We start from the raw sequence: 72,089 nt of genomic DNA on the forward strand, positions 1-72,089 counted from the left end.
ATATAAAAATACATTTTGATAGTTATAAAAATAACTTAAAAACAATTGCAACAAGTGAAGCAGATAAGATCTTTACTTTACACAACATTTTTATACTTTCCCTCTTATTGCTTTGTGCCACTGACACACTCGACCTTGACCCTCCTAGCCAAGTTGTGTGCCTTGAGACCACGGTCGCAACACTTTACTACTTTAACAAATATATATTTTATTTTCATAAAATGAATGACAATTGAGTTCATAGGCAAACTTTTAATATTTCACTTCTTCTTTTTAATAAATAAAATAGAGCTGAACTATTTCATATTAATTTTATACCATTTTATATATATATATATATATATATATATATATTTTTTTTTTTTTTCATTTATCAATAGTTATGAGTGCATTTAATTTTTCATTTAACTATTTGATTTTCAAAATGCTTTTAAATTCCATTGTATTAAAACATATAATATCAAGTATATCAGTAATATATTTCATATTAGTTATATCGATTATATTAGTGATATACTTAAAATGGAATATATCACTTATATTTTTAGTTATATTGATATACTTCATATTATGTATATTAATTATATTACTTCATATTAAGTATATAAGTTATATCAATAATATACCTAAAATAAAGTATATCATTGATATACTTGATATTATCGTTAAGAAATCTACCATGTTACTTAACCTAAATATTCATCCCAAAGAAGATTTATAAGTGATTTACCTAATATGCTCTCTATCATTCATATATTAAGTGTGGCTAATATATTTAAGTATATTAGGTATATGAGTGATATATTTAGTATTCTGTATATTATGTGATGTATATATTAATATATGAATAAGAAACCTACAATGTACATAAATGAAAATCTTCAACTTGAATAAAATTTATCAGTGATATACCTAATATAAAGTATATAATTTCTATATTTTGCTATGCTTCATATTAGACGTTGACGTCAAATTCTAGGCAAGTGCTGCATTTGGTGCCATGAGCGCCTTTGCCTCCAAGGTCTTGGTTTCCTGAACATAGAAATCTAGCACTAGTGTGGTATTTTGTCGGAATGTACTTTAATGCTTAAGTTAGAACTCATGTTGGGAGCAAACGAGTATGAATCAGATAGAGTAATAGGTTAGTAATCTTGAGGGTGAGAGTCTGCTTGAAAGTGTGTGTCGAATTATCACGAGGAGTCGTGTAAGGGAATATGACTTACCTTCATTCAGATTTTTCTTTTCCTTATATCTGAAGAGAGAGAGGTTTTTCATTCGTGAGGTAAACATAGGGGCATTATGCCATACACGAGATCCGTGGGGACCATCGACATTCTCTTTTTCCTTTATGCTGCAGACGAGGGTCGTGATGACACCCTAGCTAGGTTGATCCTCTAAGGTGTATTGCGGTTTGGGTATGAGGTGTCAGCACCTTACCTGCTAGGGATGGCAAAAATACCCGCGGAACCCGATTCCCACAGGTACCCGACCCAATCGGGTCGGGGATTCCCTGGCGGGGACGGGACGAGGCGGGGGCCCCGTTTAATTTTTTTACTTTCTCTATTTTTTATATAATAATATTAATATATATAATTTTATAAATACTTTTTAATATTTAAAAAAAAACTCAAGCTAATACCCCACCAATTTTTGTTTACTTTTTATATTAATAATAACAAAAATTAATTTAAAAATTTAAAAATTTAAAAATTATATTTATAACGGGGACTCCGCCTCATCCCCGTCCCCGTCCCCAAAATTTCGGGGACGGGGGCGGGGATGGGGAAAAAATCCCCAAGGGGGTGGTGATGGGGATGACCCCTTCGGCCCCGTTGCCATCCCTGTTACTTGATGTGTCCTCTGTATGGGATGTACACATGTGCTTGGCCCTGTAGGCTGTGCGCTTGAGATTGAACACGATAACATTAGGTATATTAGTTATTCAGTAATATAATGAGTATATGTTGCATATTAAATATATAATTGATATACCTAATATTCTAAGTAGATAACTGATATATTTGAAGTTCAATAAGAAACCTGCAATATTACTTAAATCAAAAACTACAATCGAAGAAGTTTTATCAGTGATATATACCTGAAATGAAGTATATCATCAATATGTATACTTGATATATGAATAAGAAACCAACAATATTACTTAAACCACCCTCTTTAACTCGAAGATGATTTAGTTGTGATATACTTAATAGGAAGTATATTATTTCATATATTTAATGTGATAGATATACTTCACAGATAAATTTCAATTATATATCATAAATACAAATCTATATCAGTTATATAATTGAAATACCCTAATATCAAGTATATCACTAATGTACTTGATATATATCAATAAGAAACCAATAATGTTATCTAAACCAAAATATTCTACTCGAAGAAGATTTATCAATTATGTACTTAATAAGTATATCATTCATGGTGCAACTGATGTATTTTAATATTAGATATATTAGGTATATCATGATATAATTAGTATCAAATATTCAAATTACCTAACATCAAATATATCAATGATATACTTTATATCAAATAGGTAATGGATTTTTCAAAACAACGACAGCAAAATTGAAATAAAAAAAATGAAAATCTAATTTAAACTTTTCGTCATATTTACAAAATCAAAAACTTATATTCTGTTACCCATCAAAAACACCTATTTTTATATTCATTTTTGTTGTTAACTAAGGGGTGATTGTAGTCAAAAGTTTAACAAAAGTTAAAACTACGCTACTTATCTAAGTCTAACATCTAATTAGATGGTCAAAGTGAGTTTGGTAATTGACATATATTTTCAATCAAAAGGTTATGAGTTCGATCTCTCACCCCACATGGAGTACTAAAAGATAGGATGAAATCAGAAATTTAGACTAAAATTTCACTCACCTGGATAAAAATGGATTCATTTTCATTTAAATAATTTAAATTTATAAACTATATATTAATTTAATATATCCCAACACAATTGGCATTTTGGGAGTGGAAATCGAAATTACCCAAAATAAAAAAAAATATTTTTACAATATCAAGAATGAATCTACATTTGCATAACCCAAAACATAAATAATAACAATAACAATAATAATAATAAAAACCCAAGGAATGAATTCGACACTGAAGTATGAGTGATGGGTGGACTTTCCCCATTCTACCAACACATTCATGGGCATTCATACTCTTGTGCTTTGTTCCTTTTTTTTAATTGCTCTTCAATCAAAACAATTTTTTTTAATCAAAATATAATATAAATTTACTGAATAGTTTAGTTCAACGATGAGTTTGGTAGTTCAAATCTTGATGTCATGTTGACATCTTATTTTCATACCTAAATATTAATACTTGTTTCGGTTATATATTAATACTTGAAAGATTCTTCTTTTTCTAATTTTGCATGTAAAATAGTTTTAATAATTAACATTAAACTAGGACACATTTTATATTGAGGTAGCTCCAAACATAGCATAATTTTGATAAAATATTATAAAATAGTAAAGAAAAAGTAATGGTAAATATAGCAAAATTCAAATTCGGGCAAATAATTAGTACGTAATTACCATAAATCAGTATATAGGTTAATCGGTAATTTATTATGGTTAATTATCAATTTACGTTAATCCTCAACCACTAACACATAAATTAAAGATTATATATGTACAAATTGCTAGTTTTTTTTAAAAGGGCGTTGACATATATGACAAAACAAGTCCAAACTACAGGTATAGCAATATAACACTATGAATTTTCAAATATAATAAAAAAAAACCAAGTCTAAACTCACTCACGAGAAAGACAAGTCTAATTCATACCATTTGGATTGTTTAGGGTTGAGTTCGAATAAATAGAGTAACTCTATAGGTTGGTGTTGGGATATAATGGAGATAAAAATAACTATTAAAAGTTATTGGGCCATAAAACCTCAAAAGCCCAAAACCTAAATCTCTTTGCCATAATTTTTTGGGACAATTGCAGGAAGGACCAAATTTAATAACTCGTTTTAAAAATGTCCAAATCTATCCGATATTGCAATAATGGCTAAATGATTTTTTTTAAATACTGAAAAAATGTTTAGACAAATATACCCTTGTAACAAATTAGGTATATATGTATAATTTTAGGGATTTAAGATTTTTACAAATAACAAAAACAATCGACCTTAATATTAGGGAATCAACGGTATCTAATAAAAAATAAATCAGATTAAAATAATTATCTTAATTCTAATTTAAAATTGCTAATAAAATAAATTTAAAAAGAATTGATAAGATTGTGTTGGGTAAATCTTGAAATTTATCCATAAAATAAGAGAGTAAATATTATTAGTGAGGAATAGGTTTATTTGTTTTAAAAAAATCAAGAGAGTAAATATTATTAAAATTAATAAGATTGGGTTGGGGTAGATTTTGAAATTTACCCATCAAAATAAGAGAGTAAAAATTAGTAGGGAGGAATATTTTAATTGATTATTTTAAAAAATTAGGGTTTTCAAAAAAATCACATGAGAGAACTCAAATAAAAAAAAAAACACCTTACCTAATTGTTTTCACGCCTAGAAAACAGCCACAGCAGCAGAAGACAGTCGTGGAACAATCTTGGTGAAATCCTTAAGCCCACGACGCCGCAGAAGACAACTGCAGAAGATAGTCACCAATGACACTGAAAATTTCCATCATGCAGTCGCTCCCATCCCCCCGCTGTTTCCATCCCGCTGCTGCTCCCACCCAGCCGCCGCTCCCATCCAGCCGCAGAAGATAGCAGACGACGACGCCGAGAATTTCTATCACGCTACTGCTCCCATCCCCCGTCGTTTCCATCCCACCGCCGCTCCTATCCAGCGGTCGCTCCCATCCCGCCGCTGCTCCCATCACACTGTCGCCAAGACTGTTCCTCTAGTGTGTGAGGAAGGTAAAATCTTTCTTATTTTGCGTATAAAGCTTACTTTAAAATGATATATTTTGTCTTCCTAAATTTCAGGTGTATTTTTTAAATATATAAATGTGGGGCCTACACATGAGCGTGTTGTTAATGACCAAAATTGAGGAGTATATGTGTTTAATTCCAACAAACTTTCTATATGGTTAAAGTTAGAGGTGGAATAACTCGACGATCGAGTGAACGATTAAAGGTTGGTGGAATAGCAGGGCGTCGAAGAAAAACCTGCACAATCACCTTAAACAGTGAAGAAGATGTATAGATACAACAGTTTATATATGAGTTATTTGTTTTTTTTAAAAATCCTTCCATAGATGTCTTTATCTTTATATATACAGATTGAATCATCAAGGACTCAGGTAGAGACTCCAATAAATACTGTAGAATGTGATGATGTCCAGGGAAAGAAAGGTAAGAAATTGAATGAGACCAGTAAAAAGAGAGGTGGAGGAAACTTGGGTAAGCACTGAAGAGATGTTGCTGTTGAATAGTAATATTTTAAAATTAGATTCACTAAGTTAATTCTAATTTTATGTTTAAGGGAAAATGAGTAGGTATCAAGATAGTTGAACAAGAGCACGTTGGTAATGAGGTAGTTATTGAGATATACATGTACTTACTATAGCTGTATAGAAGTCAATAGATATATTGACGTTTTAATTTGGTTTATGAATTGATATATACATCTATTTACTTTCATATTTTGCTAATTGCTAAATTATTAGTACATACATATATAGACGTTTTAATTTATTGGGATATACATTTACTAGTTTATTTATTTATGATAATTTAGTTGTACAACAGTAAATAGATGTATACACTTACGTACTTGGTTGTTTCTTGAATTGATATATATATCAATCAACTTTCATGTTTTGTTAATTTTTGAATTATTAGTACATACATATATGGACGTTTTAATTTTGATGATTGAGTTGGGATATGTACGTAACGTACGTGTATTGTATTCTAATATTGGTTTATCACCAATTGGTATATACATTTACTGATCTTATAATTTTGATAATTTTTCTAATATAAGGATTATACAAAAACTGATGAAGAAAATGAAAGGGTGAATAATGAATCTGCTGATGAAGATAAGGTAAATAACTTAACTTCTAAAAATGTTTCAGAGACAGAATCTGATGAGGATGCACGTCCAAAGAAGGCTACAAATTTAAGAAGGAATGTAGAACATAAAACGGTAAAGAATCCCTTGTTAAAGAAATTGTTGTATCCATTTTTTCCATTTCGCGTACCACCAAATAAAATTGTGATTACTACATTCACCATTGTTACAAAGAAATAAGGAGCTAAAAGAAGAAGATATAGTAGAATGGCAGAAGGATGAGATGAAGACCGTGGAATACGTTTAAATTAAGTGAAATTACTAATAAAAGAATTACAATAATGAAGATAAAATCCCTTGAAGGTAGGAAACAAGTTTTGAATTGAATAGCAAGTTTGTTGGGATTGTTAAATACGTTTAAAACGTAGGAAAGACATTATGGGGAAAACACTTAAAATGTAAAATTACTAATCTATCCCATTTTTGCAAAATTATAAACTAAGGGACATTTTCTTAAGTCGAGGGCCAAATTAAGCCATTTACTTAAATTTCCCTAATTTTTTTTTGGTATACATATGAGTTTTTTTTGGCCGTGGAGTAAAATTTTTTTGTGTGGTTGCACAACATTGAGAAGCGGCGGCAGTGGTGTTTTTGGCAGACGAGAGAGAAAGAGAACTTGGCTTGTAGTGCAACGTCGGCAACCCGTTCTCTTGAGGTTAATGATTTTCATTCTGTATTCCTAAGTAGCAATTGTCGTAGTGTTTAGAAGCTAGGTAGCCATTGTCGTAGCATCTAGAGAGCTTTGTAGAGCGTTTGTGAGGTCCATTGTAATTATCCCAATATCATAGTAGAACCCGTTTTGTCGCGGAAGACTGGACGTAGCCCATAGATAGAGTGAACCAATATAAATTCTCCGTGTCGTTTCTGTGCTTTTCCCCAATTCTTCTTATTATTGTGGTTGATTGTATTTTTCACTGATGGGTTGTGGAAGGGTAAAATATCATTGGTAAGTAAATTTTCCCAACAAGTGGTATCAGAGCTGTAAGGTTCAGCGTCATGTGATCCAGTGGAAAGTCACATCACTACTTTGAGGGAGTTTTAAGATTTGACGGGGTAAATTTTGGGTTTTGGAAAATGCAAGTGACAGATTTTCTTAAATACAAGAAGATACACAAAACCTTGAAGGAATGACAGGTTGGGATGACAGAAAAAGATTGGGCAGAGATGGATGAACATGCCGTAGCGATCATCAAGTTGTGCTTATCAATGAATATGGCAAGTCTCGTAGCGAATCAGAAAACTACAATGGGATTGATGAAGGCACTGACAGACAGATATGAAAAACCTTTTGCCTATAGTAAGGTGTATCTCATCACGAGATATTTTAACATTAACATGGAGGAAGGTACGTCGGTGAACTCCCACATCAATGAGGTCACTCAACTGATGAACCAGTTGGAGTCGATAGAGATCACTTTCTCAGAGGAGGTGAAGGCTATAAAGTTATTGTCTTCTTTGCCTGACAGTTGGGAAACGATGAAGACGGCGGTGTCGAATTTGTTGGGAGACAAGAGTCTGAAATTTTCAGATATTTGTGACGCTGTAATTGATGAGGAGATTCACAGGAAAGGAAGTGGAAAGAATTCCGCATCCACTTCTGGTGGTGAGAACCATTTAGAGTTAGCATTGATAACGCAGAGTAAAGGCAAAGGGAAGATGAGATATGGGAAACAGTAGGGAAATAGCCAGAGGAGTGGGAGCGGCGGGGTTGAATATTTTTACTGTCACAAGAAAGGCCACTTCAAGAAACAATGTAGGAAGCTTAAAGAGGATCAGGAAAATGAGGACACTCTAAATTACGTGTCAGCGGAGGTGTTAGCTTGTATTGAAGGTAACACAATACTTGTAGTCCAGTCATCAGAGTGGGTAGTGGACAGTGCAGCTTTGGTGCACGTATCTTCAAACAGGAGTTGGTTCAAGTCCTTTACTGCAGGAAATCATGGCATGGTGAGGATGGGAAATGGGAGACTCTCCAAGATCAAAGGACTTGGGGATGTTCGTCTGAGGAATAACAGTGGGACCGAGTTAATACTGCATGATGTGAGGTATGTACCCAATTTCAGGATGAATTTGATATCAGTGGGGAAGCTGGATGACGAAGGCTACAGAAGTGAGTTTTCAGAGAACAGATGGAAACTCATGACGGGATCCGAGGTAGTGGTTGTTGGCCACAGAAAAGCTTCGGTGTGCGTGTTGAGGTTTGGTGTTGCCAGAGAATCAAAGAGACAGGTTATACACAGAGATGCAGATAGTTTAGGGGGAGACTTGAAAGAACTAGCAACATTGACAGTCAAGACAGATCAGGAGAATCTGCCATCAGTTCAATTACAACATCTGGGAAGTAAAGAAAAGGGAAAGAGGAATAGCTTAGTGAGCTGTTCAACAGACTGTCAGTTTCAAGCCCCAGTTGTCAGACGGATTAGCGATCTGATGAGTCCCGTAGGCGAAAGAATGCATTGAGGAGAAAGGCTACAGTTGGTGCTGAGGTCGAGAGTGATGTCTCTAGAGTGGCAACGTATTTGGGTGGGAGTGCCAAGTCATCAGAGGGGAAATCTTTTTTCAAGAGTCGTTGGGTGTGAGTGAAGAAGGAAGCATCGGGGACCACTTAGTTCGAGTGGGAGCACGTGGCTGTGTCTCTAACGTCTGGGAGACAAGACTACGTAGGATTGCTCAATCTCAGGGCAATCACAGATGGAGCCTTGGTTGGTGCTAAGAAGATACTAGAAACCGTTGATGTAGTGGGAGTTGAGCCTTGGTTGGTGCCAAGAAGACGTCGTTCAGTTGAAAGCTGTTGGTGCAGTTAGAACTAAGTCATGGGGACACTGTTGTTGCAGTGGGATACAAAATTGTTGTTTGTCTCCAAGTGGGAGATTGTTGGGATATAATGGAGACAAAAATAATTATTAAAAGTTATTGGGCCATAAAACCTCAAAAACCAAAACCTGAATGTCTTTTATATTTGCCCTAATTTTTTTGTATACATATGAGTATTTTTTTGGCCATGGAGTAAAAACTTTTTGTGTGGTTGCACAAAATTGAGAAGTGGCAGCAGTGGTGTTTTTGGCAGATGAGAGAAAGAGAATTTGGCTTGTAGTGCAACGTCGATAGCCCGTTCTCTTGAGGTTAGTGAAGTTTTTCATTTTTTATTCCTAAGTAGTTATGACGCATCTAGAGAGCTTTGTAGAGCGTTTATGAGGTCCATTGTAATTATCCAAATATCATAGTAGAACCTGTTGTCGCGGAAGACTAGACATAGCCCATAGTTGGGATGAACCAGTATAAATTCTCTGTGTCGTTTGTGTACTTTTCCCTATTTCTTCTTATTATTGTGGTTGATTGTATTTTTCACTGACGACTGTGGAAAGAGAAAATATCATTGGTAAGTAAATTTTCCCAACCGTTGGATTGGTTTAAAAGTTCACCTAAAATAAAGTCGAACTTATTATTAATTTTAAACATTTTTTTTACTTACTGTAAAATTATGTACGGACGTATAAATTTCAATTTTATTTCATTTAATAATTCTTTATGTATAATTTATTCTCCAACAACTTTTATTTATATATATATATATATGGTTTTTAAAGTGTAATTTTTACCATATAAATAAATAAATATTTGACTTACAATTCTTGATTCAATTTTTGAAAATAAGTAAATAACCCGAGCTAATCCAACCTAAATATTTCATGGTTAGGTTGAGTTTGGGATGAATTTATTATTTAACAACGATTGTTTAGGTTGAATAAAATTATCATCCCAACAATTGGATTAGTTCTAAAAAAGTATTTCAACAAAACCCAAGAACAACCCTATTCGGGAGCATTTTATGTTAAAAGATCCCCAAATTTCAGTGCAACTTTCTTTCTTCTTCTTCCTTCTTTTTATGATTTCTTTTATTCTCAAAATATTAGTTGGAACTAAAAAGCAGTTTGTTCTTGACTAATGTGGCACAAAATCAGAACCTAAAAACACATATATCCACCTTGCAGCTGCATCACTGGTAACACAGTGAGTGACTTGTCTATAATTCCTTAGATTGATACCCTAATGAAATGACTAAAATAAGAACCATGCAATTATTTTTTTGACTTAACGAGGACTGTAAAATTATTTTTCTTGTTTCTAGTTCATGGAGATGATGTATCTAAAAATAATAGGATACAACTTTTATTATAAGCATCATGTGACCTATAATAATAATATTATTATTTTTGAACAAACCTATAATATTATTTTACTTCAAGTGACATATATTGTTTTTATTATTTCTATTACTTTTAGAGGGACTTGGGCAGTGGGTTCTGCTTAGATTGCACTTAGCTTTCTAAGTCCAACTCATGTTTAGAGGAGGAGTTGTCCAAACCCAAGTTTAACCAATGAGACTTACTGTTCAAGCCCTCTCATGTTTTTCTGAAATTTCCAAAATATAGTTTTTTAAGCCCAAACGTCATAAAAACCTTCTCCTAAAACTCTACCTTTACTAAACCTAGATTGTCTCAAACACCTCCTCGTATAAGTGTCAATATGAGTAGAGACTGGAATGCAAAATCTACTAAAATTCTTGTCGGGAGAATTACAAATCACAGAGGTAATTGGAGTGAATATTTAGAAACAAATACGTAATAAATTAGATTATATTGAGGCACAAGTATCTCGCTCTATTCAAAGGAGATTTAAGCCCTCTACGATGTGTATTTCTTTATTAGCCACCGGTGCAATAGGTGTTCTCTGGCATGTCACCTCTAGGATACAATAACCCAACTGAAACGTTGTGTAGCTTAAATTACTATGTAACTAGAGGTTGAGTTCAAGGCTCCACAACAAATAACACCCATCTTTTGGTTAATTGTTCTTAAAAGAGCAAAATAGAGAAAATAGATAAAGTAGAGAAGAAAGTATGAGTTCTAAATTGTGTGTTGAAAGTGAGGTTAGAGAGGTATTTATAGGATTTACCATTAGTAACTTAATATAAAATTTAATAAGACCTATTAAACCTCTTCTTCTTCTTCTTTTTTTTTTTTTTTTTGCAAAGACTTATTAAACCTCTCCTTTTCAAATCCGTTTCTTCACAATTGAGTAAAATCCCTTAAATCTTAAATTCTCAATTTAAATGAAAAGAAACTCATATTTTGATTATTAATAAATAATAAAATGTAACAACAATTCCCATAAAAAACGAGGGGATTCAAGATTCCTTTTGAGGGAAATTTAGGGAATGGGAGTTCCTCCCCGGGATCTTCTTCCTTTATGATATACTTAAAAGTTTGGTATAATTTAATTTCGGGTCCCTGTGGTTAGCTAATTTAATTTCGGGTCCTTGTGGTTAGCTTTTCATTACTGTAGCTATAAGAAAGCTGATTGAATTTGGTTTTTGGTATTGGTTTTGGTATGAGTTAAGATATTCGTGTTGGTTTTTCCATGACATTGGTGTTGACATTGATGTTATTTAGTATTGTGAGTTTGAAAGGGGATACTAGATAATTAACAACTTAGAAAAGGAAAAAATATTGCCCTCAACGGAAAGTTGAGAGTATTATGGACTTGGTGTTTACACGTGGATCCATCAAAATAATGCACATGTTGTTGATACAGGATTCTATCGAGCTACGAAGATCGACCACATGACAACTAGCCGAGCTAATGAGGTGCAAACTCATGCAAGGTAGGACATGCAAAAAGAAAGCAAACACTGCGACGCTCAAGTCAGTATAGGCGCAAGCTCAAGTAGGTCGTTCTCATAGCAGAATTGCATACTTGAGTCAGAGGATTGAAAGTCCTTTTATAGGCAGAGTGAAAGGACACTTATGTTATGACCGTTACGATAAGGCGGTTGGACAGTTACGAACTGTCGGGCCATAGGTGGGCAATGACTGAGGTTGACCATTCATCCTTTCATATGAATGAGCTGAAGAGCTTGGGGGTGGATGAGCTTAGTAGCTCAACCATGGGTGAGCTCAAGAGCTTAGCGGTAAATGAGTTTAGGAGCTCGGCTATAGGTGAGCTTAAAGCTCGGTCATGGGTGAACTCAGAAGCTCGATGGTAGGTGACCTTAGTAGATTGGTCATTTTTCGCCACTTGGTAGGTCATATTTTTTGTCCCCAAAATTTTGCCTCCACTTTGGTAAGTTAGGAAGCTAACTTGTTAAAGGACTGTTTCGTAGGTCGTACCAATACGTGGCAAGATTTGTGAGAAGTTTGGTAAAGTTCTATTTTCTATAAGCTCTTATTGTCAGAACTTGAGCCAATTTTAAGAACTTTTGTAAAGGTTATAAGTTTTGAGCAGCTCATGATTTACGTAGATCAGCTCCTTAAGCGGTGATGTACGAATATCAGTTTTGCGGAGGTTTGACTTTTTAAATTGGTAGCTCATCCTTGAAGTAGAGTTGAGCTTACTGATGAAAGCTCTTCCTTTGGGCCTCGATGACCTAAACATCGAAGTTAAGGTATTGAGGTTGGCGTTCGCTACCTAGTGGGAGCTCGACGAAAAATGAGCTTAGAAGTTCTTCCGTAGATAAGCTGTGGATGAGCTTAGGAGCTCATGCTTGAGGTGGAGGTGAGCTATTTGATGAAAACTCATCCTTGAAGCTGACCTGAGCAATATGGTGGATTCAGCTGTGGATGAGTTTGGGAGCTCGATGGTGGATAAGCTTGGGAGCTCATGCTCGAGGTTGAGGTGTGCTATAAGGCGGGACCTTATTCTTGAAACTGGTGTGAGCTATAAGGTGAGAGCTTGTCATTGAGGTTGATAGGAGCTCGTATTTGAGGTTGATGAGAGTTCATACTTGATGTCAATGGAAGATCAACCTTGAGGTTGAGGTGAGCTCTCTCTTTGCAAGCTATCGTCTTAGAGTCTATTTACTATCTGGCGTTAGAAGATCATTTTCACCTTGACAGTGCGTTGTTTGAGTTGGGAGCTTTAAGAAGCTCGGCTAAGCTTAGCGCTTAAGAATGACTGATGGCAAATTGCTCAAGGTCGGTGCTTTAAGAAGCTTAACTTAGGCTTACTATGTTCATTAAGCTTGGTGCTTAGAGAAGCTTGACTTAAGCTGGACGTTTAAGAGTTTGAGCTCGGGCTTGGAGAAGCTCAGCTTAATTGCGCTTAAGAGTTTGAGCTTAGAGCTTGGAGAATATCTACTTAGGCTATGAGCTTAAGAGTTTGAGCTCGGAACTTGGATGAGTTCAACCTAAGTTGGGTGCTTAGGAATTTGAGCTTGGAGCTTGAAGAAGCTCGGCTTAAGTTAGGTGCTTAAGAGTTTGGGCTTGGAACTTAGATGAGCTTGGCCTAAATTGGGCACTTAGGAGTTCGAGTTTGGGGTTTGGAGGAGTTTGGGTCAAGTTGGGCGCTTAGGAGTTTAAGCTTGGAGCTTGGAAAAGCTCGACCTAAGCTGGGTACTCAAGAGTTTGAAGTTGGAGCTTGAGAAGCTCAACTTAAGTTAGGAGTTTGAAGTTGGAACTTGAAGAAGCTCGGCCTAATCTGGACGTTTAGGAGTTTGAAGTTGGAGCTTAGAGAAGCTCGACCTAAGCTGGGTGCTTAAGAGTTTGAAGTTGGAGCTTGGAGAAGCTCAACATAAGCTAGGTGCTTAAAAGTTGTTGATGGCACGTTGCTCAAGGTCAGTACTTTGAGAAGCTTGAGCTTGAGCTTGTCAAATTGTTAAAGTTTAAGCTTTGCGAAGCTCGACTTAAGCTAGGTGCTTAAGAATGACATGTGGACTTTGTATTTTGGTGCCTTAATTGAGTGTAGGTCGACAACTCCTAGGTCGGGTGTCGTACTCGCTTGAATATGATCAGATGATGGAAATTCGTCCTTAAGGCAGAGTTGAGCTATATGGTGGTTCTTTTGGAGATGACATATCTTATGGGAGCTCATCGGATGAGCAATCTAATGGGAGCTCACCTTAGCTGGAATGAGATATTTGATAGAAGCTTTTCTTCAGGTGGGAGTGAGCTACCTTATGAAGCTTTTCCTCTAGATAATGATGAGCTTTGCTGGAAGCTCTCCCTTTAGGCAGGGATGAGCTATCTAACGGAAGCTCTTCCCCTTGATAATAATGAGCTCAGTTGGAAGCTCTCCCTTTAGGCAGAGATGAGCTAACTAATGGAAGCTCTCCCATTGGTTGTGAAAGAGCTATCAGGTGGAAGCTATTCCTTTAGACGATGATGAGCTTGGTTGGAAGTTCTCCCTTTAATCGGGATGAGCTATCTACTGGAATCCCTTGAGACCAAGATGACCTCTCTCGTGAGACCTCATCCTTTAAGTTGATGGAAACTCGTCCTAGTAGTTGTGGTTAGCTATCTGGCATGAGCTTGTCCTTAAGGCCAAGGTGTTCTCTCTCGTGAGACCTCATCTTTTGAATCGATGGAAGCTCGTCCTTGAGGTTGAGTTGAGCTATCTGAAGTGAGCTCATCCTCGAGGCTAAAATAATCTCTCTAGTGAGACCTTATCATTTGAGTCAATGGAAGCTCATCTTTGATGATAATGTCTTTATTGGGAGTAAATTGTTGTCGAGGGGAAGGTCATCCGTAATGAGAAAGTCTTCCTCTTGGATTAGGTCTTTCTTGAGAAAAAGACATTCTTGAGAGGAAATTATCGTTGAGGGAAAGGTCATCCATGATGATAAGGTCTTCCTCTTGGAGTAGGTCTTCCTTGACGAAAAGTCATTGAGGGGAAAAGGTCTTCCTTAGGGGAAGGACATCAGTGATGATAAGGTCTTCCTCTTGGAGTAGGTCTTCCTTGAGGAAAAGTCGTTGAGGGAAAGGTCTTCCTCGAGGAGAAAGTCATCCACGATGATAAAGTCTTCCTGTTGAAGTAGGTCTTCCTGGAGGAAGAATTGTTGAGGTGAAGATCTTCCTTGAGGGGAAGGTCATCTGCGATGATAAAGTCTTCCTCTTGGAGTATGTATTCTTTTAGAGAAAGTCGTTAAGGGGAAGGTCATTGGTGATGATAAGGTCTTCCTCATAGAGTAGGTATCACATAAGAGAAAGCTGTTGAGGGAAAAGTCTTCCTCGAGGGAAAGGTCATCCTTGAAATTAAGATCATCCTCGAGGTCGATCAAGGTCTTCTTCGAGGGGAAGGTTATCATCGAGGGGAAGGTCATGCGCGATGATAAGGTCTTCCTCCTGAAGCAGATATTCCTTGAGAGAAATTTGTTGTCGAGAGAAAAGTCTTCTTCGATTATAAGGTCTTCCTTAAGGAACAATCGTCCTTACATGTAAGGTCATCATTGAAGTGAAGGTCATCATCATCAAAGTCAAGGTTTTTTGTGATGATAAGGTCTTCCTCTTTGGAAGATCTTAAATAGGAAGATCTTGATGAGATTTGGAGGTTCACCCAAGTGTAGGGAGTACTAGAGCTTTGAGAAACTGTACGAGTCATAACTTTGTTTGGTAGGAACGACTTAAAATTTTTTTTATTCGTATAGACGACGTCAATTGTTGATGCAGGATTCTACCGAGCTATCGAGGTCAGTCACGTGGCAACTGTCTGAGTTACCGACGTGTGAGCTCATGCAAGGTAGAACATGCAAAAAAGAATGTAAACAATCCAACGACGCTCAAGTTTGTATAGGCACGAGCTCAAATAAGTTATTCTTTGAGCATAATTGCATACCTAACTCAGTCAGGAATGAAGGTCCTTTTATAGGTGGAGTGAAAGGACACGTCTATTATGATCATTACGACAAGGCGATTGGATGGTTATGAAATGTCGAGCCATAGGTTGGCAATGACTGAAGTAGGCTATTCATCCTTTCATATGGTGAGCTAAGGAGCTTAGCGGTAGATGAGATTAGTAGCTCGACCATGGATGAGCTTAGTAGCTCGGTGGTAGATGAGCTTAAGAGCTCGACCATGGATGAGCTTAGGAGCTCGATCATGGGTGAGCTTGAGAGCTTGGCCATGGGTGAGCTCAAGAGTTCGATGGTAGGTGATCGTAGTAGATATTAGTTCATACCTCGCCACGTGATAGGTCATATTTTTGCCCCCGAACACATGTCATATTAGTTTATGATTAATTAAAACATACTTTTAATATCTATACTTTTATTTTCAAAATTCTCATACTTTTATTTTAATAGTCTCATCTTAAAATTGTAATGATTAAGTTAGTTTTATTAAAACTTTCAATCAAAATCTCTTGAATAAGCACTTAGTCATGAAATTAAGGTAAATCAATTATGAAATAAATCAATTAATTGTTATATGTGATTTCCAACTCAATCGATAAAGGTATATATCATCAACTAAAATGTCAAGATGTTGAAGTACCACCTAAACTCAAATTAAGCATAGCCTTGTTCACATATCTCAATTGCAACCTATTTTTTAACACGTAAATTATTATTAGATTAAAAAACCATAAAAAAATCACGGTAACAGAGAAAAATTTACTATATGAAAAATTATTACAATCACACAGAAGTCTCTTCTCGATCCCAAATTACACAACACTCTCTCAAAGCTTTATACTACTTAAACGAGTTAATATACCATACTTAAAAGTGTTTGGACTAGGATGAATAAAATCCAAAGCTATGACTCCTTTTTATAGCAGTTAGCTACTAAAGAATTTAGCGATCAAAGAGGTTCAATCTGTAGTGGCTTTCTACCATTTAATATCCTACGAGTTACCTAGGCAACAAAATGTAGTTTAATTGCAAGCTGGTTCGAACACTCACGGATGTAAAAAAAAGGTCAAAAAAATTTATATGTTGATTTAATTTCTATGGCTTTTCGCCCAAAACATAACTTAGACAAGACAGTTATTATTATGAGAATTTACCGTAGTTGTCTTTATTCGTTACCAATAGTAAAAAATGGTCCTTACTAATAAAAAATATTCATTTGTATTTTTCTTACCGTTTTGCAGGTTTAATTTTGACTCTTTTATCCTTTAGACTCTTTGAAAGGGAGAGAGAGGAGACTAAAGGTATCAGGTGAGGGAGACAAAAATCGAGCTGAGGGAGATAGAAATCAAGCTAAGGAGACAGAAATTGAGCGAGAGAGAAAAAAACCGAGGGACACTGATCTTGGAGATAACGGTGGGGCGACGCAGCAGATGACAAAGCTTGTTGCAGGTGTGGTGGCGGGTGACGAGCGAGGGGTGAAGGAGAGAGAGGCCACCAGTATATGCTTTAGTTTCTCCAAATTGTGTACCTTGTTGGTTCGAGGTAGAGTGTTTAAAATTTTTGCATTAATTGTTCCAGCTTTCGGTATACAAAAATACATCGTATTTGTTCATTGTTCACACCTCGTATTGTTTCATCATATTTGTTCTTAGGAGTGTTCAAAAAAACCCAGTAATCCGGACAACCCGAACAACCCAACCCAAATTGTAAGAATTGGGTTGGGTTAGAAATTTTTCGGTTGGGGTTTGGTTGATTTTTTTCGCAAACTGAAATTTCAGTTTGATTCATGGGGTTGAAAAAAATTGAACCGATTCAACCCGAACTGAACCGAATTATATACGTGTGTGTCTTTTTTTTAGGGTTTTCACGCTACCCCTGCTTTCTCCCTTTCCCATAATCCTCATTTCCCACCCCCCTCCCCACTCATAATCATAAACGGAAATTTGGTCTCCCAAAAATATTTTTCCTAGTCAATTTCATAAGAATAGAGATTCACCAGAAGATGAAGACATTCCAAGCTCGATCCAGCGGCTAAAATATACTTCCAGTAAGCCTTCATTTGTTGAGCTCCAATTTTTTTTTTTGCCTAGTTATGCTTTGATTTTACCAGTTTTACCCCTCCTGCTCATATCCCTTCTTGTCCCCCTCTCATCTCAACCCGGCAACCCAACCCAACTCAACGTGAAAATATAAGGGTTGGGTTGGATTGGTTGCAAAATATTTTCGGTTCCATCGCGTACTTGAATTGACCAACCTAAAAATTCGGGTTGGTCGAAAAATTCCTCCTAACCGACACAACTCAATCCATGAACACCCCTATTTATTCTTCGTATTTGTTCACTTTATTTATTCACCGTTCCAACTTGGTTTTTAGTATTTCCATTTCTAATTACATCGTGTTTCTTAGTGTTTATTATATATTCATTAAGTTATTTTTTCTAGTATCATTTTCAATAATAATTTTATTTTTTTTAGCATCATTCAATAATGATTGTCTTGTTCAAATTTTGTTTTAGATTTTAATTTAATGAATATTTTTCCCTAATTTTTTTTTAAGTATAATTCTCCTAAAAATTTGGCTGGGAAAATATTTGAATTGAAAAGTATAGGTAAAGATTCTAATGGAAAAAATTATAGGTATGATAATATCGGATAAAAAAAGAAAAAGAGATATAGGTAGGATTCTATAAAAGAGAAATAATACATTCATTTTTAAATTGTTATAGTAAAAGTTAATTTCCTACCTAAAAAAATTAGCATAGATTCTCCTATTTTTACATTGATCATTCTTGAAAACTAAGGATTCGTTTCGTTCATGTTTCTTATTTATGTCTCGTCATTTTAATAAAGAAAAATGAATTACATAGCCTCAGGATCCATGAATTCAAGTATGATCAAACAATCTTTTTATTTATGTTTTAGAACAAATGGGAAATGAGAATCAGAGAAAAGAAACTTGTTTTGATTGTTTCCAAAATTTCTATACAATTTTGAAAATGTTTTTAAAAGGCAAGAAACAAGAAACATAGTTAGTTGGAAATACTTAGATTTCTTAAGAAAATTTATATACAATTTTGAGAATGTTCCTAAAAGTTTCTCTAGGCTATTCTTTGAAATGATCTATTTTAAGTGACTATATTTGTTGTTACCTCTATTATTATCTTGAGTCAATGGCTTGATCCCTCACCCGTGATAGTTAAACTAAACAAAATTCTTTCCATGACTTTCTAAGTACGTGGTCCCACGTTATGCCAAAAACAAAGAAAAATATAAACCATTCTATTATAAACATTATTATATAATAGATGCTCATTTGCTTAATTTCCAAATATGCATGCATGTCTCATTGCCTATGATCTATATGTTTAATCTCTAATGTTCCATGTGCCTAGTTGCTATACATCTTTGGTATCCAATTTCTTACGCCTTGTATCTATCCATCCAATTGTCTATAAATAAAGGTAATTTGTAGTTCATTAATTCACACATTCTGTGAAGAAAGTATTCTAAGAAAAAGGAAGAAATTTATAGAAATTTTATTTTCTATTTTTATATCATAACTATTTTTATGTTCTTGTTATTTTTACTATTGTGCTACCTCGTTTTGCTTCTCAATTTCAAACCACCTTCATTGTTTTCAACCATTCATTTTACCTAATATCATCTCATTCTATTTGTTTCTGCATGGAATACATGCAATAAAGTCATCGATAATCAATGTCTCAAAAAAAAAAATCTTTAGATAATAAAGCAGAATAGGCCCAACCTCGAGGGAACAGATTCTGCCACTATCTATGACAAAATTCCTCGATCTTATACAAGAAATGAAATCTCAGTTTAGTGGAAAAAGGTTGTTGAAAATATCTAGGTAAAATTATAAAAATAAAAATTTTATATTTAAATTAACAAATAAGAATAATTCCACACCTTTTAAATAAGAAATATTAACATTATATGCGTTATTATATATTTTTCTTTTTGAATATTTTGTTAACATTTTTTGTGATACTATAAAAAAATCCATTCACTTTTCATATGAAGATATTGAAAGAAATATATGATATGCGATTCGAGATTTAATAAATAATTGCCTTTAAACTAATCCGGCAGTGGATACACATTTTTAGAAAGATATTGGTATTTTGGGGTAGAGAATCGTTCCTATTTTGAGGCCTTTTGTGGGGCATTACATTTTGGAATTATTTGAAGCTTTCAAGGCTTATTATTATATTCACATCCAATTTAAGGGAACATGTTACAAATTTTGTGTGTACGAATCCATAATAAAGAGCTTCATTGTATTGATAATTTCTTAGTATATAGCTTTTTGTTTATTTCTAGACAATACAATCAAGCTCTTCAGCTCAGGCTATTTCCTGACTGACTCCGCGACCGCGACATCACGCCGCACTTCACGACAACCTTAAAGAGTCGTTGAGGCCTTGTCGGGAACGTTGTCGGAGGCTTCCCCTATAAATAGGACCATTCCGCTCCATTTCAAAGTATGCGAACAACCCAATTCTCTCTCTTGAGCTAACTTTGACGCTTATGGACTTTAGCATCAGAGTGTTTACTCTTTTTTGCAGGTCTCTTATACGACATCTGGAGTTCTTAACAGCTCATCCTTGCCGATCCGAAACTTTAGGAGTTGATCGCTTTCGTGATCAAACATTTGGTGCCATTTGTGGGGAACGACTAATTTCTCAAGTCATCTCCTACCAACACCTGAACTGAGCAATGGCAATCCTAACACACTCTCACTCTCCCATACATAACAACCGCGATCGCGCTTGCCGAACTTATACCCGGCGAACCTACTCTTAGGTCGTCAAGACCTTCAGGGACTGACTCCCGGCGCTCCATGAGGGAGGAAATCGTACCCGACGATTAGAGTCCCAACCGGGGCCCAAGGGGAGAGGGGTCGAGCTGATGGCCTCCAGGCCAACTTACAGCTGAACCAGAATCCCCAAGTTCAGGAGAATGCGAGGGAGAAGAGCTGCCCTTTTCTTAGGACATCCTCGACGAGCCGATTCCTCACAAGTTCAAGCCCTTAACGATGACTCCATACGATGGATCGGGAGATCCTGTCTTGTACGTAGAAATCTTTGAGGGCAAGATGGACTTTCTAGTGGCGAGCGATACGATAAAGTGTCGAGCCTTCTAGATCTCTTTTGAAGGCTCGGCTTGACTTTGGTATAGACAGTTGAAGCTGAAGTCTATCAGCGACTACGTAAGATGTTTATTAACCAGTTCTCAGCTCGTTAGCTGATGAAACTGCCCACTTCCCATCTTGGAACAGTCAAGCAATAAGATAGAGAGTCTTTGACCGACTATATCACTCGGTTCATGGATGAGCATGTGAAGGTCGTCAACTGCACCAATGAGATGACCATAATTTACTTTACCACTGGACTGAACGATAAAAATCTGGTGGTCGAGCTCGGGAGTAACCCGACTACCTTCCTGAAGGAGCTCCTCATCCGAGCTCGGAGATACATTGACGGTCTTGAACTCTGGAAGGCAACAGTGGGAGGTGCTACAACAGTCAAGACGACAAGCCTCAGAAACAGCAAGATGATGACCTAGATTCGAGTCACCGAACTTAAGACAAACCAGACCGTCGTGATGACGGTCGAATCAATTTCAAAAAAGGTCCCCGGTTCGACAAGTATACTCCAACCAATAAACCTATAGCTGAGATACTAGTAGCCGTGGAGATGGGCGGGTTTGACAATTTATTCTCACTGCCTAGAAAAACTCGGAAGCCTGAGGCAAAGAAAGACAAAAGTAAGTACTGTTGCTTCCACAAGGACCACGGGCACGACACGTCAACCTGTTATGCCCTGCGGGATCAGATTGAAAACTTGATCCACCGTGGCTATTTGAAAACGTATCTTGGCTCACGCAACAGAGATGAGCCGACCATATCCAACAAGGAAGACCAAAGGGAGACGACACGATCGCCACCTCGGCGTACTGGGGACCGACCCGTGGTCATCAATACAATCGATGGAGGGCCCAACGGTGGCCAGTCAGGGCAGAAGCGCAAGACATTGATAAGAGAAGCAACACATGAGGTATGCACCATATACTCGAAGGAGGCGAGCCTGCCAATTCTGTTCGAGGAACAAGACACTAAGGGTGTCCACATGCCTCACAACGACACCTTCATTATCACACCTTTAATTGACTATGTCACGGTCAAACGGGTCCTCATTAACGGTGGCGCGTCAACCAACGTGCTCTCCATGTCTGTGTATTCGGCGCTGGGTTGGGAACGAGCTCAGCTCAAACCGAGCTCGATGCCACTAGTTGGATTCGTCGAGGAGTCTGTCACAACCGAGGGATGTATCTTGCTTCTGGTCACCCTCGGTGAAAGGGAGCACCAGGTCACCTCAATTGCTGAGTTCGTGATGATTAACTGCACGCGGCCTACAATTCCATACTAGGTCGACCCTTCATACATCAGCTAAAGGTCATCCCTTCAACATATCATTAGATGATGAAGTATCCGACTGCTGCTGAAATAGCTACAATCCGAGGCGAGCAGAAGACGTCGAGGGAATGCTATGCTGAAGCATTGAAGGGCTCAGCCATGTGTGCCGCGATTTCAGCCGAGGCTCCACCCCTAGATGAACCGACCCATGGGACACCAGTCGAGGAGCTCGAGCTTGTGCCGCTGCTGAGCTTGATAGGTGTAATCCTCTTTTAGAACTAAATCTTCGTAAGAGGTTGACTTTTTAATCGTTTTGTTTTTAATTTGTGTTCCCAACAAATTCACCAACTTTTATCCCAACTCGACTGTTCATTTAAGCAATTTACAAAATCAATTTTTAAAGAAAACTAGTCCTTGTGGAGACGAACTTGGAATATTTCTATATTATTGCTTGTTACTCTCTAGCTATTAAGCAGAGGCGCAACAAGTTTTTGGCGCCGTTGCACGAGACTTTGTTTTGTTTTAATTTTTATTCTTTGTGAATTGTTTTCGGTGCCAGAAATTAATCGATTTGGACGTTTAATTGAGCCATCAACATATCCAAAAAGAGAATTAGCTTTGAGGATTGCAGAGATTGATATTCCAAAAAAAATTAAATTGGAAGAATCCAACCGAATAGACGTCAAATTGCATATATGTTGGAGAGGAGAACACTTGGGAAAGGTGGAGGAACACGTATTGATGTGGTGGACAAAGAAGAGGATTTTGATAAAGAAGCCATGGTCGCGTGTCGTACGGTTCTGATACCATACAAACAATATTGAATAATGTTCCGTCAATCTTATTGAATATTACTCCAAGTATTTATACAATGAGCTTATAGCTTAACTCCAAACTAACTCTACAGCAGACTATTACAAGTAATCATAATTTACATAACTGCAAACAAAAAATATATTTGTGTATTTGTAAGATTATTTCTTTTAAAATAATACAAATATATTATTTTTGTTTGGGGAAGAAATATCCTTTTGCCACGTGGAGGTCGGAGATTCACCGTCAATGGAAGAATTAAAGGGGTAAGCTTACAAAGCTCCATCTCGGATCCTTCCGAGATGAGACATTCACCACTTCCTAATAAAGAATTCACTTGACATTTTCAGGAATGTGTCCGAGGTCGACCTGCTCGAACCCGACACATCCGGCCTCAAATCCGACCAAGGTAACCACCTGTCGTAACCTAAACCTATAAATAGAGGGCCTCACTTCACTATCAGGTATGAAATTTCTCCTCGAACTTAATATTGAGACCGAGCTGCTTACTGACTTGAGCGTCGGAGATTTTACCCTCTTGTGCAGGTCTTCCTTTCGCGTTTCGGGTCGAAGCAAGGACCAGGTTCGAGCCAGATAAACATTGTGCAAACCCTTGCATAAACATTTGGCGCTTTCTATGGGAAGGACCAGGTTAGAGCTTCATGGCGGGCATCTTGAACTACGTGGAAGTATTTGAGGGCCTCATGGACTTTCAAGCGGCCTCTGATGCCATAAAGTGCCAAGCCTTTCAGATCGCTTTCACAGGGAGTGCCCAGCTCTGGTATAGAAGGCTGCCGATAAGGTCGATCTTGACCTATAGCCAGCTGAGGAAAAAGTTCATTAGTCAGTTCTCTTCTCGGCACTATGACAGGAAGACAGCCACTCACCTCGCCACCATCCGACGGAAGGAAAACAAGACTTTGAAAGAGTACGTGACCCGCTTCCAAGAGGAGCAGCTTAAGGTTGCGCATTGCTCCGACGATTTGGCCATGTGCTACTTCCTTACCGGCCTGACCGATGAAACTTTGACGGTTAAGCTAGGCATGGAAGCGCCATTAACCTTCGCTGAAGTCTTGCAGAAAGACAAGAAGGTTATAGACGAGCAAGAACTACTTAGAACCAAACAAGGTCGGATAGACAAGAGGTCCGACCAGAAGAAGATAGGTGGCCAAGAAAAGGGGAAGTCTGAACCTAAGTCTAAGGACAAAGGATCGTCTTCCCAGGATCGGTCTGACTATAGGAGATCCGACTCGAACTCCAATTGGCGGGGGCCCTATGAAAGGTACACCCCAACCACCATTCCGATCTCCGAGATTCTCACCAATATCGAGGAGAATGGTTTGGAAAAGCTCCTCAAGCAACCTGACAAACTTGTAGGAGACGTAGAGAAGCACAACAAATATAGGTACTGTCGTTTTTATCGCGACCACGACCACGATACCTCGAGTTGCTGGGAGTTGAAGCGCCAAATTGAGGACCTGATTCAAGATGGCTACTTCAAGAAGTACGTTGGTATGTCGGGCTCGAGCTCGGTAGGGAAAAAATAGGACAGGAAGTGTTCAAGGACGCCACCTCGTAGGGATGACCGACCCGCGGTCATCAATACCATATTTGGCGGCCTTAGTGGGGGCCAGTCTGGAAACAATAGGAAGGAGCTTGCTAGGGAGGCTCGTCGGGAAGTCTGCACCATTCTAGAGTAGAAGCCGACTTGTCCTATCTTCTTCTCCGACTCCGATCTGGATGGGGTACACTTGCCCCACAACGATGCCTTGGTGATCTCACCCCTCATAGACCATGTCCAGGTCAGAAGGGTGCTGGTAGATGGGGGCACTTCTGCCAATATTCTATTTCTTACCAGTTACCTAACACTAGGATGGACCAGGGCACAGCTGAAGAAGAGTCCAACACCTTTAGTCTGATTCGCAGGACAATCCGTCACTCCGGAGGGTTGCACTGACCTTCCCATCACAATCAGACAAGGTGACACTCAAGTCACCCAGATGGCCGAGTTCGTGGTGATAGATGGTAGGTCGGCCTACAATGCCATATTCGGACGACCTATAATTCACTCACTTCGTGTCATCCCGTCAACTCTGCATCAAGTCATGAAGTATTCTACAATAAATGGAGTTGGCACGGTACGTGGAGAGTAGAAAACATCCAAAGAATGTTATACTGCTGCAGTCAATGGGTCATCAGTCTGCACCCTAGAGGAACAGACGAATCTCTCTAGCTTAGCCACTCAAACCTCAAAGGACAAACTGCCTCAAACGAACCAGCGAGAGATAGCTGCGCTCGTAGAGGAGTTGTAGCTTGTCCCTTTGCTAAGCTCGGAGAAGCAAGTGAGCATAGGCACAAAGTTGGGGGCTGCGAACAGAGAGGAACTCATTTCCTTCCTTAGGGCGAACTCGGACGTGTTCGCCTGGTCTCATTAGGACATATCGGGCATAAATTCGAAGATTATGGTTCATCGCCTCAACATTGACCCATCGTTCCGACCTGTCAAGCAAAAAAGAAGACCTGTAAATAGGGAGATGAGCGATGTAATTGTTGAGGAAGTAAGCAAATTGCTGAAAGCTGAATATATAAAAGAGATTCTCTATCCTGAGTGGCCCTCTAATGTTGTTTTAGTTAAAAAAATCCAACGAAAAGTGGAGAATGTGCGTAGATTTCACCAATGTTAATAAGGCTTGCCCGAAAGATTGCTTCCTACTGCCAAAGATCGACCATCTCGTAGATGCTACGACGGTGCATGAGCTGCTCACCTTTAATGATGCCTACTCCAGATACAACCAAATAATGATGCACGAACTAGACCAAGTTCACACCTCCTTCATAACTGATCAAGGCCTGTACTATTACAAAGTCATATCTTTCGATCTAAAGAATGCAGGGGCAACTTATCAAAAGATGGTGATCAAAATGTTCGCCAACCAGATCGGACGCAATATGGAGGTTTACGTGGACGATATGCTTGTTAAGAGCAAGCAGTCCAGGTCGCACCTTACCGATCTGACCAAAGCATTCGGGGTCCTCCGCAAGTACCAGATGAAATTAAACCCTACAAAGTGTGCCTTTGGGGTTTCATCTGGCAAGTTCCTCGGGTTTATAGTGAATAATCGCGGGATAGAGGCCAACCTGGAGAAGATAAGGGTCGTGCTCGAGATGCAAGCCACAAAGATCCTCAAGCAGCTGCAGTGTCTCAATGGGAGAATCGCCGCCCTCAACAGGTTCGTCTCTAGGTCTACCAACAAGTGTATCCCCTTCTTCAAAGTGTTAAGAACAAAGGGACCATTAGAGTGGATAGTCAAGTGTGAGGCAGCTTTTGAAGAACTCAAAAGTTACCTCTGCTCAACACCATTGCTCGCAAGGCCGATACTAGGAGATAAACTGCATTTATACTTGGCCGTATCAGACAACGCTATCAGCTCGTCCCTAATCAAACAAGATGAAGTACGGCAAATTCCTGTTTATTACACGAGTAAGGCCATGACCGAGGCCGAGACTAGGTATCCCCAAATGGAAAAATTGGCCATCGCCTTAGTCGCCTCGACACGAAGACTGAGACCGTATTTCCAATCTCATACCGTGACTGTGCTCACAAATCTGGCCTTAAAACAGGTTTTCCATAAGCCAGATACATCGGACCGTTCAATGAAATGTGCAGTAGAGCTAAGTGAGTATGACATCCAGTTCGAACCCCGAACAGCTATGAAGGGGCAGGTCGTTGCAGACTTCATAGCTGAGCTCACTCCTCCACCAGCTCAAACCTCCACATTCGACCAGCCGTGGACGGTGTACATGGACGGTTCTTCGAACGAAAAAGGATGTGGCGCAGGTGTGCTTCTCCTCGCCCCGGGTGGCATGCGTTTCGAGTACGCCCTATGCTTCAATTTTCGCACCTCAAATAATGAGGCCGAGTACGAAGCCCTGTTGGCTGGACTGCACATGGCAAAATGACTGGGGGCCACCCATCTTCAGATTTTCAGTGATTCACAACTTATATTGAGTTAGATTAAAGAAAAGTACCAGACAAAAGACTCTCGGATGGAGAAGTATTTAGGAAAGGTTAGATCAAACCTCGCTTACTTCTAGGCTTACGAAATCAGCCAAATCCCGAGGTCATGAAGGTGTCTGCGACAATCACTCAGGGGCGAGCCATTAAAGGGGTAAGCTTATGGAGCTCCATCTCGGATCCTTTTGAGATGAGACATTCACCGTTTCCAAATAAATAATTCACTCGACATTTCCAGGAATGTGTCTGAGGTCTACCTGCTCAAACCCGACACATCCGGCCTCAAATCTGACCAAGGTAACTGCCTGTTGTAACCCCTGTCTGAACCTAAACCTACAAATAGAAGGTCTCACTCCACCATCAGGTATGAAATTTCTCCTCGAACTTAATATTGAGTCCGAGCTGCTTACTAACTTGAGCGTCAGAGATTTTGCCCTCTTGTGCAGGTCTTCCCTTCGCGTTTCGGGTCGGAGCAAGGATCAGGTTCGAGCCAGATAAACGTTGTGCAAACCCTTGCATAAACAATTTCGTATAATGATCATTGACATCTCTAATTCTAATCTCGATTGTTTATAAATTCCTTGTAGGAAAAATTAAAGAAATCCTAATTCATAATTATTCTAGAATAAAAAGCCATAAAATTCCAGAACAATCAAGACCAATAATCTACGTATTGAAGAAAACCAAAATCTTTAAAGATATTAGAATTACCTATAACGATTACATAGATTGGGTTTGTGGTATTCCTCAACTATGCAACCTGGACCGAATATGGGCAATTCTCTCTATTTGATGGGGAACGGAAATTGTATTTGAGACCATAACTATTTATTTATAAGTTAATCATTGGATTCCCATAATCCCCTAATGGGTTGGTTTCTACTAAGCAGACCACACCACTGAATGGGAAGTCATTGACTCATAATCAATATCACTTGTGTGCCCATTAAATAGCTCAAATATAATTACTATTTAATTTGCTACGCAGAATCAATTATTAAATTAATTCCAACATTTTTGCCTATGGGAAGGGAAATTCAATCTACCTGGTGAAAGTGATGAAAGTGTACAATCAATTATATGCCTACTATTTAGGTAAGGACATAACCAAATGAAGCGTGTAGAATTAATTTCTACACAAGATAAAATTCATAACTTGCTAATTATGAAAACTGTAAGTATAACGCGCTTCCAATACGCGATTCCTTTAAATGCTAGTTTGTGCATCGAAGTTGCATGCTTGAAGCTCCTAATTTTCCTTTTTAATGAGAGCCATTGAGCTTTTCGAAATTATAATGGAAAGAATTTGAAAGAGAGAAGAAAAAAACTAATCAGTTTAGCTACTCGAAATATTGTCAAGTTCTCTATTTATAGAAGTGTTTGATAGTTAGTTCAATCTTTTTTATTATAGGCTTATTATATTTATCAAATTAATAACTTACGGGTTAGAGAGGCTCTGATGGAAGAGACTATGAAATGACAGAAATTCAAAGTCTAAAGGAAGTCTTTTGAATTTGAGTGTGGCACCATGTCGCCTGTTGACTCAAACAGATCGAAAGTTTATTGCATGAATTTATCAAAACCAAAGAAAATAGCTTTTATGAAACAGGATTGTGTTGTGTGTTACGTTGTCATATTTGAGTCGAGCACATGAACTAAATAAAATAGAGTATCGACTCAAGGAGATATGTCATATCAATATTCATGGTATATCATTTCAAAATTAATTGATCATGAGATGAATAGTCCACTTATATTATAAATTATTGTTAGGTCTTTTATTCTTTTAATATGAGATCTTTAACATTAACCAATCACAATTCTCAATTCATGAGATAGTGAATACTAGCAATTAGTATTAAACATTTCGCTAAAAAACTCTTGAAAAAGCAACCTATTCCTAAAGTCTGTGACTGCTTAGCCTAATGTACTTATTCGTCTTGAGTAATAATATGCCTTTTTAAAATAATTTTTATTCATGTTGGGGTCAATAGTTGGATTTTATGAATAAAATTATTTTTAACCACAACTTTTCTCGAGATGACATGGTTTTTTTTTAAGACACTAATCTTATGAAGGGATATGTCCTTTATCAAAAGAAATAACTTTAGATAAAAGATATGACTATTTGAATGGCCAAAAATAGTATATAAATATGTGGTTATTGTTTGTTTCGAAACACAGAAAAATCTTTTCTCAAAATTATCCTAATTTTTTCTTTGTACAATTGCTTAAATACTAAAGGTTCGTTGAGTCTTATGTTTGGAGTGTTACAATCACATGTCAGTAATCCATCTTATTCTAGGTGACAATTTTTCGTGATACTAGAACGAAATTGTGTTAAGAAAATAACACTTTTGTTGGGTTTGGATTAATTAATTTCGTGGTTCCTTAATTTATCTGCATTTTGCTCTAATAAGAACAAAAAAATTTTAAATTTTAAAATAGAATGAAAATATAAATAATTGCAAGATTGAGTTATATACCTAATTGAATTAGCCAATTTTGCCAGATGAAAAACAATTATTCGTTGCTTAGCATGTAATTCATGGAACCTAAACTATTTATAAGGAAAAGATGGATTTTTTAAAATGTCTATTATGGACTATTTGTCATTTTTTAAATGAAATTTGAACCCTAATAAACACACCTCATCTTCCATGCATTTACTTAAATAATAATAGTAATAATAACAATAATAAATAAAAATAAAAAAAACAGTGGCTGTAAAGCCAGAGTACTATAATTAACTTAGAATTTATTGTATTTATTGGGTTTTATGCCCTAAACTCATGGTTTGTAAACATAAAACAAATATTTATTCAATAAGGTTGTTATTGATGTTTCTCTTAGAATTGCATTAACCCAAATCCAATAAACTAGCATCCGATGTTATGTCATGTAACTGGAACAATATTAAACAGATATACAGTATATATTTAATATACAACGTATATATTTGATATACAGTGTATATATATACAATATATATTTGATATACAGGTGGATAATGTTCCAGTAGTAACCTTCCTCCTTTTGCTATTTAATAACCAAACACTCAAAAATCAAACCATTACCAAAAACTCCAAAATGTTACAGTAGTAACCTAAAAGGTCTAATATTATATGGATAAGGTTAGGTACCTTATCCTGGTAACACTATGGATACTGTCCACCTTGTAATATTTACAAATGACTTGATCCATGTCATTCATGTGGAGACATGCAAGTAGGGGTATCCTATACAATGAGTTTGTATAAGATCAGACTTCGAAATAATTAATCTTTAACTGTAACATCGTTAGCTAATAGATTAATATTTCAATAGGATGATCAGGTAACTCAATATGGGCTCCTGCCTGTTAGGGCTCGACCTTTGATTTGTATCGGTGAGAGTGGTCCGAGTCGCCGACTCGATATTCCTACCATTTTGGGGACTAGATAGAGTAAGGAGCTAGGTACATAACTTATGGAATTCAATCCTCCCAGACTTTAGGGGAGTAGATGAATGTTCCCTTTAGTACTAACTTTGGGATTTGAACAAAGAGCCACACCCTCTCACTGGTCCGAGAGGGACTTCCGATTATTGGTCGAACCATAACCGGGTTATTCATTAGAGGATCAACAGTATTTAAAGAGCAAGATGTAACTCAAGGATAAAACGGTAATTTGACACAGCTAGAGTTACGAGCACTCGTGAACGATTGACTTGCCGTTAATGGTCGTACATCCGTGGACACGAAAATATTCTGTAGTGAGAAGAATGCAGTTGCAGGTCTTTAGTGGAGTGACTCGTAGTTAACGAATGTTGATTAACTCAGTTAATGAGTTTGATGGATTAATCTCGTATCATTGGAGCTTCTGTGGGTCCATTAGGTCCCCTTGCTAGCTCACAACAGGGAAAACGAGGATCAAGATTTTGAGAGAATTTGAAATGTTCAAATTATATATCAAGGAGTATATATAATGTATATTATGATACATTATATATATAGTTTATTTTTTAATAAAGATTCAATAATTAAACTATATGTTATGAGAGAAATATTTGAATAGGATTCATAATAATTAATATGAATTGGATTCGTATAGTTATACAAGAGAGATGTATATAGTTTTAATTAAACATGTGATATTTAATTAAAAGTTAAATAATTATTGTTATTTATTTATTTAATATTTGGATTTAAATTAATTAAATTATTAATTATTAATTAAATTGATTAATTGTTAATTGATTTAATTAATTTTTTTATTATTAATTAAAAAGAAGAATATATCGTGATGGTCTTAGGATTCTCGCTAGATTAGATATCCTATATCCAAAATTAAGATATCGTAATGCTGTTAGGATTTTTCCCTCCCTACAAATATAACAGTAAGCTCAACCCTTAAAAGATGAAAAAGACTTGAAATCTCTACCCTAAAGATGAATCTTCAAAGTAAAATCCAACATTCTTCCATGTTTTATACTTGTATGTGTTTTAAATTTCAAAATAAATTCAATAACGCGTTCTACTACTTCCGCTCCGAGATTCGCATCCTTTCAATAGTGTGGTTGTGTAAACATGAGACGTAATTTTGTAGCTTGTTTCCTATTTTGAATTTTATTATTTTTTTTAAAGAGTGAGCTCTTCTTATACGTATAATAAACTATTTTTAATTATGTTTTATTCGGATCATTCTTTGACTATAAAGAAATTGCTTTCAAGGGTTAAATACAAAATAAAATTTAAATCGTAAGAAAAGAACTAAATCCTATTCATCCTATGTGCATCAAGATTCTTTAAGCATACCTTGAAAGAGAAGTTGGTTGAACTCGAGGAAAAAAGGGTTGTTTTGGGTGACAAAGTTTTGAATATATTCCTCTCCCAACAAACAACTCTTTATGTTGGAGTTGAAAGATTTTTTTTTTTCTTTCCTTTTTTTTCCTTATGGAGTGGGGTAGGGATTCAAACTCCGTACCTTATATATACCTTAATTAATTTTGTAGGAGGTAATTTCTTAGCTGTCATGCGTCAACATTCCATATATCGGCAACATCGAGTCATTATAATGGTTCAACCTTAAAAACCAACTTTGAAGAGAAACATCAACACAATTCGACATTTTTTTAAAGGTCGAGCTAAAGTATACAAAAAGCATCACCTAGACCTTCGTAAAGGCCGAACTAACCTATATCTATTAACGGCCCATCATCGTAATGGACGAGCTGACTTTTCCTTGCTTACTGCTAACCATATTTGAAAAAAAACAACATACTAAACACATTAATAAAAAGAACCAACTAATTTTTACTATACAATCTCCTAGAATGAATTGCCATTCTTTAATTAATGCACAATACCATATATTTGAGTAAAAATGTATACAACTGTATCAACAAAGAGTGGTTCTGGTTAAAAAAGAATAACTTTGTGGAACCAAAGGAGGGAAAAATCTACCAATGGAGATTGTTATTCGTTTTTGCAAGTTTGTGAATCATCTAAGTAATATAGTAGTTTGAGTATAAGTATCGTTCTCCACAGACAATATGAATATTTACTTAGTATCAAATGCTTTTACTCTAGTTTTATTTAAACGCCAAATAAATTATTAGGGTAAAATTAATTAAATCTCTGTTTGGAGTGGAAATTATACTGCTTCGTGGAGGACAGAGAAAATTGTCATTAACTTACTGCTATCACCTACGATTTCCACTACTAATGTGAAATTCGGACTTCAATAACAGTTAAAAATTGTCATTAACATAATTCATGACAGTTATATAACTGTCATCTATTAAGGCATCAAGAAAGAGGAGAACATGACAATTTTGAAAAATTGTCATTAAATTCATTTACAACTATAGTTATAATTTGTCACATATAGATCTTTCATCACAATTAAAAAATGTCACAAAAACTCATTTGGTGACAATTTATAACTGTCACTGAAACACTTAAAGATTTTATTCCCCTGTCAATAAAAACTTAATGACGATAGTTTATAAATGTCATGAAATATTTCTTAACGACAGTTTATAATTGTTATAAAATATTTTTTAACGACAGTTCAAAATTGACATGAAATATTTTTTAACGACTACTAATAAACGTAAAGAAAAAGCATAACAATGACTATTTATAATTGTCACAAAAACATTTATAGTGATAGTTTTAACGGTTGAATATTGACAGTTTTAACTGTCATGAAATTCTTTATATTGACAATTTTTAATTGTCATGAATACCTTTATATTGACAATTTTAACTATCACGAAAATCTTATATATGATAATTGATTAACTGTGACAGTTTTTTTTTCATAATTTGTGTTTAATAAAGGTTTGTAATGTCAAAAAAAGTTTATATATGACAATTTCATAACTGTCTTGAAATACATTTAATAACACCGTACACATTTCAAAGAAATTCTCTATATCTGTAAATATAAAATGTAACAAAGTTGCATATAATAAGATCAAAGTTTTCATATGCATATACAAACTAAATATGATCAAATTTGTAAATTATAATATTTTTATACAAATACTATACTGTAAATCTATAACTACAATAAGAGAATGAAACAGATGTTTCAGACTAACCCAATGAACCATATTCATATTACACTAACCTCGTACATGTCAAAAGTACGTCGAAACTCTTCTCTATACATTCTCCTTTCTCAAAATGCTACTCCCACAAACTATTCCTTCAACAAAATAAAACGAACAATTAAGAAAATATTAATATTAACCCCCATATTTTCTTTCTAACTCCAACATGCATTACATTGGTGAAATATGTAGTCACACGACTTTTCTAAAAATTATTATAATGAATCAATTATATAGATAAAAACAACGACAACGACATAGATATATGAATGTGAAATACTAACAAAATTTGAGGTGGTGCATGGGAGGAAGATTTAAATCATTTCTTATACAACTAACTAGGCAATACTTGAAATTTTGGATTTAATGCAAAAAAATTTATGTCATCTTTCAATGAACACTTCTGTTGCATTGTGGACACGTCCTTGCATCATATAAACCACACATACTCTTTTACATATATTCACTAGAATCAATTACATGTATTCACTATAAATACCTACTCTTTTTCTCACTTTCCAACTTCAATTCCTGCATCTCTCATTATAGAATCATAAATAGAAAAGTTTATAACTTCCAAACACAATTATTTAGACTTACCTCTTTAGTCTTCATGGTTGAAATAATTAAAAATGTAAATTAATAGAGCTACAATAAACAAGGCTACACAAAACAAGTAAGCAAAAGATACATAAAAACAAATAAGCATTTCTCAGTTATGGCTATAAACAAAACTAAAATGAATTAAAAAAAAAAAAAAGATAGCACAAATACTTAGTGCCCAACCATTATTATCTTGACAAAGAAAGATAACAATATTAATAAAGCTTAAAGATTATAGAATATTTAATTGAATAATTGATTAAATTTAAAGTGAAACTAAGTAGGTAGCAAGAGAGGAGAGGGAGAAGGAAGACCTTGAGATTTGTCTGCCCTCATAATACTTTCCCAGTGAATATAATATCACTGCAGTTTTAGACAAAATTCATAATAATTAAAACTTTCGAAGAATTACAAACTAACAAGTAATTATCTCAAACCTTTTCTATTGATGTATCATCTCAAATAAATTTACACTCCAAGAGCATGACTTTGCATAAATTCATACTAGAAGCTATTAAGGTTAAGCTATGATGAATAAAATAATTAAGAAATTTGAACAAATGAAATGTTGTATTAGATAGTGCAATTATGTTCACCATTTAGTACTTCGTGGAGGAGGACTCGGAAGAAACTTGGTTACACTAGCTAAATCAAAATACTCACACCAATAACATGAATTTGATTTACGAATAAAAAATAAGGCAAGTAAAATCCAGAAGAACAATAGGGAGTCAAGAAAGCTGGCATAATACCAAGCAAGATCCACCAATATAATATAAGAGTGAGAGGTCAATTCATGTACCAGGATGGCAACAATTGTCACTCAAAGCCCTTTGTATACTTTTCTCATTGTGGCTAATTCCATTTGAAGAGGTCCAAGCTCAAAAAATATAAAAAAATCCAAATCAAACTCCAAAACTTGTTGAAAATACATAAGGCCTCAAAGAAAATCACATATAAAAGGCTTCTAGTGTAAAAGGCTCTAAGGCTTCTAGTATAACAATCCATGATATTGTGCTACCTAAAACATTAGGTAGAAAAAAGGGTAAAGCTAGAGACAATGAGAGTTTAAATTTAAGCCAAAATACCTAACTCCTTATTTAGCTTAAATAGATCCAAACATCCTTCAAGTTTACATCCCGAATAGCAACCCTGTAATCGGATCATGACATAGTAAACTAGACGAATTAAAAGCATCCAACTAAAAACTGGTATATGATCCTAACTGCACAAACAAAACAACTCCTAATTTAAAGTCGATATTTAAAATCCTTCATACTAGGTATCATTAACAAGAAGTTCAATCCAAAAAAATCTTACAAAAAAGTTCTTCAATGTAAGAATTCCTAACTATGTCACTAAGATATAAATTTCCTTGGTATTTCTTTGGTGGCAATCAATTAGTATAAAATTTACAAAATAATAATTACCCTAAACATGCCAATATATATAATTCAAACCAAAAAAACAAGTGATGCTTATCCTTAATTTTATGAAGCGTGGGTGTGAATTATCCTTAAGAAATATCTCTTATGCCACACCCACATTTTCGACACTGTCAACAAACATATTTTCGAAAATCATAAGCTTGTCTACAATTGATAAAAATGTGACACTTATCTATAAGAAACTACACCTAGACACAAATTTTTGGATATCATAAACACAAATTTTTTGTTCAATCCATAAAGGATATACATCCATTTTATGCATCCACTATGTCATCGGTTTTAACAATTACAAAATATGAACAGAAGACCGGCAAACATTATTTATGGAATCAACACACTTTCATAGCCTATATTTAGTGGCTGAACAGAGAGCTAACAATCACAATAAGCACCTAAGATATTTTTCTTTCCCTCAAATCACTCACACAAAACCCTTCTTTCACAAAAAAAAAAAAAAAAAAAAAAACAGTTTTTTAAATTCTCCAAATACTGAAGACTTTACTCAAATAAAACTGATTTATGAACAACACAGATGTTGAATATTAACGAGCAAAAACAATCTACTTATCCAAATCTTAATTGGCCATCTTTGCTGCAGGATAGGCACACAATTATCCAACTAGACTTTCAACTATATGCATGACACAAATATAAATCCTAAGTCTTAATTGTCTATCTTTGCTGCAAGATAGCCACACAATTATCCAACTAGATTTTAAACCATATGCATACCACAAATATAAACACTAAGTCTTAATTGACTATCTTTGCTACAGGATAGCCACATAATTATCCAACTAAACTTTATACACACAATTATCCATGCATGACACATATAAACACTAAGTCTTAATTGGCTACTTGCACAATCTTACATAAGCAAGTCAAGCCTAAACTCAAGGCACAAATATTCACAAAAGAGACCATAGAAGCAGCCAGAACGGGAAAGAAATACAACCACAAACAAAATATGAACACACAAATCTAAACAACATAGTTTTAACAAACAGAAACATAAACATTATCTAACACATTTCTCATTTCTCACTGCAAGAACAAGCTTTCACAATTAGTAAAAGTAATGAAAGGAAAAAATATATGAAAGACAAAAAAGTTTGAACACTCTCCATTAGTGCAAAAGTGCTAACTTGCAGAGAACGATAGAAAATAGAAACTAAAATTGAGGGAGGGACAGAAGAAATGAAAACTAAGTGCTTCCTCCCCTCCAAATAATAAAACTAAGGGAAGGACCACCCTCTACCTTTTGCACTATATATATGTACATCTTTTTCTCTCATTCAATTCAACGCAATTTATTGCTTTAGCAATCATTTTGATTTCTTCCAATCTAGTACCCTATATAATATGTATTTTATGTTCTTTCTCCACACCAAAATTAAACCAAACTATATATATACATCAAAATTAAACAAAACAAAAGAACTTTCAGGATAAATCAACCACATTTACCCCTCAGAAAAGCATTCATCCATCCATCCAATTTTTATTTTTGCCGATTCTGATAATGTGCAAGGTAGCAAAAAGAGACAGATAAAATTAAAAAAAGAAAGATAGAAAAAGAGAATCGGAAAATTGTGGTTGATTAATTATAGGTAATAATTACCCATCAAGGGCAGCCTCAGTTCACTAAGATACTTCAAATTCAACTCTAGACCTTTTGCCTTTCAAATGTTTGATTATTGAGAGAGATAATGATGGCTTTACCACGGTACTTTAGGACTTTGAATTAATTTTGAAACAAAAAACAAAACCTAATTGACGAGTTCTTATAGGTCACTAGTTTGGATCAAAATTCATGCTCAATAGTTGAAATGCAATCCTCACAAAACAAAAAGAAAGATATTGACTCCATATATAAAAATACCTCTAACTTCATGCATTATTTCAGAGTCTTTCACACCACTAAATATACTATACTCTAATTAACCTTTCAGATAAGTCGACGAGGGAAATGAGAGGTACAGATAACCCAAAACAAATCAATTAACATTCAGATAAGTCGACGAGGGAAATGAGAGGTACAGATAACCCAAAACAAATCAATTAAATAAACACACTTCCATGAGCTAATTTTCATTAATGAAACAGTGACTAGGATCAAATTAATGAGTTAGGATACCACAGCGTCAAATGAAATTACCGACAGAAGAAGATGTACTGCTACTTTTACGCCATATACGCAATTCATATCAGCTTTCAGAAGCAAAGAAAATCAAATCAAATCATGCGCATTCCAATTTTCATCTCGATTCCTCTACTATTCTCAAATAAATCAATTCCAGTAAAATCCACATCCAACATAATTTAGGCACAGGAAAATTAATTGTTGGAACGACTCATACAGGTCGAAAAACTTCAAATTCAAACACACAAGAAAATGGTCATGTGAGTTGGGTAACTCTTGTAGTGAAAATTTTTCGGGCAAAAAAATAATATAGGAACTGATTTGCCATAAATTCCCAAAACGAAGATAGGGTTGAGCGCCAAATTATTGTAAATAATTGTAAATTAAATGAGAAAACCTAGAATAGAACAAACCGAACCTGATTTGCATGAATAGGGCATGAGAAAGGAGGAGAAATAGATGAATTCAACTCTTGAAGCTTGTAATCAACGATTTCTATGGTCGTGCCTCGCAATTTGAATGGAGGGGGCTAGGTTTGGAGGTTGCGCGGGGCGGGGGGGGTTCGTGGTAGATAGGAAGAATGAATGAAGGATTGGAGGGGCGGGGCCCTAGACGGCGGACGATAGAACGACGAAGTTGGGCGACGATGCTAGGGTTGGGCGACGGCAAAGGGGCTGGGCGACAGCGGCGAAACTGGGCGACAGTGTTGCCACTGCTTTGAAAGAGGAGGAGAGGAAGAGACTTTAACCGCGCAATAGATATACTTTTTTTGGTGGAACGGGTGGGGATCTGAAATTCCTCGCTCCATTTTGAGACCGCGACGCGATCCATCGCAGAGCACTTTCTCATCCCGAGGTAACTTTCTCATCCCGAGGGTAAGAAGTTTCATAAACAGGTCTTTTTTTTATAGTCAGATGAGCTTTTGGGGAGCAACAGTAATTACAAGCTTAGCTAGCTTTCATAGCTTTACGAGATCCACTTCTAACAAAGCCAGGTAATCACCGCTTTCTTCCCCTCAGGTCAAAGAGTAAGAACTTGCTTTCGAGCTAAGGGAGAAGAAAAATGAGATTAGGCATTTTCAGTCTCCGACATCCCGACATTTTATTAATATGTGGGATGCAATTTATTTATTATTTTAAAAAAATTGGTAAAAAGATTTAGTTTGGTTATTATTTTAAAAAACAAAAATTTTAAAAACTTTTTAATTTAAAAACAAAAGGATAATTTTATAAATAACATATCTCCATGCTGTAATATTTGACTAGATTCACTTTTGTCCACTATTTTTTTTAAATAGTCGGGAGTCGTAATATTTAAAAAAATTAAATTAATATTGCCCAACAATTATTAAAACAATTGGGAAAATCCATTTTTCCTAACTTGTTGGAAGTTGTAATATTTAAAAAATTTTAAAAATATTACTGATGCTATTTTAGAATGATCGGGAATATTAATATCTCCCGAGTATTTCGAAAATAGTTCGGAAGTCTAATATTTGAAAAAAAAAAAAAACAATAACACCCAACAATTTATTAAAATATTGGTGTAAAGTCCACTATTCTGTAAGAGTAACTTCACCCAGCATCGAGAATAAAAGCGTCGAGAATGTATTCCTTTCCTGATTATTTTAGTCAATAGTCGGCAAAGTCTCGAATATTATTCTTTAGTCAGGAAAAAGATGTTTGCCTAGCGTCGAGAATAAAAGCGTCGGAAAAAACTCATAATTCTTATAGTGTCAACGATCAATTATGTGGATTTGCGTCATTACCAACGATGGCATAAGGAAGATGAAGGATGACGGCAAAGGCAAAAGAGTGCAAAGAAGATGATGAACTTTAGGTTTTTTGAAAAGAACATCGAAAACATATGAGGAAGAAAGCAGTTCGCAAAAGGGCGTGGTTTGATTTAATTTATATTAATTTTATTTATCAAGAATGAAAAAATATTACTATATTAATATTATACTTGAACATTTAATAAAATCAGCTTATTTTGTTGGTGTTGGTGTTTCCATAAGTCTCACTCGTCTTGAGTTCAATTCACACAAGTAACTAAATATGCTATCACTTATATATTTAAAAAAAAATTATATAAAACGATATATCTACTGAGTTTTTATTTTTCATCTTATTGAAAACGATTATGACTTGTTTCTATTTTCTTTCAAAAAGTTCCTAATAATATTCTTAAAAATTTCAAACTAAGATTTAATTAAAAAATTTTTATCTAAAATTCAAAATTTCATGTTATACAAAATTTAAAGGTTCACGAACCTAACTAGTTCCAATTTAAACCCAAATTAATTCCTAAACATTCGATTAAGTTGACTACCTTTCATTCTATAAAAAAAATAAAAAAATCAGGGTGTAATATAAATATAAATATTTTATATACGGAATGCTTGGTGAAACTAGAATTAACTTATATTATTTTATGTTTATCATCATATTTTGATTTTCATGATGAATTAAAATAAATATATATTATTTATTTTAAATTGAAGATATAATTAAATTAAATTTTTAATTGTAAAAAGTAATTTTTTTTGTAAAAATATAATAATAGAGGGTTGATAAAATAATTGAAATTCACTAGGCTCAAACTCGAGACTAAAGAGGAATGACACAATTAAGCAGGGTAACAAGACCACTATACCAAATACCATTTTCTACTTATTTCATGAAGTATTTGTGGAAACTATTAATTATAAATCTATACTCGATACAATCAGAATCCCGAAATAATTAATATCATCCATAAAGCTGTGTTTTTCCGACTGAAATGAAACGCGCTCAAAATCATTTGTGACATATTTTGTATGTTATAGATTCTTAAGATGGTCTAAGTAACTGTCACGAAATACTTGAAATTTTTTTTTTTTTTTTGACAATCATAAAACATGGAAATTTTCGTAGATCACCGTTTTTTCCCGTCAAAATTGCGACTCCACCTTTTCGTGACAATTTTTAACTGTTATTGAAAATTCGATTTTTGTGACAGTTTTTAACTGTCATAAAACTTACAAAATTCGAAAAGTTGCATTTTTTCCCGCCAAAAACGTGCCCCAATTATTTATGACTGTTTTTTTTTCATCCAAACTTTTTCTGTTCACAACTGTCATGGAAGACCATATTTCTAGTAGTGATATATCATAAATACGGAATAGAAATATCAACTATTAAGTCGTATAGGTAGGATTAAATAAATGATTACAGAAATGTCCTAGAAAATAAAACTAGTTCATACTTTAATCTGAAAAGAAAATTTCAATCGACAACATTAAAAGAGGTTCAAGCAAGAAAAGATAAGAAAACAAAGTTTGGTGATCTATCGTGACTCCATTCTTCCCGTTCCTTCCATTTCTCTCCTAATCTTTTATGTTTGCTCCATAAAAATGTCATTTGATATAAAATATATACTTTCTTTCTTTATATGGAGGCTAGCTAGGGTTAAATAAAATTCGTGAAAATCCAGACACAATTATTATGGCGGGACGCTTCAAATTAATAATTATGGATATTTAGAATATTTTGTAAATAATGAGATATAATCAAAGTAGGTAACATTCTTCCAAATTGATTAGGAAATTTGTTTTCATTTAAATAGGATCTTCTCAATTAGTTATGAATTCCTTATTAGAGATAATTCTCTCTTTAAAACATGATAAAATTAATCTCTATAAAGAGAAGCCTTATTGGAACATCTATTATTCCATCATTCCAGTTCCAACGAAAAGCTTTCTCCAAAATTCAAGTTCTCTCCCTCTACAATGAGCGGTTAGGCTTTAATTCTTCAAACTCAATGGTGATTCAAGTCCGATTGTAAGCTTGGGAGGCTCAAGCTAGATAGAGATTTCTTCTTTTTCAAGTATTCTTTGTTTCTTGTTCTTATTATTTATGAACAGATTATATCTATTAAATTGACGCCTTAATTCATATTAATTGTTTTAATTGCTATCTATGATTTTGTGATCCGTAATTGTCATGAATGATTGAAATAAGTAGGAGTTGACTTATGGGTGTGTATTTATGGTTTTTCCATGTTTAAATAGCTTGCATAATAAACCCTAGGAAAACAAATGGACAAAAATAATTCATTTGCAGCTATATCAAATTAATTGATTGATAGTTATTCTCATCATTCTTAATGATATTCTTTGATTAATGTGGAACGCTATCGTGTCATTAATTAATAAGATTTAATTTTGATGCTTGGTCTAAATTAATTAGATTAGGATAATTAAAACTTACCATGACAGTTCCGTGTAGGTAGACTAAGTTCTTGATCAAAAAATCAATTTTTGTAAAGCCTATGATCAAGATTACAATTGGATGAAAATCACACATTTGGATTGGAAGTTTGGTAAGATTAACTTTCGTTTTCCTTTTATTTATCTTTTTAAATTTCAAAAATTAAATACAAAACCTCCCATTTTTTAATAAATTAATTTCATTGGTTCTCTTAGGATTCAACCTGGTCTCATTACTTCTACAAGAAGTTAGATTTATTAAAATTAGTAATTATTTTGGAGGGTCTCGACAACCTTTATCCGTGCATGTTTTAAAAAATCATCGCTTCATTTCTGTGCTGATTTGGGCACCTAAGCACTAGTTTCAACAAAGAAGTTAAAGGAAAAAAAATAGAGGAAGAAAGAAAATAATCTGGGTATTCAATATTGCATAATAAAAGGGAAATTATGCACTTTGTCATAATTAAGCATAATCAGATATTTTTAATAAATCTAATCTACAATAAATGTCTTTGTTTGGGGGTAAACATACCCAAGACACGTGGAGGACCCCTATTAGTGTTTGAAGAAATTAGATAAAAAAAAGATTGCTTAGGTCCACCTCGGCCTCGCCGAGGAGATCAGGTTTGCCCGTTATAAAAGACTAAGTGTGGGTACCAAAGTTCGATCTGATCGGGGACCGACCTGCTCAGAACCCGACAGGTCCGATATGAGAAAAGACATGTAACCGCCGGTCGTGTGTGCTGTCGGATCCGTCACCTATAAATAGAGGGCTTCATTTTACGCTCAGGTATCGAATCTCACCTCGAACTAAATAAGGAGTCCGATCTATACTGACTTGAGCGTCGGAGTGCTTACCCTCTTGTGCAGGTCCACTCTAGTGTCCAGGTCGGAACCAGAGACCGGGTTCGAGCTCGATTCGTGTAGAACCGTTGTGCAAATTCCTGCATAAACATTTGGCGCCTTCTGTGGGAAAGGACATCCTAAGTCATCCCGATCTAGAAAATATACGCAACGATGGTGCATCCGGCAAGCTCTGCTAATACGACAGAACGGAGGGGTGTGAACGCTGATAATGGCACTCAGCGAGACCTCGACGCAAGAATAGTCGAGGACCAGGTCCGAGCAGGCCAAGAGGGAGATCTGCCGCGCAGATCTGCTCGCCATGCGAACCAAGAGTTGCCCCCTGCTCATCCGAAACCTTCAAAGGCCAACTGAGGCCGAGCAGGGACATCGAGAAAGACCTCTCAAAGGGCCAACCAGGCAGCAGATCCTGAAGCTTCGTCTACTCTCCAGCGCGAGTTGGATGATATGCGCCATCGATTGCGCACAATGGAAGAAATGTACGCCGAGACAACGCGTGCTAACCGAACTGCATCCCCCTCTAGGGTCCTAGGCGCACCCGGTGAAAAGGGAGCTCCATCTATCCAACCTGGTGATCTCGAGCCCATTCCTAACAATGAAGGGGTGGATTACAGCTTGCGAGACAATGATCTTAGAAAGCACCTCACTGATAAGAAGAAGAAAGCCTCTCGGGAACCGGAAGATTCGTCCTACTCCCGAGAGTTCTCCAACTCCGACCTTAAGGCTCAGTCAAAGTATAAGCCCCTAACACCAGAAACTGTGATCACCAGGGAAGAGTTCGACCTGATGAAACACAGGTTCGATGAGCAGGTCGAGGCACTCAAAGCCAGGTGTGAGAAGAAGGAGAGCTCGTTTGACGATGGCGACTTGGGAGAATCGTCATTCACTTCGGATATTATGGAGGCTCCAATCCCTCCGAAGTTCAAGACTCCCACCATGAAGCCCTATGATAGGTCTAAGGACCCTAAAGACTATGTTGAGGTATTTGAAGGCCTCATGGACTTTCAAGCGGCAACGGATGCAATCAAGTGCCGCGCTTTCCAGATCGCGCTTACCGGCAGCGCGCGCCTGTGGTACCGGAGACTGCCGGCTAGGTCGATATCGACCTATTCTCAGTTGAGAAAGGAGTTCATCAACCAATTCTCTTCTCGGCATTACGATAGGAAAACAGCAACTCACCTCGCCACCATCAGACAGAAGGAAGGTGAGACGCTAAGAGAATATGTCACAAGGTTCAAGGAAAAGCAGCTGAAGGTCGCGCACTGCTCCGATGATTCGGCCATGTGCTACTTCCTCACCAGCCTGGCCGATGAGACCTTAACAGTAAAACTTGGAGAGGAGGCTCAAGCCACCTTCACCGAAGTATTGCAGAAGGCGAAAAAAGTCATTGATGGACAGGAGCTCCTCCGAACCAAAACTGGCTGACCTGAGAAGCGGATCGACCAGAAGAAATTGAACCAGGAGACGAGGAGGCCTGATGTCAAGTCCAAGGATAAGGGACCGTCCTCCTCCAGTAGCCGAATTGAGTATCGCAGGTCGAACGGTGGCCCCAACCGAAGCCAACCTTACGAACGTTATACCCTGACCACCATCCCAATCTCTGAAATACTTACAAACATTGAGGAGACTGGGATGGAAAAGCTCCTCAAGCGACCTGAGAAGCTCCGAGGAGATCCAGAAAAGCGCAACAGAGATAAGTATTGCCTTTTTCATCGGGATCACGGCCACAATACGTCAAGTTGCTGGGAGTTAAAACGCTAGATTGAAGACCTCATTCAAGACGGCTACTTCAAAAAATTCGTGGGCAAACCGAGGTCTAACTCGATCGAGAAGAAAGAAGAGAGGAAGCGTTCAAGAACGTCGCCTCGTCGGGATGACCGACTTGCGATCATCAACACTATTTTCGGAGGTCCGAGCGGGGGCCAGTCCAGAAACAAGAGGAAGAAGCTAGCTCGCGAGGCCAGGCTCGAGGTATGCATCATCAGGGAGCAGAAGCCCACTTGCTCCATCACTTTCGGCGATGCCGACATGGAGGGAGTACACTTGCCTCACAACGATGCACTGGTGATCGCCCCTCTGATTGATCACGTCCTGGTCCGAAGAGTATTGGTCGATGGAGGCGCATCTGCCAACATCTTGTCCCTCCCAACATATCTAGCATTAGGATGGACCAGGTCACAATTGAAGAAGAGTCCAACACCCTTGGTTGGATTCTCTGGAGAATCAGTCTCCCCAGAAGGGTGCATTGACCTGCCGGTAACTATCGGGTAAGATGCTACCCAAGTAACGCAGATGGCCGAGTTCGTGGTAATCGACGGTAGATCGGCCTACAACGCCATTTTTGGGAGACCTATTATCCATTCATTCTGGGCCGTCCCCTCCACATTGCATCAAGTCTTGAAGTACTCAACCCCTAATGGAGTGGACACGGTCCGAGGTGAACAAAAAACTTCAAGGGAGTGCTACGCGTCCGCGCTCAAAGGATCGTCGGTATGTGCCCTGGAAGAGCAAACCAGTGAAGACGACCTCCCGAGGAAAAGCAAAAGCCAGTTTTCTCTGCCAGCAGAGGAGCTCGAGCTTGTTCCCTTACTTAGCCCTGAAAAACAAGTAAGCATAAGAATCAAGCTGGACGCCACTGACAGGGAAGAACTGATCAACTTCCTCAGGTCTAACTCGGACGTCTTCGCATGGTCTCACGAGGACATGCCTGGCATCGACCCGAAGATCATGGTGCATCGCCTCAACATAGACCCATCATTCCGACCTGTAAAGCAAAAAAGAAGACCTGTAAATAAGGAGAGGAGTGATGTAATTGTTGAGGAAGTAAACAAACTTTTAAAAGCTGAATATATACGAGAAATTCTGTATCCCGAGTGGCTCTCTAATGTAGTATTAGTTAAAAAGTCCAACGGGAAGTGGAGAATGTGCGTGGACTTTACAAATCTAAATAAGGCATGCCCAAAAGATTGCTTCCCCCTTCCGAGGATCGACCAACTCGTGGATGCAACGGCCGGGCACGAGCTGCTCACCTTCATGGATGCCTACTCCGGATACAACCAAATTAAAATGCACTTGCCAGACCAAGATCATACCGCGTTCATAACAGACCAAGGTCTGTACTGCTACAAGGTGATGCCTTTTGGCCTAAAGAATGCAGGTGCGACCTACCAAAGGATGGTGAACAAAATGTTCGCCAAGCAGATCGGTCGGAATATGGAAGTGTATGTGGACGACATGCTTGTCAAGAGCAAGCAGTCAAAGTCGCATCTTTCCGATCTGACCGAAGCCTTTGGAGTGCTGCGCAAGTACCAAATAAAGCTCAATCCGACCAAGTGTGCCTTTGGAGTCTCCTCGGGAAAGTTCCTTGGTTTTATGGTAAATAACCGGGGGATCGAAGCTAACCCAGAGAAGATAAAGGCCGTGCTCGAGATGGAGGCGTCCAAGACTCTAAAACAGTTGCAGTGCCTCAATGGCAGGATTGCAGCCTTGAATAGGTTCGTGTCAAGATCAACGGACAAGTGCCTTCCTTTCTTCAAGGTCCTTAGGAAGAAAGGACCGTTTGAGTGGACAGTAGAATGTGAGCAAGCACTAGAGCAGTTAAAAGACTATCTCTGCTCGGCACCTCTACTCGCAAAACCATTGCCAGGAGAAAAACTCCACTTGTATCTAACAGTGTCTGATAGCGCCGTCAGCTCGGCACTGATTAAGCAGGAAGGTGCGAGCCAAAGCCCCATTTATTATACCAGTAAGGCCATGACCGAAGCCGAGACCAGATACCCCCAAATGGAGAAGCTGGCCCTCGCATTAGTCACCTCGGCTCGAAGACTTAGGCCGTACTTCCAAGCACACACTGTCATAGTACTTACAAACTTGCCCCTGAGGAACATCTTCAATAAGCCTGAAACGTCAGGGCGTCTGATGAAGTGGGCAATGGAATTGAGCTAGTACGACATCCAGTTCGAGCCTAGAACTGCGATGAAAGGGCAAGCAGTGGCCGATTTTATCGCAGAGCTCACTCCACCACCTCAGTTGGCCAAGTCCGAATTCCCATGGACGATCTACGTTGATGGATCTTCCAACGAGAAGGGTTGCGGGGCAGGAATCCTTTTGTTCGCACCAGGAGGTGAGCGATTCGAATATGCTCTGCGATTCAACTTTCGAACGTCGAATAACGAGGCTGAGTATGAAGCACTCCTAGCAGGCCTGCGCGTTGCCAAAGGACTGGGGGCCAATCACATTAAGATCTTTAGTGACTCCCAGCTAGTTGTAAATCAGATCAAGGAGGAGTACCAAACGAAGGACCCCCGAATGGAAAAATATCTAGGCAAGGTCAGATCGCACCTCGCCCAGTTCAGGACTTACGAGGTGAGTCAAGTTCCAAGATCTGAAAACTCTAATGCGGATGCCTTAGCTAAATTAGCATCAACGTACGAGACCGACCTGGCTAGATCGGTCCCGGTCGAGATCTTGGACACTCCTTCAATCTTGGAGCCAGATGTAATGGAGGTTGATACTCCATCACCCACTTGGATGGACCCAATCGTGGAGTTCATCAAAGGAAGCCCACCGCAAGATCCGAAGGAGCAAAAGAAGATGGCACGAATAGCGGCTCGGTTCACACTTCGAGAAGGAATGTTGTACCGACGTGGCTTCTCCCTGCCTCTCCTCAAGTGTGTGACTCCCGAAGAAGGCCTTTACATTCTTAGGGAAGTTCATGAAGGGGTGTGTGGAAACCACTCTGGCGCCAGGTCATTGTCGGCCAAGGTGGTTCGACAAGGGTACTATTGGCCCAGTGTCGAGTAGGATGCCAAGCAGTTTGTGAAAGCTTGTGACAACTGCCAGCGTTTCGCAAACATTATCCATCAACCTCCCGAACTGCTCACCCTCATCTCGGCCCCATGGCCATTTGCGCAATGGAGGTAGACATCATAGGTCCTTTTCCTCTGGACAAAGGACAAACAAAGTTCGTCGTTGTCGCTGTGGACTACTTCACTAAGTGGGCCGAAGCCGAGGCACTATCCCACATCACAGAGTCCAGGGTCACGTTGTTCATATGGACAAACATCGTGTGCCGCTTTGGCATACCCAATGCTATTGTGACGGACAACGGAAAACAGTTTGACAATGCAAAGTTCAAAGACTTTTGCAGAAAACTGAGTATAAGCCACCTCAGTTCGTCCCCTGCACATCCAAAAGCAAATGGGCAGGTTGAAACAGTAAACAAGATCATAAAGCGAGGACTCAAGCTAAGGTTGGACTCCAGAAAGGGAAGGTGGGCCAAGGAGCTACCTGAAGTTCTGTGGTCATATCGAACCACCCCAAGAGAATCAACTGGCGAAACTCCGTTCTCGCTAGCCTTTGGTTCCGAAGCTGTTGTACCAGTCGAGATCGGCTACCAACAGACAGGGTAGAACAGTACGAGCCAACAAAGAACGAGGAAGAGCTACTCTTTAACCTAGAATTATTGGAAGGGAAAAGGGAAACGGCTCAGCTGCGCTTAACAGAGTATCAGAACAGAATGGCCAGACATTACAATGCCTGAGTTCAACCTCGAAGCTTTCAAGTTGGACATTTAGTCTTAAGAAAAATTCAGAGTCATGTCGGCACCCTTGACCCAAGTTGGGAGGGACCATTCGAAATCAAAGGCATAGTCCGACCTGAAACTTATATACTGGCTGACCTGGAAGGAAGAGTGCTTACGCATCCATGGAACGCGGAGCACTTGAAGCGCTATTACCCCTGAAATGTCAAAATAGTCCCAAAATGGGCTTGTAAAAATTTTCAAGGGGCGGAACTTTCAATAAATGGGGTTATTTAATTTCATAACTCCAAGTTCGATTAGAAATTAAATGGCGGCCACGGACTCCCATAAGACTTAAAATCGGCAACCTCAAAACCCACGGGTTCGAGGTGCGATGTCAAAATCAATTACGAGCCAAAATTCAATCCTTTGAACGCTTGAGTTAAAGGTGCGATGTTGAAGGTTCATGAAATTCGGACCTCTAAACCTACGGGTTCGAGGTGCGATGTGAATAACAACTAGGGACTCAAAAATTCAACCCTTTGAACGAACAAGTTAAAGGCGCGATGTAGAAAGTTCCAATTGCTTAATGTTCTTTCAGACTTCCGAGTTCGAGGAGAAATATTAAAGATTAATAAAAGAAACTCTCAAATTCAAACCTTAGGTAGGAGGTACGATGTGAAAAGAGTTATCTTGAAGCTCAGCCCAAAGTTAAGTTAGAGGTGCGATACTTTAAGTTAGAGGTGCGAGATGAATTTATTCATTTGTAAGTTCCAATTTGCAAAAGCAAGTTTAAAAGCCTAAAGGTAAAGTAGCAGAAGAACAAATGGAAATGAAGAATTGGAAATTTCATTAATCAAAAGGGTAGAGCCAAGGCTTGTATACCTTGTAGCCCAGCCCAATGGCTTACAAAAAAAAAAAAAAACAACAATAACAAAGCTAATGAGGAGACTCAGCCGCTCCCGAGATAAGAAGATAGCTCGCCTTGAGAGCCTAGCAGGTTGACCTCCTGAGATCCGTTCTGCTGAGAAGGGACTCCTTCTTGAGTGGTGCCGACCTCAGTAGGTTCCTGACTTGGGACCTCGTCTTCATCCAGGTCGGAGTAGTCAGAGTCCAGATCTCTGACATATTTGTCCACCAGGGATGCAGGACCTGGGGTGCCGTTAGGCCCAGAAGCCCATTTCTCAGCGTACCTCTTCTTCAGATCGCCGAGGTCGACCTGAAGGTGTGGCATATCAGCAGCAATCCCCTTCATAAAAAATTTGAAGCCGGCGTCGCTGAAATCCTTGCCAAACCCATCAAAATCTGGGTGTTGCCTGAAGGCTGCTTCAAGGAGAGCTCCGTTGGTAAGGCGCTCCTTCTCCGCCTTCAGCTCAGCATTGAGACGCCCAATTGCAGCGTCCTTCCCTTCACGGGCCTGGAGCATGTCGTCCTTCTCCTTAAGGAGTTGGAACTTTTCCTTCTCCAACCTTTTTGTGATGGCGTGGGCAGATCGGAAGTGGGCCTTATGCCTCTCATCCTCCCTCTTTAGCAGCTCGGCTTTGGCTTCAACCTCGGCCCTCAGTATATCCACCTCGCTCCAAGCCTTCAACAGCTCGCCCTTGAGCGTAGTGGCAGCCTCCAAGGCACCAGAGGAGTTCTCCCTCTCCTTCGCTGCCAAGGCCTCCCTTCCATCCAGTTCGGCCTTGATCATGACTGCTGAATGGATGGAGGCAGTGAACGCCTGTAAGACATAGAAGGCGAGCATATGTTAGACCAAATCAAGTTATAAGACGACAAAATAAGTGCTAAAGAGCAGGTCTTACCTCGACGGCGTGGTCGATAGTCCGTTGCAGCACGGACCCTAGGTCGCTCACAAACTTGGAGACTCTCCTGAGACAGCGATCCAAGCAGGCAGCCGAGATGCGTGACGCCTGGTCTTTCACCCCGGAGCTCGACGGTTCCATTCTGAACCGCATCTTCACTTCAGATGTGCCCCCCATCCGAGCTTCAGGGTCGTCTATCAGGTCGGCGTGGCTTGAGGGCAGGGGGCCACGAGGTCCAACCTCCGAGGAGGAGGTGGCCTTCTTCTTTTTCTTTCTCCTATTCAGAGGAGAGCCTTCTCTCACCTCACGAAGAGGTGACACGTCCAAGGCTTCGGACTCGCTCCTCGAGCGCTTCCCCCTTGAGCGCTCCCCAGTAGAATCCAACTCAATCACCGGAGTTGGAGCTGCAGAAGAGGGACCAGCCTGGTCCTGATCTGCATTCTGATCCACAGCATGTGTAGATGGATCAGAGCTCTGAACTGTCTTAAGGGCGTGAGCACGGCCCTTAGACTTGCGTTTCACGCTGCTCGTGAATCCACACACCATGGCTGCAATACGGATAAGATGAAATGTTAGAAGTAAAAACTTGAAATTAAGATTGAGGTTGAGATCGAACACGGCTTACCAAGCTCGGAGTTTGGCCTCGAAGCTTCAATCGGACGAACTAAAGGATTGTAGTCCAATAGCCCAGATTCTAGTAGCAGTTTGTCGGTGACCAAGGTCCCGATCTTCCGGCCCCTTGGGAAGTTGTCCTTGTAGAATTTGAGGGTGTCAAAAGTGGCTTGACCGAGCTCGGGAATCGGCTTGATTGATACTGCACAAAGTAAACAAAAAGTTCGAGTTAGATGCGAATATCAAGAAACTGAAAGAAAAAGAAAGTAAGAAAGACTCCATACCTAGATTCCCAAACCTAGTGGGAACATCAAAAAAGGCACGACCTGATTCGTCCTTTGGCAGCCACTCTCCAGAGGCAAAGAACCACTTACCTACCCATCCTTTGATGGAGGTCGGCCCCTTGACTATACCACCCGCGCCCTTCCTTGCGCACATATAGTACCGACCTGGTTTTCTGGCTATCCTCTTGGCCTCAAAACACCCAAGAAGCTGGTCAACACTTAGCAGCTCGGCCTCATCCTCGTCCCGAGCTCGCAACTAAAAAAGAATGGCTAAAGCAAAAATGACACCCCACCCATTGGGGGCCACTTGAGTAGGAGACAGTCCAGTTCGGTTTAAGAACTCCTGAGCAAAGGGATGAAGGGGAAGTCTGAGGCCGTACTCAAACATTTTCAAATAAAGAGTGACCCATCCCTCTAGAGGATTGTCATCTATTTCCCCTTTCTCCGGAACCCTAAGGAGAATGTCATTCGGAATGTTAAACCCCCTACGAAGGGGTCCAAGATAGTGCTCGAGCATCCTAGAAGGGTACTCCAGACCCTAGCCCGAGGTGGAGGTATCGCTATCCTCTCCGTCATCTGAGAACCTAAAGTTCTCTATTTCTTCAAGCTCGGACTCTAACCTACGAGCTAAGACCTCCCAAGAGTCACTTGGTTTGGGGGGCGAACTACTTATTGTCCGACCTAAACTACCCAGGCTATCACTACTGGAGGGGGAAGACAAGAAAACTACCATGTTTGAAAGAAGAGTAAAAGCAAGGAAAAGCGACTGACCTACATAAAGGGTTCGAGCTGCTTTCAGATCGAACTCCAGAAATTCAGGAAACGTAAGGTTTGACCTGAAGTTTCGGGACTATTTATAGCTGATCGGAAAAACCTCCGCGCCGTACACGTGTAATCAACGAGCGGCTGGGATCTTCTCGGGATACGCAACGGCGAAACGCTTGAGTGCTCGACAACCTGGCAGGTCGAAACATATTCTGCAACGGTCATATTCCCTTTACAAATGAAAAGTCGCCACGTGTCTAAAATAGATTCGAATGAACTTCTCTGTCAGGTCGAGATCGAACCTGACAGAGAGGGGGCCAATGTTTGGGGGTAAACATACCCAAGACACGTGGAGGACCCCTATTAGTGTTTGAAGAAATTAGATAAAAAAGGATTGCTTAGGTCCACCTCGGCCCCACCGAGGAGACCGGGTTTGCTTGTTATAAAAGACTAAGTGTGGGCACCAAAGTTCGATCTGACCGGGGATCGACTTGCTCGGAACCCGACAGGTCCGATATGAGAAAAGATATGTAACCGCCGGTCGTGTGTGCTGTCGGATCCGTCACCTATAAATAGAGGGCTTCATTTCACGCTCAGGTATCGAATCTCACCTCGAACTAAATAAGGAGTCTGATCTATACTGACTTGAGCGTCGGAGTGCTTACCCTCTTGTGCAGGTCCACTCTAGTGTTCAGGTCGGAACCAGAGACTGGGTTCGAGCTCGATTCGTGTAGAACCGTTGTGCAAATTCCTGCATAAACAGTCTTCAATTAATTACCTTAAATAAAATCAAATGGAAAAAATGAAGAAAATAATAATAATAATAAATATGGAGGGAGAAAACTAATGAAAGGTAATTTAGTAAGAAACTAATTAAAAGAAAATCATTCAAAACTAGAAAATCTAAATTAAAAAATATTTGACATAGACCTTTGTGAAATATATAGCTGCGAACCGGCTGTTAGCCACCATTTCTACATAAAATACGCTTTATGCTCTTTTTTATGCTCTTTGTTTTAGTAATTTCCACTCTATGCTTCTTTACTTTTTTTTTTCTCAAAAAATAAAAAAAATACACCTTATCGAGCATAACTCAACAGTAATTGATATGTACTCTTTCCCTCGAAATTGGAGGTTCGATCTCTTCATATCCTAAAATTGTTGTACTAACAAAAACAAACAAATCGTCGTATCAAATAAGTTTGATTAACCAATGCTTTGATCCAATTGCTGCTATCTTTCCCTTGATATTTATTTCTACCCCCTTTGTGGCATAGTTTAGCTAATGCCGTTTTTATAAAAGATTTCATATCAATATTGATACGCGGATTTGTAGTATTGAGACGCTGCAACCATCTGAGTCGTGCACGCTTCATATTCTAGTATTGAGATGTTATTGTATTGTAACCATCTAAGCTCTCCAATAGTGTCTTTATGCTGCATGCTTGGATTGTATGCTTAATTTGAGTCTACAAGTGTTTCAATTCTCTGGTTAGAAGCCAAAAACATAGAATTCTTCCCAACCTTTCTCTATTTCTTTTTAAGTCTTTTCCACGATAATATGATATCGTCTATTTTGGACATAAATTCTCGTGACTTTGCTTTTGATTTCATTTAGAAGACTTCGTACTAATAAAGATTTTGTCTCTTTGCTTATATACTCATTATCGTCCCACTCATCTAATCAATGTCTTTATTAAGGTAGTCCATTGATGAGTTATTTTCAATTTTTATTAGCATAACTAATCGTAACAAGGAAACATATTTTTGTTAAAGTTTGCTGAAATCTTTCTTTCTGTTTCTCTGTCTAACTGATTTATTACACTTCACTACTAAAACCTCTTTGATATAAAGAGAGTTAGTAGTCTTGACCAATTAATGAGGAAGAAGAGGTGTTTGTGATCATTCTTGATTCTGTTCATAGTTCACTGTCAAATTAGTTTGGTTTTGGTTGCACTCCCAACAATGTTCTTCTTAAACAAAGTACTATTGAATCTCTTTTCAAATAGTCATTTATCCGTCTAACTCTTATCTAGACGAACTCCAACTACTCTTCTCTAAAGAACACTGGCTGTCCATAGTAAAATGCTCGCTTGTTATATGGAATTCGACGTATCCAACAGACGAAGCAGCATTCCATTCTTTTAGACGGCATCCTTCTATATTATTGGTGCTGAGTGAAGTAGTGTCACAATCCCCCATTCATCATTTGGATTCCTAAAAGGAGTGACCCTCTTTGTTTTATTCACTTCCCCGTCTTGAAAAAGTTCGTAGGGTTGTGAAACATAAACTGAAACATTATGGAGCTACAAAGATAGTTATTAAATTATTAGTACTGCAGTTAGAGCTCAACCACACAAATCACACCGTAACTACCATCTTTCAAGACTCACCACTTCTTTGTTTGGTACTCGAAGATTGTTCCGGCATGGCAAAGTTAGGGGTATGACTCCAACACCACTTGTTAGGGGCAACATGTCCCTCTACATTTCCACGATAATATGATATACTACAAAGATAGTTGTGTCCACTTCAGGAATAAGCTCTTAAATGACTTTATTTTTTGTTTCACTCAAAACACCTTGTATCAATTGAGATGTTGTCTCTCCCTCATATACCCATAATCTTTTCCTTATCTAATCAATCCGAGACTTGGGTTGCACTTTTGATAAATCACATGCACAATCTTAGTTTTATTGCACAAAAAACGAACAATATTTAAGCTATAATATAATGCGTAAAAGTAGCCCACAATTGCTTTGTTTTCTAGCATTTGCTTATGATCTACTTTTGTTGCTATTTATGTTATATTCATATCATTTTCCACATAAACACATCATCAAATATACCTATTTAACTTTCTCCATACTTTTAAGAGAATGTGTAATGAAACATAAAAGCGATTTCAAATGCTTTTTACTAAAGTGATTATAATTAAAATACTTTATGCTAAACATATATTTGAAAAGCAATTGAACAATTCAATGAATGAAGTAGCTGGAGCCATTAAATCTACTAGCATGAAAGTACAAAGAATAGGACAATAATAGTGAATTATATGAGGACAATGACAAATCGAACCTCCATCTTGGTAATTCAATATAAATTATTTGCTTATAACTCTCAAGTGTGCTTCCATGCGCATTTCACATGACCACTATTCCATCAATGTTCTTTTTGTGTAATTCAGTTCACTTTTGTTAGTCGTTCCAACTCCAATTAGTGTGGCCTCGGGTTTTCGTGTGGCCATAGGTAGCCCCAATGATATCCAATATTCTAATTCCTCTTCTTCTTCCTCTTCTTTTTTTTGGTATATATATATTTTCTTATACAAAATGTGGGGCGGGATTCAAATTTACGCGCTCTTAGTCGGAAATACGTATCTTAACTAGTTGTATTATGTTCAGGTTGATTCGTTTTTTTTTTATTTATTCTTCTAGATGTATGTAAAATGATATGTGTAAAGTAAATAATAATTATTTTCTCACTAGTGATCCACCACTAAAATTTGACAGCTATTTATTATTTTTTTGAAGAAGAAAATTCTCGTTTTCTCTCTCTCCCATCCTTTTCACAAATATAATGGTAATTAGGAAAATAATTTCTACCGACCAATCAAGAGGTAAGAATATTATTCGTCTAAAAATAGAAGTTCATGGCCTAAGGTTTCACTTGCCTGTATCCAACCCCCAACTATATCCAACATTCTAATTCTCTTGTGCATAAAGGATATGTCTAAAATGAATAATACTTACTTTCTAACTAGTAAGTTGGAATTTTCCTATTAACCAAAACTCTATACAAATTTAAATGCTATCTATTTTGTTTAGATTAAAAAAAAACGTAAAATATGTTTTTGGTCCTGAGGTTTGAGATAGGTGTCTAATTGATCCCTCAAGTTTCAAAATGAACAGTTTTGGTCTTTGAGATTTGAAGTAGATGTCAATTTGGTCCCTGAAGTTTAAAAATGAACACTTTTGGTCCCTAAAGTTTGAGAAATAGTTCTAAATGGTCCTTGATTTTTTTACTGTTAATTAATTAATATTAAAATGACATTGCAAATTGCAATTAAATTATTTATGGTAGTTGCTGATATGGTAAATTATATTAATTAAATAATATATGTAGGTGATGGTACTTTTTCTCCCTCATCTCCTCATCTCCTCATCTCTTCGGCTCTCTTTTTCCTACCTTTTTCCGATGATTACCATGTCTTCGCCGCCGCCGTTCGCTATTCATACTGTACATAATCATTTAATTACAATTTGCAATATCATTTTAATATTAATTAATTGACAGTAAATCAAGAACCATTTAGAATTATTTCTCAAACTTTAGGGACCAAAAGTGTTCATTTAAAAACTTCAAGGACCAAGTTGACATCTACTTTAAACCTCAAGGACCAAAAGTGTTCATTTTGAAACTTCAGGGACCAATTAGACACCTATCTCAAACCTCAGGGACCAAAAGTGTTCATTTTAAAATTTCAAGAACCAATTAGACATCTATCTCAAACCTTGAGGACTAAAAGTATTCATTTTGAAACTTCAGAGACCAAGTAGACATCTACCTCAAACGTCAGGGACCAAAAATGTATTTTACCAAAAAAAAAAAATTCTCAATTTTTCTGTCTCCCTTTTGACAAATATGATGATAGTTAGTAGAAGATTTTGAATGACAGATAATCAAGAAATATTATTCCTCTAAAATGGAGGTATTTTTTGGCCTCGAGGTTCCATGTGCCAGTAGCCAACACAAATTATATCCAATATTCTAGTTTTCCGTGTTGATGTATTTATTCTTTCTAGTTTTTTTGATTTTACTGAGTGTTTATGCACACCTCGCATAATCTCATGGAACAGGAACAACCATCTAAAAATTTCCTATTTGATTTCTTCCTCCACAGGTTAAAAGCAGATAAATAATTAACAATAACAAACGAATAATGGATACGGATAGAAAGCTTAACACCACATAGATATACTGGTTCACTCCAATCTTGGGACTATGTCAAATCTTGTGAAAAAAATCATATTCTACTATAGGAATATACCATAGATCACTATCTTCCCTAACTAATGTGAAACTTTGTTTGCATACTTTACAAACTCAACGTCGTTTGATCTTATTATGTTTAGTTGGGAACAAAATATATAGGAAATTAATTTCTAAGTAGGTGATAAACCTATTTCCCTTTAAACCCTTTTAATTTACCTTGGGTCCTTTTGACCAATAAGTCAATCTTAACGGATAGGTTAAAAAATGAACAATAATTTGACAGCTATTTTTTCTTTTTAAATAAAAAAAGGTCTATCTTCTATCTATTTTTTATTCCTCGCTCCTAAATACTTGCCATAAACATTTTGAGTTAAGAGGTAAGTATTATTGGTCTAAAACCGACGTCTTTTGAGCTTTCGTATGTGTATGAAAATACACAACGCAAAGCAAAAGATGAGTGTCGTATTATGATCCCTTCTGAGTATAAAGCAAAGAGAGGGTTCCCTCCATCTCACGTTTGAAGCCATCTATTCTCTCTCTCTCTCTCTCTCTCTCTCTCTAGGTTCGAGCAAGTGCAGCAGAATCCTAAAGAAACCCAACCCAACAACAATCCTAATCTACCCTCGCCATAACTTCTCTCTCTATAATTTCTCTCTCTTCTCTTCCCATATACCTGATTTCTTCTTTCTTCTTTCTCTCTCTCATCGACCCCAAATCAAATTCCTGTCATGTAGTGATCTCTCTCAAAGCCTACCCGTGTCCTTTAAACCAAATATTTTCCCACATAGAGACAGAAAAATGACTTCTTATCCTACTCATAAAGCCACCTTTGGCTCTCTTGCAATTCTCTGGTTTATCTGGCTTCTCTTGGTGGCTGCAGCCTCTCATGCCACCGGAGTACCGCCGGTCGAGTTAGCAGCTGAATCAAGTGCAATTTTCAGAGAGACGGCGGCCGGTGGCGGCGCCGGCGGCAAGCTTGTTCATCCGCAGTGGCATCTGAACTACATGAGCAAAAGAAGAGTTCCCAATGGCCCAGATCCTATTCATAACAGGTACACTACTCCTACTTTATTTTCCCTTTTTTTCTTTTTAATATTTAGTCGGCGAATCAAAATTTAACAGCTATTTAACTTTTTAAAATCTTTTCCTCGTCGTAAGATAAATTTAATGGCGATGAGCAAAATAATGGACGCTTAGTTAAGCAAGCAAGTATAGATTTCTTTTTCTTTATAAATCAAATTACATATTTTTATTTATAAAACATTATTTTTCGTCTTGATTTTAAATGTCGATGTCGATGTAAATATTGAGGTCTCAATTTCATTAAAATATCAATGAAAATGTCCTCTATAAAAGTTAGAGAAATTTAAAAAATCGTAAAAAATATTTAAATTAACAAATAGATATTTTTCTATTTATAAATAAGTTAAAAATAATCGATATTAATATTATGAGTCTATTAGTTACATGTTGATATTTTTCACATTTTTTCGATTTTTTGTAATATAATGAAAATGTGGATGGTGTTAAGGATCCCACATTGATAAAAGAAGGGATTTTAGATTTATAATAAACATGAACTACTCCTCTCATTGTCAATTAGTTTTGGGATGGAATCCATAAATATTAATAAATGAAAATATCGACGTATGGACGATATTTAATACCATACTTTTTCGCGAGAGAAAGCCATAGATTATTACAGGAAATGGCAAAATTTTACATGTTAACTAAAATTTGAAAATTTATGAATTGAGGGAAAGTACAAAATCTTAAGCAATTGTGTCCTTTCTTTGCTCCACTCTGCGTTTGTCGTGAAATTTGTCTTCTTTCTTAATTATTTGCTTCACTCAACAAAAAGTGAGAAATAATTAAGAGAAAGCATTGAAAGATTGAGAGAGAGAGAGAGGAAGAGAGAGAAGGAGAGATAAAAAGTTCAAAATTTGCTCACTTTGCCTTTTAAAACTGTTACATTGAGTTGTATTTTAGTTTAAAGGGGTGTCAATTAAAGTCCTTGGTTGAAGGTCACACAAACATCTTTAATAACCACAGTAAATAAAAGTGTTGTGTGTGTACTTCAATATATTCCAATTCCTTTTTCTTAATCAATATCTCTTTATATCCATTGCTAATAAACAATTAGCCTTATAATCCTACTCTCATATTCCAATTATGTATTCTTAATTTTATTCATCCAAGAGAATTCGATATGAAGCTTGAAAATAAATTTGTTCTTATAACTTCGAAGTCGATGCCGTGTAGCTTACACTAGAGATTTCCTATAATCGGGGTGTTGACAGTCACCCACTATTGTAACCGACTTTGCGGGACTCGTCCTTCAATGAGGGAACTTTAGCTATGTGTCCTACGGAACTCGAATCAAGATGGATATTCCCCATTCGGCCACAAATCCACTGCACCACACCACTGCCGGTGGTCTTAATTAAAAAAAATTATTTAATTTTGTCAACGGAAACAAAGCTCAACGGATTAAAATACCTCTAGACAAGATATCCAAATCCTTACTCCTATCTATTATTTTTTTAAATCCTTATTTAATTTTGAAGACGAAAATATATATTCGGAAAATCGAAACCTAAGAAATTTATTATGCTCTTTTGGTAATTTATTTATTTTTTCTTAATTTTAGGAGAGCAGGAAACTCTGGACGACCGCCAGGCAAGGCTTAGGCGTAGGAAAGAAAAGCTTTGTGAGAATTGGCTTTTTAGATGACACAAGATGCATGCTCTGCCATCTTGTATGTATTACTTTAGGAATTAATTAATGATGAAAAAAATTTGGAACAATTCTTCGTTAGCGTTTAGGATCCGTTTGATAACATTTTTGTTTTTAAAAGTGCTGGTTTACGAATACTTTTTCCTTGTCATGAAATCTACTTTTCAGAAACGTTTTCCGAAGTTGGAGCCAAATTTTTAAAACTATAGAATAAAAATAGTTTTCAGAAAGTTGTGTTTTGTTTTAAGAAGTTTGGCTAAATTTTCAAAGATTATATATTTAAAAAAAAGTAGACAATTAAGGAAAGATAAGATATTAGTAATTTTCGTAAGCATAATTTTTAGAATTAAAAAAAAATTAAAAACTAAATTGTTATCGAACGGAGCAGTAGAAATTTAATCCTTTTCATCATTATTGTAGGTGTAGATTAGCTAATTTTCAATAATATAACCTTAGCTATTTCTAAATAAATATGTTTTATTGATTATAGCAATATTGGAAGGAAAGGATCAAAATAAGACATATGTGGTAACCTTCTCACTTCTCATTTCTCCCTTCTTATTTATTGTTTTTTTTTTTTTTTGTATTTGTTACTTTTTAGAAAAAAAAAGATATTGAAATGAGTATGGTAATTCAATATAGTTTTTTTGTTTCTAAAATTTTAAAGTATGAATTTTTTTGTTTTCAATTTTAAACTAATTAGTACTATTATGTTATTTTCAATATAATTTCGATATTTATTATGAATTTTATAAGTAGAGAAATGTAAATTAATTTATTCATATTTAAAAGAAAAAAATAAATACACAAATATTAAATATTAAATAAGAACTCGTACTTTTTGTTAGGAAAGTTTTATTTATATATAAAGTTATAGGAAAATTAAGAATGAAAGATAGTAATTAACCAAATGCATATGTTTTCTAAAGAGTAGAAATAATTAAATTAGAAGAAAAAAAAATTACCAAATAAAGCCTAATACAGCTAGCTAATTAGTTAATTTTTTTCTAATAAATCATATCATTTAAGGGCTCGTTTGATAACATTCCCGTTCCTCGTTTCCAATTTTCTTAAAAGATCTAAGCATTTTTTAACTAATTTTGCTTTTTGTTTCTCCTCCGAGAACATTTTGACAATTATATAAAAATTTTGGAAACAACAAAAATAAGTTTCTTATTTCTTGTTCTCATTTCCAATTTGTTCCAAAACATAAATTTAAAGATTTTTTTTTATCATACTTAAATTCAAGAATGTTGTAGTCATGCTACTCATTTTTCATCGTTAAAAATGAAGAAACAGAAACAAGAAACAGGAACGTTACCAAACGGGTCCTAAGCTATTTGTGTTTTTCTTTCCAAATTTACATGTTTTCCTCATATACTAAAATAGCCTTTCATTATTGTTTTCATCTTTTGCCTTTTTTTTTTCCTGGTCAATAATGTTTTTATCCCTACAAAAGTAAATGTGATTTAAAACAAAAAAGAAAAAAGAAAAGAAAAGAGAGACTCATGATAATGTTAAAGGTATCTTTAAAAAAAAAATCTACAAAAAATTTAAATTTACTCCTTACTATTTTAACACAAAATCTTTGATTCTAATACATCTTAAATCATCAATTAATCAAAAAACTTAAATTAATGAATTATGGTAAATTTAATATTTTATAGATACATTAACCAAAAGAGTAGATCATAAAATAATTTATTAAAAATGATTATCCAACATTATTTTCCTAATGGAGTAATTAAACTAGTTTATTGGTCTTTGTACTTTGTAGGTTATTTCTCCACCCACGATTAAAAAAAAAAAAGAAAGAAAAATCTTGAGATAGAGAATCACAGCTTTGTGTAATTAATTATTAATTCATAGATGTTTCTTTTATGCTTTAATTAAAAGGTGGGTGAAGAGTTCCCTAAGCTTATTAAAGTGAATCCCACCCATTAAAGGTAAAAAGAAAAGATAAAAGAAAAGGGGAACAAAAAATTAAAGGTGGGCTTTGCATTTTTTGTGAGTTGGTCTTTTTCCAAATGGATTCTTTTGTAGTTTTGCTCAAAATAAAATATAATTTTGCTGCCCTCTTTTGGCCCCATTCTGCATGAGATTCTCTTTATCTTCCCATGGCTAAAACCGTAAATTTATGTGAAACATGTGTGGAAAAATATATTCCAAAAAACAATCTTCAAAATGACACCTCTACTCTTTCGTGACAATTTTTAACTGATATTGAACGAAAGAAAAAATTTCAGTTTCATGGCAGTTAAAAACTGTCATTAAATTTAAAAAAATCCGAAAAGTATCGTTTTTTCCCACAAAAAAACGCACCCCAACAATTTGTGACAGCTTTTATTTCCAAACTTTTTTACTGTTCATAACTGTCATGGAAGACCAATTTTATAGTAGTGAAACGAGTTCAGTTACAATTTTGATATGATATCTATGGTTTTTTATAATAGTTTTAATTTGATTCCTTTGATTCTTATGGTTTGGAGTTAATTTCAATTGTGATATGGTTTACAATTTTCAATTATTAGTTACTAATATTTTACCAAATGTCTCTATTTTGTTACTGAATATGTGACATATTCTTTTATTTATGTGGTAATAAGTTGGGGTTTTCTATTTGGATTGATTGCAACTTCATTACACTCTTGTGTGCTTACAAAAAAAAAAAAGAAAAAAGAAAAAAGAAAAATTAGTGTGTTTCATAAGGGATATCTTGTGAGGTTTTAACAAAAGCAAGAGATTTGCTTAATGGAAATTTCTATATGAAACGAAATTTAAATTATAAGAATTAAATTAAAACTTTTAAAATCACATTGACTAAAATTGAAATTAAGTCAAAATCACAATGACCAAATTTATAATTTAATGTTTGAAATTATCAATCAATAGGACTTCAGTGATCGATTATATGTATGGATTATGAGATCTTAGAGCTCGTTTGGAAACCTTCCTATATTTCTTTGTTTTTAATTTTTTAAAAATATTAGCATTTGATTACTGTTTTTGTTTCTTGGTTCTTATTTTTATAAATTTTTTGGAGACAATAAAATCAAGTTTATTGTTTTTTATTCCCATTTATGTTTTTTTTTTCAAAACATAAATAAAACCAATATTATATCAATATTGACTTATAAAATGCATAATAAACTTTTTAAACAAGAGGTCAACGATTACGTGAGTTGCTCAAATAATCCTTAGCAGTCCCTCTCATGGTAGAAGAACAAATAATGACTCTTTATACCGGAACGAATGGTTATCTCTTGATTCATTAGAAATTGGACAAGTAAGAAAATTTCTCGTTGAATTACGTACTTAAGTAAAAATTAACGAGTAAACCTCAATTTCAAGTAGCGTTCAATCGATTACGTATTAATTAATATTGATTGGTCTAAGTGTTATCTATAAATAAAATTGGAAAAAAAAAGAAAGAGCAAGAAATAAAAAACAAATACCCAAATGAAAATTATGTTTTTCTTTTACCAAAAGATAAGAAACGTAAAACACGAAACATGAAACGTGAACGTTACCCTTAGTTACCAATAAAAATTTAATCAAATTTATATAATATGTGATATATTCATAAAATAATCTCCATAGAGAGACAAGAGGTTGGTGAGAAATAATAATATTTGTAAAGGTGGTACTCCTCTATATGTTCTAAGCTTTTTGAGTGGATTAATGGCTTTCTTTTCTTTGGTGTGGCTTTTGTTCTTTGAGTTTTTATTGGATAGAGCAGCAAAAAAGACTTGGTCTAAAAGCAAAATGGGATTCAAAACATCTGCCAATCCAAAATAATACTATCAAGGGAAAAAGTAAAAAGAGTTTCAAAGCCTTAACTTTTGTTGCATATTATCACATCTCTATGATGATCTCAATATCTAATGAGTGTGGAATGATTTGGATGAGTTTAATTAAAGGAATTCATTTTAGTTAATTAATCCAAATCCAATTTGATAATACTTTTGGCCTCATTAAGTCACATTTATTTACTTCTTTATTTTTCAAATATATTTTTAAAGGTGTTTTCAAAAATGTAAAAATTAGGCCCGTTTAATAACAATTTATTTTTAGTTTTCAGTTAAAAAAATCATGCTTGCTTTCTAATGATTTATTAATTGGTGTATGTTTCACCTATTTTTTATGTATACATTTGATTTCTAGCCAAATGTCAAACACGTTTGATAACCATTTTATTTTCGATTTTTGGTTTTTGTTTTTTAGTTTTTTAAAAACAAGCTTCTTGATAACCAATTCAATTTTCTGTTTTTTAAAATCGTTTTTGAAATCCGTAGTAAATTTCACAAACAAAAAAATAGTTTTTAGAAACAGGTTTTTGTTTTTCAAAATCTCATTTTTTTCTTCTTAGGTTCAACTTTTGACATATTTCTCTCTAATAATTTTTTTTCTTACTGCCTAAATTTCTCTCTCTAAAATTTTAATCTATGCAATTTATCTCTCTCCAAATTTTTAATTTGTATATATTTATATTTCTTTCCTTTTATTCTAACGTATCACTCTTTTTTTTTCTCTCTCGAAAAATTTAATATTTTTCCAAACCTTTCTTGTTTGGGGGTTGTTTATGCAGGAATTTACACAACGGTTCTGCACGAATCGAGCTCGAACCCGGTCTCCGGTTCTGACATGAACACTAAAGTGGACCTGCACAAGAGGGTAAGCACTCCGACGCTCAAGTCAGTATAGATCGGACTCCGTATTTAGTTCGAGGTGAGATTCGATACCTGAGCGTGAAATGAAGTCCTCTATTTATAGGTAATGGATCCGACAGTACACACGACCGACGGTTATGTGTCTTTTTCTCATATCGGACCTGTCGGGTTCCGAGCAGGTCGGACCCTAGTCAGGTCGAACCTTGGTGCCCATAGTCTTTTATAGCGGGCGAACCCAGCCACCTCGGCGGGGCCGAGGTGGACCTAAGCAATCCTTCTTATTTAGTTTCTTCAAACACTAATAAGGGTCCTCCACGTGTCTCGGGTACGTTTACCCCCAAACATTGGCCCTCTCTCTGTCAGGTTCGATCTCGACCTGACAGAGAAGTTCATTCGAATTTATTTTGGACACGTGGCGACTTTTCATTTGTAGAGGGAATATGACCCTTACGGAAGACGTTTCGACCTGCCAGGTTGTCGGAGCACTCAAGTGTTTCGCCGTTGCGTATCTCGAGAAGATCCTAGCCACTCGTTGATTACACGTGTACGGTGCAGAGGTTTTTCCGATCAGCTATAAATAGTCCCGAAACTTCAGGTCAAACCCTACGTTTCCTGAATTTCTGGAGTTCGATCTGAAACCAGCTCGAACCTTCTGTAGGTCAGTCATTTTCACTTTTACTTTCTTTTCGAATATGGTGGTGTTCCTGTCTTCCCCCTCCAGTAGCGATAGCCTAGGTAGCGTAAGTCGAACCATAAGTAGCTCACCCCCCAAACCAAGTGATTCTGGGGAGGTCTTAGCTCGTAGGTTAGAGTTCGAGCTGGAAGAAATAGAGAACTTTAGGTTCTCAGATGACGGAGAGGATAGTGATACCTCCACCTCGGGCCAGGGTCTAGAGTACCCTTCTAGGATGCCCGAGCACTATCTAGGACCCCTTCGTAGGGGGTTTAAAATTCCAAACAACATCCTCCTTAGGATCCTGGAGGAAGGGGAAAGAGCTGACAATCCTCCAGAGGGATGGGTCACTCTTTACTTGAAGATGTTTGAGTACGGCCTCAGACTTCCCCTTCATCCCTTTGCTCAGGAGTTCTTAAACCAAACTGGACTGGCTCCTGCTCAAGTGGCCCCCAATGGATGGGGTGTCATTTTTGCTTTAGCCATTCTTTTTTGGTTGCGAGCTCGGGACGAGGATGAGGTCGAGCTTCTAAGCGTTGACCAACTTCTTGGGTGTTTTGAAGCCAAGAGGATAGCCAAAAAACCAGGTTGGTACTATATGTGTGCGAGGAAGGGCACGGGTGGTATAGTCAAAGGGCCGACCTCCATCAAAGGATGGGTGGGTAAGTGGTTCTTTGCCTCAGGTGAATGGCTGGCAAAGGACGAGTCAGGTCGTCCCTTCTTTGACATGCCTGCTAGGTTTGGGAACCTAGGTATGGAGTCTTTCTTGTTTTCTTTTCTCTCTTTTGATTTCTTGACTTTCACATCTGACTCGAACTTTCGTTTGCTTTGTGCAGTATCAATTAAGCCGATTCCCGAGCTCACTCAAGCCACCTTCGACACCCTCAAATACTACAAGGACAATTTCCCAAGGGGCCAGAAGATCGGGACCTTGGTCACAGACACGCTGCTGCTAGAATCAGGGCTATTGGACTACAATCCTTTAGTTCGTCCGATTGAAGCTTCAAGGCCAAACTCCGAGCTCGGTAAGCCGTGTTTGATTTCAACTTCAATTTTAGCTTCAAGTTTTTACCTCTGACATTCCATCTTATTCGTATTGCAGCCATGATGTGTGGATTCACGAGCAGCGTGAAACGCAAGTCTAAGGGCCGTGCTCACGCCCTTAAAACAGTTCAGAGCTCTGATCCCGCTACCCCTGCTGTGGATCAGCATGCAGCTCAGGACCAGACAGGTCCATCTTCTGAAGTTCCAACTCCAGTGATCGAGCTGGATTCTACTGGGGAGCGCTCTAGGGAGAAGCGCTCGAGGAGCGAGTCTGAAGCACTGGACGTGTCACTGCTTCGTGAGGTGAGAGAGGGCTCTCCTCTGAATAGGAAGAAGAAAAAGAAGAAGACCACCTCCTCCTCGGAGGTTGGACCTCGTGGCCCCCTGCCCTCAAGCCACGCCGACCTGGTAGACGACCCTAAAGCTCGGATGGGGGGGACATCCGACGTGAAGATGCGGTTCAGAGTGGAACCGTCGAGCTTCGGGGTGAAGGACCAAGTGTCACGTATCTCGGCCGCGTGCTTGGATCGCTGTCTACAGAGAGCGTCCAAGTTTGTAAGTGACCCAGGGTCCGTGCTGCAACGGACCATCGACCACGCTGCTGAGGTAAGATCTACCCCTACACTTTTATTTTCTTGTCTTATAGCTCGATCTGACCTGAATTTGCCTTTTGTGTATTGCAGGCGTTCACTGCCTCCATCCACTCAGCAATCATGATCAAGGCTGAGTTGGATGGAAGGGAGGCCTTGGCAGCGAAAGAGAGGGCAAACTCCTTTGCTGCCTTGGAGGCTGCCACCACGCTCAAGGGCGAGCTGCTGAAGGCTCGGGGCGAGGTGGACGTACTGAAGGCCGAGGTAGAAGCCAAGGCCGAACTGTTGAAAAGGGAGGATGAAAAGCAGCCCACCTCCGAGCTGCCCACGCCATCACCAAAGGGCTGGAGAAGGAAAAAAAGTTCCAACTCCTTAAGGAGAAGGACGACATGCTCCAGGCCTTCGAAGGGAAGAACGCTACGATCGGCCGTCTCACTACCGAGCTGAAGGCGGAGAAGAAGCACCTTTCCAATGGAACTCTTCTGGAAGCAGCCTTCAGGCAACACCCAGATTTTGATGGGTTTGCCAAGGACTTCAACGATGCAGGCTTCAAGTTTCTGATGAAGGGCATTGCTGCCGATATGCCGCACCTCCAGCTCGACCTCGACAATCTGAAGAAGAGGTATGCTGAGAAATGGGCTTATGGGCCTAACAGCACTCCTGGCCCCCAATCCTTGGTGGACAAGTACGTCAGGGAGCTTGACTCTGACTACTCCGACGTGGAAGAAGATGATGCCCCAAGCCAAGAGCCTACCGAGGTCGGCACAACTCAAGAGGAGGCTCCATCACAGCAGGGTGGATCCCAGGAGGTCAACCTTCTAGGCTCTCAGGGCGAGCTGTCCTCCCACCTCGGAAGTAGCTGAGGCTCTCTTTCCTTCTATCTTTATATTTCTTTTTGTAAGTCTTTGGGCAGAGCTGCAAGGTATATAAGCCTTGGCTCTGTCCTTTTAATCAATGAAACTTCCATTTCTCCATTTCTGTCTGTTCTTTTACTGCTTTTCCCTTTAAGAATCTTTTTAAACTTGCTTGTATAAGTCGGAACTTATGAAGGAACAGATTCATCTCGCACTTCTAACTCATAACTTTCTGTAAGTTTAAAGGCTTGTGAGACAACTCTTTTCACATCGCACCTCTTTCCTAAGGTATGAATTTGAGAGTTTCTTTTATTAATCTTTAATATTTCTCCTCGAACTCGGAAGTCCAAAAGATAATATCAAGCAATTTGAACTTTTTTACACTGCACCTTTAACTTGAACGTTCCAAGGTTTGAATTTTGAGTTCATAATTAATACTCACATCGCACCTCGAACCCGTGGGTAACCTTAAACATCGCACCTTTAACTTAACGTTCCAAGGATTGAATTTCGGCTCGCAATTGATTTTGACATCGCACCTCGAACCCATGGGTTTTGAGGTTGCCGATTTTAAGTCTTATGGGAGTCCGTGGCCCCCATTTAATTTCTAATCGAACTCGGAGTTATGAAATTAAATCACTCCATTTATTAAAAGTTCCACCCCTTGAAAATTTTTACAAGCCCATTTTGGGACTATTTTGACATTTCAAGGGCAATATCGCTTCAAGTGCTCCGCGTTCCATGGATGCGTAAGAACTTTTCCCTCCAGATCGGCCAGCATATAAGTTCCAGGTCGGACTATGCCTTTGACTTCGAACGGTCCCTCCCAACTTGGGTCGAGGGTGCCAACATGGCTCTGAACTTTTCTTAAGACCAAATGTCCAACTTGGAAACTTCGAGGTCGAACTCGGGCATTGTAATGTCTGGTCATTCTGTTCTGATATTCTGCTAAGTGCAGCTGGGCCATTTCCCTTTTCCCTTCCAATAAGTCCAAGTTAAGGAGTAGCTCTTCCTCGTTCCTTGTTGGCTCGTACTGCTCTACCGTGTCTGTTGGTATGCCAATCTCGACTGGTACAACAACTTCGGAGCCAAAGGCTAGCGAGAACGGGGTTTCGCCAGTTGACTCTCTTGGGGTGGTTCGATATGACCACAAAACTTCAGGTAGCTCCTCGGCCCACCTTCCCTTTATGGCATCCAGTCTTAGCTTGAGGCCTCGTTTTATGATTTTGTTAATCGCTTCAACCTGCCCATTTGCTTTTGGATGCGCAGGGGACGAACTGAGGTGGCTCATGCCTAGTTTTCTGCAAAAGTACTTGAACTTTGCATTGTCAAACTGTTTTCCGTTGTCCGTCACTATAGCATTGGGTATGCCAAAGCGGCACACGATGTTTGTCCATATGAACGTCGTGACCCTGGACTCTGTGATGTGGGATAGTGCCTCGGCTTCGACCCACTTGGTGAAGTAGTCCACAGCGACAACGGCGAACTTTGTTTGTCCTTTGCCCAGGGGAAAAAGACCTATGATGTCTACCCCCATTGCGAAAATGGCCATGGGGTCAAGATGGGGGCGAGCAGTTCGGGAGGTTGATGGATAATGTTTGCGAAACGCTGGCAGTTGTCATAAGCTTTCACAAATTGCTTTGCATCCTGCTCGACAGTGGGCCAATAGTACCCTTGTCGAACCACCTTGGCCGACAACGACCTGGCGCCAGAGTGGTTTCCACACACCCCTTCATGGACTTCCCTAAGAATGTAAAGGCCTTCTTCAGGAGTCACACACTTGAGCAGAGGCAAGGAGAAGCCACGCCGGTACAACATTCCTTCTCGGAGTATGAACCGAGCTGCTCTTCGAGCCATCTTCTTTTGCTCCTTCGGATCTTGCGGTGGACTTCCTTTGATGAACTCCACGATTGGGTCCATCCAAGTGGGTGATGGAGTATCAACCTCCATCACATCTGGCTCCAAGATTGAAGGAGTGTCCAAGATCTCGATCGGGACCGATCTAGCCAGGTCAGTCTCATACGCTGATGCCAATTTGGCTAAGGCATCCGTATTAGAGTTTTCAGATCTTGGAACTTGACTCACCTCGTAAGTCCCGAACTGAGCGAGGTGCGATCTGACCTTGCTTAGATATTTCTCCATTCGGGAGTCCTTCGTTTGGTACTCCTCCTTGATCTGATTTACAACTAGCTGGGAGTCACTAAAGACCTTAATGTGGTTGGCCCCCAGCCCTTTGGCAACGCGCAGGCCTGCCAGGAGTGCTTCATACTCGGCCTCGTTATTCGACGTCCGAAAGTTGAATCGTAGAGCATACTCGAATCGCTCACCTTTTGGTGCGAGCAAGAGGATTCCTGCCCCGCACCCCCTCTCGTTGGAAGATCCATCAACGTAGATCGTCCACGGGAGGTCGGACTTGGCCAACTGAGGTGATGGAGTGAGCTCTGCGATAAAATCGGCCACTGCTTGCCCTTTTAACGTAGTTCTGGGCTCGAACTGGATGTCGTACTCGCTCAATTCCATTGCCCACTTCATCAGACGCCCTGACGTTTCAGGCTTACTGAAGATATTCCTCAGGGGCAAGTTTGTAAGTACTATGACAGTGTGTGCTTGGAAGTACGACCTAAGTCTTCGGGCCGAGGTGACTAATGCGAGGGCCATCTTCTCCATTTGGGGGTATCTGGTCTCGGCTTCAGTCATGGCCTTACTAGTGTAATAAACGGGGCTTTGGCTCGCACCCTCCTGCTTGATCAGTGCCGAGCTGACGGCGCTATCAGATACTGCCAGATACAAGTGGAGTTTTTCTCCTGGCAATGGTTTTGCGAGTAGAGGTGCCGAGCAGAGATAGTCTTTTAACTGCTCTAGTGCTTGCTTACATTCTACTGTCCATTCGAACAGTCCCTTCTTCCTAAGCACCTTGAAGAAAGGAAGACACTTGTCTGTTGATCTTGACACGAACCTATTCAGGGCTGCAATCCTGCCATTTAGGCACTGAAGCTGCTTTAGAGTCTTGGGTGCCTCCATCTCGAGCACGGCCTTTATCTTCACTGGATTGGCCTCGATCCCACGGTTGTTTACCATAAAACCAAGGAATTTCCCCGAAGAGACTCCAAAAGCACACTTAGTCGGATTGAGCTTCATTTGGTACTTGCGCAATACTCCAAAGGCTTCGGTCAGATCGGAAAGATGCGACTTTGACTGCTTGCTCTTGACAAGCATGTCATCCACATACACTTCCATATTCCGACCGATCTGCTTGGCGAACATTTTGTTCACCATCCTTTGGTAGGTCGCACCCGCATTCTTTAGGCCAAAAGGCATCACCTTGTAGCAGTACAGATCTTGGTCTGTAATAAACGCGGTATGATCTTGGTCTGGTAAGTGCATTTTAATTTGATTGTATCCGGAGTAGGCATCCATGAAAGTGAGTAGCTCGTGCCCGGCCGTTGCATCCACGAGCTGGTCGATCCTCGGAAGGGGGAAGCAATCTTTTGGGCATGCCTTATTTAGATTTGTAAAGTCCACGCACATCCTCCACTTCCCGTTGAATTTTTTAACTAATACAACGTTAGAGAGCCACTCAGGATACAAAATTTCTCGTATATATTCAGCTTTTAAGAGTTTGTTTACTTCCTCAACAATTACATCACTCCTTTCCCTATTTACAGGTCTTCTTTTTTGTTTTACAGGTCGAAATGATGGGTCTATGTTGAGGCGATGCACCATGATCTTTGGGTCGATGCCAGACATGTCCTCGTGAGACCATGCGAAGACGTCCGAGTTAGATCTGAGGAAGTTGACCAGTTCTTCCCTGTCAGTGGCCCCCAGCTTGGTTCCTATGCTTACTTGTTGGAGTGGGGGGTTGCTGTGACGTGGGGAGTTACCCCACGACATTGTTCTTCTTCTTCAATGGTTGAAGAAAACAGAACAAAACCAAGAAAGAAACCCCATTGATTTTTCTCTCAAAGATCAAGTTCTTTCTCTCAATTTTTCCCTCTCATTCCAAACAAAACGCTCCCACAAGCACGGTTCTCGAAACCAAAGAGGATAGCAAGGAAGACACAGTGGTGGTGTTCGAGGAAAACTAGTTGAAGAAACGTTCTTCAAAGGTAAAGTTTTCTCTGTTTTTTTTTTCTTCTTTAAAATTCGGTTTTGCATCCCGAAAATCAACAACGAAAATCCGATTCCGCTCCGAGAATCACATCCCTTCAACATGCATGTATCCACCTGAATAATTAGGATTAAATCATCTATAACTTTTACAAATTGAGTCATATATCAATGGTGTTCATGATTAGACACCCAACTATATGTGTATACTATAGACTTTTAGTTACTTCTTGAGCATATAGTCTTCTTGTATGGCAACTACATAATATTAATTCAAGATTACTTTAGTAACCTAGAATTTTCATAAAATATAAAATAATCATGGCACATAATAAATAAAAATAACAAATAGTGTTTTATTAGTAATTAATAAAACATAAAATAGAAAATTTCGAGTATAAATTATCAGAGCAATCTCCCACTTGCATTAAAGTCAATAAGATATATATCTTAGGACATACTATATACCCAACACAAAGTTCCACTTTTCTTAAAGAAGATAAGACATGACTCCTAAGTCGTAATCCTAGACATTTTAGA

At 37.7% G+C, this 72,089-nt stretch overlaps 3 protein-coding genes and 1 long non-coding RNA gene across 4 annotated transcripts; 2 read left to right on the top strand and 2 right to left on the bottom strand.

Moving 5' to 3' along the window:
• Window positions 1–21,430: 21,430 nt before the first annotated feature.
• LOC148209819 (uncharacterized) lies at window positions 21,431–22,162 on the top strand. The gene has a single exon (XM_088126998.1). The coding sequence runs from the start codon at window positions 21,431–21,433 to the stop codon at window positions 22,160–22,162; it is 732 nt and encodes a 243-aa protein (XP_087983124.1).
• An 11,266-nt stretch (window positions 22,163–33,428) lies between these two features.
• On the bottom strand, window positions 33,429–38,749 carry LOC111025129 (uncharacterized). Its single transcript, XR_002603460.2, has 4 exons — window positions 38,196–38,749; window positions 35,269–35,332; window positions 34,495–34,543; window positions 33,429–33,672 (listed from the first exon to the last, which is right to left on the bottom strand). It is a non-coding gene; the product is annotated as an uncharacterized LOC111025129 (long non-coding RNA).
• Window positions 38,750–65,576: 26,827 nt separating this feature from the next.
• On the top strand, window positions 65,577–67,552 carry LOC148209820 (uncharacterized). The gene is made up of 3 exons (XM_088128107.1): window positions 65,577–65,979; window positions 66,057–66,604; window positions 66,682–67,552. The coding sequence occupies exons 1-3, from the start codon at window positions 65,682–65,684 to the stop codon at window positions 67,033–67,035; spliced, it is 1,200 nt and encodes a 399-aa protein (XP_087984233.1). The 5' UTR covers window positions 65,577–65,681; the 3' UTR covers window positions 67,036–67,552.
• Window positions 67,553–68,969: 1,417 nt separating this feature from the next.
• Window positions 68,970–70,139, bottom strand: LOC148209821 (uncharacterized). The gene is made up of 3 exons (XM_088126999.1): window positions 70,035–70,139; window positions 69,171–69,935; window positions 68,970–69,089 (listed from the first exon to the last, which is right to left on the bottom strand). The coding sequence occupies exons 1-3, from the start codon at window positions 70,137–70,139 to the stop codon at window positions 68,970–68,972; spliced, it is 990 nt and encodes a 329-aa protein (XP_087983125.1).
• Window positions 70,140–72,089: the final 1,950 nt, after the last annotated feature.

This window comes from Momordica charantia (genome assembly GCF_013281855.1).
Source record: "Momordica charantia cultivar OHB3-1 chromosome 8 unlocalized genomic scaffold, Mcharantia_2.0 BLBB01000008.1, whole genome shotgun sequence".
NCBI classification, from domain to species: domain Eukaryota; kingdom Viridiplantae; phylum Streptophyta; class Magnoliopsida; order Cucurbitales; family Cucurbitaceae; genus Momordica; species Momordica charantia.

Excerpts from the sequence above, each read along its gene's own strand:
- LOC148209821 (XM_088126999.1), bottom strand. The coding sequence starts at position 70,139 with ATGACTGAAGCCGAGACCAGATACCCCCAAATGGAGAAGATGGCCCTC. Across the intron at positions 69,936-70,034 it reads TCCAAGCACACACTGTCATA|TTCGAGCCCAGAACTACGTT; the intron begins GTACTTACAAAC and ends TACGACATCCAG. Across the intron at positions 69,090-69,170 it reads TTAGGGAAGTCCATGAAGGG|GATGCAAAGCAATTTGTGAA; the intron begins GTGTGTGGAAAC and ends ACTGTCGAGCAG.
- LOC148209820 (XM_088128107.1), top strand. The coding sequence starts at position 65,682 with ATGCCTGCTAGGTTTGGGAACCTAGGTATGGAGTCTTTCTTGTTTTCT. Across the intron at positions 65,980-66,056 it reads AAGGCCAAACTCCGAGCTCG|CCATGATGTGTGGATTCACG; the intron begins GTAAGCCGTGTT and ends TTCGTATTGCAG. Across the intron at positions 66,605-66,681 it reads CCATCGACCACGCTGCTGAG|GCGTTCACTGCCTCCATCCA; the intron begins GTAAGATCTACC and ends TGTGTATTGCAG.
- LOC148209819 (XM_088126998.1), top strand. The coding sequence starts at position 21,431 with ATGGGCGGGTTTGACAATTTATTCTCACTGCCTAGAAAAACTCGGAAG.